At 44.6% G+C, this 72,089-nt stretch overlaps 1 protein-coding gene across 1 annotated transcript; it reads right to left on the minus strand.

Annotated features, from left to right (window-relative positions):
• Nucleotides 1–9,782: 9,782 nt before the first annotated feature.
• GCFC2 (GC-rich sequence DNA-binding factor 2) lies at nt 9,783–41,066 on the minus strand. Its single transcript, XM_075860976.1, has 18 exons — nt 40,778–41,066; nt 37,922–38,029; nt 37,171–37,299; nt 36,133–36,342; nt 32,354–32,451; nt 31,797–31,915; nt 30,366–30,549; nt 29,085–29,208; nt 28,919–28,991; nt 27,556–27,668; nt 25,822–26,021; nt 25,385–25,535; nt 24,538–24,644; nt 23,598–23,674; nt 19,298–19,364; nt 16,831–16,977; nt 14,587–14,711; nt 9,783–10,363 (listed from the first exon to the last, which is right to left on the minus strand). The coding sequence occupies exons 1-18, from the start codon at nt 41,022–41,024 to the stop codon at nt 10,255–10,257; spliced, it is 2,388 nt and encodes a 795-aa protein (XP_075717091.1). The 5' UTR covers nt 41,025–41,066; the 3' UTR covers nt 9,783–10,254.
• Between the last annotated feature and the right edge of the window lie 31,023 nt (nt 41,067–72,089).

The following is a 72,089-nucleotide window of genomic DNA, read 5'->3' on the forward strand; positions in this document are numbered from 1 at the left end:
TTATGTAAATAATAATTAAGGGAAAACCCCTTTATCGCCTATCCATAGGATAGGTGATAAATATCTGATGGGTGGGGGTTTAGACTGCTGGGACTCCCACCGATTACGAGAACGGGCTTATGGGAGCCCCATAGGAATGAAGCGATAGAGCGGTGGCTGAGCGTTCACACTAAAGATTTCTAATGGGCTGCCGAAAGATAGCATTTGGCAGCCCCATAGAAATGGATGGAGTGGTGGCTGAGCGTGCGCATTACCGCTCCATTTCTATGGGACTCCCAGGAACGGCACGGTAAGCCCGTTCTCGTGATCGGTGGGAGTCCCAGCAGTCTGTCAACACCCCACCGATCAGATATTTATCCTGTGTATAGGCGATTATGGGGAAAGCACTTTATCGTAAAATGTACGGTTCTGCAACTTTCTATTATATATTTCAATCCCTCACAATCCACTGCGATCTGAAATTTTGCCTGCACTGATACATTCTAGCAAACTATCAGGACGAGAGAGATTGGCGCTCTTAATGTATTCCGCTCACAGCAGATTGCCTAGACTGAATACAACTGCAGCATGAATGACAGATCTTTAGAGAAACACTCCAGCTAATTTTTTTCTTGCACAAATGCTAAATTACCAGCAATATTCCAGCAGTGTCATTTGTTTCCTCTCATCGCAGTTGCATCTATACATTTTGGGCCCCTTCATTACGGGAAGTTGTCATGTGGTCAGTCTGGCCACAATAGGCTGCGCTCTTGTGTGGGCAGGTCGTCCCTCTCCCCTGTGTAGATTACATCACCAATCAAATCCTCCCCACCCAGCTACCACCTCCTGGTTCCTCTGTATGTGTCGTCGTCCCATATATATATATATATATATATATATATATATATATATATATATATATATATCTCTCTCTGAAGAGCTGATTTCTACCCTATCTAAGGGAGGCGGACTGCAGTGATATAACAGCGGAGTCCATAACATGGTTGGCTGCAAGAAAGAACATAGAGAGATATCCTCCAGCTCACCTGACACACTCCGGTGTGTCGTAGATAGCGCCCGGATCCTCGTGTCGGCACACGGATAACAACAGGAGACAAGGAACAAAGGTAGGATCCAGCGCTGGGTAGCGTTAGCGTCAGAATCCTGACACTTCTGACTCTTTTCTGTGAGATTCCGGCAAGTGAAACCAAATCTCGTTGAGCTCCGTGATCTCACGAGATTTCGTATCCGTTGCTGGAATCTCACAAAAAAGAGTCAGAAGTGTCAGGATTCTGAGTACACATGACGTCCAGGCTGGATGGTCATGTGTATTCATTATCAGGACACTAGTAATGTTAGGGCTTGTGTATGAGGCTGCACATAGTGATATAACTATATCGCTAGTGCAGTGTAAATGAATGGAGAGGAGTGCATGATGCCGATTGGTCAGCGTCATGCACTCCTCTGTACAACGCCCACTTGGTCGAAAGTAAAAGTACGCCCACTTGGGCATTAAGAAAGATCATTAGCATAAACCAAAATCGCTCCTAACGTTGTGAAAATAGATCGTTTTTTTAAATAAAAAGCATTACTGTCACCTACATTACAGCGCCCATCTCCTTATGTAGGAGACAGGGCACTTATAATGTGGTGACAGAGTCTCTTTAAACTTGAATCTTCAACTATTAATAGACTTGCGGTCTATGAAAGACCTTATTTTAGAAAGCCAATAAATTAAAAAGGGATAGAGAAGATTACTCCCTCAATACATCAGGAGATTGGAGAACTGATACTGAACATCAAACAGGTTTTTATTAATGACAAGACAGGATTTAACTCTACTAATGTAAATATTAATGAGCGTGCTCCATTTAATCCTGAGGTCCAGCCTAAGAACTTCTCTACTTACAGTAGATTTTTCAAAAATAGTTCTAAACAGACACCAACACCACATCGACCATCAAGGAGTAAGTAAATCACTTGTAATTAAACCTAATACCTCATCTGTTCCTGTATCAACCCACATTGTACCTGATCATTCCTTTTCCCCAGCATTAGCCCCCATAGGAAACGCTCATTCACCTCCAATGCATGGAATTCATGGTATACCCATGAATGCATTTAAATCCTCCGAATTAGAGGCACATCATTCACGATTACCTTTTTCAGCAGATCTTACTTCCATTCCAAGACCACCTACACCACTCTTTAACGATTCAATAGATTTACAACAGGATATTTCCTATATTACAATTATCCACACACAACAGTCTGGAATCGCTTGAGTCATCTCCTTCTAATCATCCCCCATCCATGGATATTTTAATTAACAGTAGCTGTAATCCCCAACACACATCTGTACAATGCGGGCTACCGTAAATCTCCATTCTGATTTCCCTACATCCTCTTTGGATAATACATATGCCAGTGTCTCTTTTATAGGTCTCCCTTCCCAGTTCACCATGCCCCCAATCACGCCCACAGTCAAAAGCAACGATCTTTTAATACCTTATATTTTGAGCCCAAAAGCTCAAAGTATAACCAGCTGTTTCCCAAAGATCCAGAAACTGTGAACAAAATGAAAACTAGATATAGAGGAAGGAGAGCGAAAGTGCAACAAAAGAGCCAACGCAGCTAAACATGAAGAAACACAGAATCAAACCATAAAATTGTTCAATTTATCAACTTATGTTTTGAATGGCCATGAGGTTAGTCTATTAGGTAAGGGCCTCTCATTTTGCCCTGTAGCTCCACCCAACACATTTGATCTGTTCATGGACCTTAATAGGTTTGTTAGGAAACGGACATGGCAAAATGTCTGACTAATGTCAAAGTCCCACCCGATCGCCTCTTCCACATCTGGACCAATGGGTACCAATACAATTCCAAACACTAGTAACAGTAGATGTGCACTCCAAATCGAATTTTTATCCATTACATCATCAAGGTTCCTTTTTGGATACTTTCTCCACCCTAGCTGGAAATGAATTGAGAACACTGGATAATCCTTTTTATAAACCGGACAATTTAACATACCACGAGAGAAAGGCTATGGAAACATTGCGTAAAAACGACAATATTGTGATCCGCCCTGCGGACAAAAGGGGTGGTATTGTTATTATGGACAAAGTTAATTAGGGGAGACATCTAGGATTTTAGCGGATAGCCACTTTTACCTCAAACTATCTACTAATTCTCTACCAGCCAATACGATTGAATACAACATTTTAATAGATACAGCTTTTAAAGATGGATTACTTACAAGAAAGAAAAAAGTTTTTACATGTTCCCTTTCCCAATATGCCGTTTATTTATCATCTTCCTAAAGTCCACAAATCCCTTACAAACCCCCCCCCCCCCCATTTTGTTGATTTGCACCTTCAACCGATTGTACTCAACTTGCCCTCTTATTTAAAAATTCTACCCATCTGATTAGGGACCTACGTACATTGACCATCGATCCCTCAACATCCCCTATATCTTTTCTGACCGCTGATGTTACTGCACTTTACAGCAATATCCCCCATGATAAGGGCTTGGAAGTGATTGAATCGTTCCTCGCCTCCAGCACCAATATGCCCACTATACAGACCATGTTCCTAATGAATTGCATAGAATTCATTCTCAAACACAACTCATTCAGCTTTGGTAATAGTTATTATAATCAAACGAAAGGATGCGCCATGAGTTCACGTTTTGCGCCAGCATATGTTAATCTCTCGTTGGGAACTTTTGAGGAGGAATACATTTATTGTGATAATCCTTTTAAAGATAATATAGTTTTGTATAGACGTTTCATTGATGACCTCTTCTTTGTCTGGAAGACTAATGTGGATGGATATCGCATTCATTGAATTTCTTAATTGTAACAATTTTGGTCTAATTTTTACCCACACCTTTTCCGTTGAATCTATAGATTTTTTTTTAGATTTGACCATTAGATGTTTGAATGATTTATTACAAAAACACACTTCAAATCAGTTGATGTCAATAGTTATGTTGACTTCAAAAGTGCTCATTACCCTCCATGGATATTAAAAAAAAAAAAAAAAAAAAGTACCCTTTGGACAGTTTAGAAGAGTCACAAAAAATTGCACCATGGATACCAATTTTATTGAGGAATGTAACAGATTAGAAAAAATGTCCTCTTAATTTGATCAAAGGGGCACGCTCTAAAACTACTGACAAGAATTATGCACTGATCAAACACGTACGAAAAATGAGGTTAAGAGGTGTAATACTCATTTCATTACCACTTTTAATAGCGCCAATAAAGCGGTTAGGGATATTTTATGTAAGCACTGGCACATCCTTAGAAGTGATCCATTTTTGAAAGGTGAACTTCCTGAAAGACCGACTATTACATTTAGACGTTCACGTACTTTAGAAAATATCCTTGCACCCAGTAGAGTGAAAAGTTTTAAATCATCTAGCACTACAATGTTTCCCAGTTTACTTGGCTCCTTTAAATGTTGCCAGTCACGCTTCCTCTGTTGTTCTAACATGTCACATAGAAAAGAGATGTACACTTCAACTGTCACCAAGGAATCTTTTCCCATTAAAACATTCTTAAAGAGGCTCTGTCACCAGATGATCAAACCCCTATCTGCTATTGCATGTGATCGGCGCTGCAATGTAGATAACAGTAACGTTTTGTTTTTTTTTTTAAAAACAATCATTTTTGGCCAAGTTATGAGCAATTTTATGTTTATGCAAATGAGCCTTTCTAATGTCCAACTGGGCGTGTATTGTGTTTGTAACATCTGGGCGTGTTTACTTGTTTTACTAGCTGGGCGTTGTGAATAGAAGTGTATGATGCTGACGAATCAGCATCATCCACTTCTCTTCGTTACCACCCAGCTTCTGGCAGTTCAGACACACAGCGTGTCCTCGCTCATCCGACGCGATGAAGTTCCTGTGGGAGGAAGTGAGTGACGTCACAGCGTGATCTCGCGAGGACACGCTGTGTGTCTGAACTGCCAGAAGCTGGGTGGTAACGAAGAGAAGTGGATGATGCCGATTCGTCAGCATCATACACTCCCATTCACAACTCCCAGCTAGTAAAACAAGTAAAAATGCCCAGATGTACACACACAATACACGCCCACTTGGACATAACTTTAAACACGCCCAGTTGTACTTAAGGAAGGCTCATTTGCATAAATATAAAAATGGTCATAACTTGGCCAAAAATGCTAGTTTTTTGAAAAAAAAAAAAGTTACTGTTATCTACATTGCAGCGTCGATCTGCTGCAATAGGAGATAGGGATTTGAAAATCTGGTGACAGAGCCTCTTTAAGACAGGTTTCCTTAAAGGAACAGTGTCACGAAAAAAAAATTTTTTTACATCAGTTTGATTTTAGTGTTTTATTAAAAACGTTTATATGTGTGTGTTTTACTTTTTTTTATTTTTTCACTTTTTCTTCCCTATGGGGGCTGCCATTTTTTTTCCCATTTCTGTATGTGTCGATTAACGACACATACAGACATGGAATACGGCAGCTACAGTCCCATAGTGAATGCGAACGGGGCCCGTTCCATCCACTATACTGTACGCCATCTGTGTGGGAACGGCGCATGCGCCGCTCACACACAGTCCAAGTTGAACTGTGCGCCATCCGGCGCCATTTTCCTGTAGACCGGAAGTCGCGGCCGGACAGTAAGATTACTACTTCCGGTCGCGGCTTCCAGACTTGTGCACTTGGAGCGGCGGTAGCAGACGGAGCGGACGGACCGGCGGCGACTGGAGCAGATAAGTTATTTCTGTGTATGTAAGTGTTTTACTGTGTGTTTACTAGTGTATGTAAACCTACTACACTTTGTTAGCTCAAAAAATGGCGACACACAGTGTAGGAGGTTTGACCATTCAATCCCCTCGTTTCTTCCGGCACTAGCCAGGATAAAAGGAGGGGGGATTCTGAGCGCTCACTAGAGCGAGTGAGTTTTCTCAAATTTTGCAGCATAAAGCAATGTGGTTGCTTTACCACATGCAATGCTGCAATTTTGGGAATTGCTCCATCTAGTGACCAGCACTGGGAAATGTTATTAGAATCTAATTTATAATATTTCCTGACTAGTGAAAAAATTAGAACAATGTTTAATCACCTATACACTAATTGTTTAACTAAAAAAAAAAAAACTACTTTTTTTCTAGCGTCACATTCCCTTTAAGCATAGTGTCTCCCGACATTTTGCTTCTGTACACAATAATCAGTTCAACAGTATCACCATCACCCCTATAGAACATATCCCTCCCGATGTTCCAAATAGATTTTGCAAATTAAAGCAACGGGAGAATTACTGGATATTCAGACTTCAAACCTTACAGCTCAGTGGTTTGAATGATATCTCCGAAACAACCCTTGATCAACGCATATTTTCCCCTCCGTGGAACTACATTTTATATGTATGGTTACAAAGTTTGTTTAGTGGTTTTAAATTATGCATTTACATAGATTTGTAAGTAGACACAGAACCACTTGGAATAGTTTTGCCCTTCTGGTGTCCATTAGGGTCGGTTTAATAATAATAAAAAAGTCATACTTCTGAAAGATATTTTTTAGAGATATATATATTTTAGTTATATGGTGCACTATTTTCCAGGAGGAGAGATGTGTGTGTATATATATATATATATACACACACACACACACACACACACACACACACACACACAGTTAATCCAATAGGGAGTAAAACTACTTACCTTTAGTGCTCTCTAAGGCTGGGTTCACACGAGCACATTAACATCTGTAATGGACGGACGTATTTTGGCTGCAAGTCCCGGACTGAACACACTGCAGGGAGCCGGGCTTCTAGCATCATAGTTATGTACGACGCTAGGAGTCCCTGCCTCTCCGTGGAACTACTGTCCTGTACTGAAAACAGGATTACAGTACGGGACAGTTGTCCTGCAGAGAGGCAGGGACTCCTAGCGTCGTACATAACTATGATGCTAGGAGCCCGGCTCCCTGCACTGTGTTCAGTCCGGGACTTCTGGCCGAAATACGTCTATTCATTACAGATGTTAATGTGCTCGTGTGAACCCAGCCTTATGATTTTGCTCCCTTGTTCTTCTGACTTAGTGCGGATTTTGCAGCCGCGTGTAGTTGCCTGGACTCCAGGGACGCCTACTTGCGTCGCCTGTGTTACCTAGCAACCAGCGGCGCTTCATCGGTCAGGCTCTTACCATAAGATGATCCACTATCCAGGATTTCTTCAAATCAATGTGAACAATTAGTTTTATACTTTGCACAATTACGCTGCAGGTATTTCTGACTAATTCATTTTAACATTGGTTTTGTTCAGTGCATAGTTTTAATATTTTATTCAGAGATATATTGTGTATAATTTGTGGATTATAAAAGGTAAATGTTTTATGCTACTTTTTTGTCAATTTTGTAAATGACGTTACTCCCCTTTCGGTTAATGACGTCATGATCACCCTTTGACCTCCGGTTTTTTTTTGGCGGCGTCTTTCAATTGTACTGAAGTATTTAAGAGGGTGTATAATGTGTGTTTTTATGGCCTGAGGAAGATGCTAATTCAGCATTGAAACGCGTTGCCACTTATTAAATCCTTTTACAATTTTATTCGTTACGTGATCATCATTTTCATGTCCTTTATCCCCTTTGAAGTGTAGCAGCGCCTTCTAAAAAGATCCGTCTTTTTCTCCTTCCTTTAGCATAGGCAAGATGGCAAGCCTGGCACTATGAAGAAATCAGGCTCCTTGGATGGCAAGAGGAGAGAGATCCCACTACAGGTGGTAGAACAGCCTGGGGCAGAATTGTAGGATAACAAGAACTCAATATTTAGCCCAAATGAGGGAGATGTAGCAGGAGCTCAGGTCTCACACGTCTCCTCTCCACAAAGGTTTGGTCCCCTCCAGGATGTGACAATTTAATAGAATTCCTTTGGGTAAATCAATGAACTTGAAAAGTGACAAGATGCGAATATATATAAAATTATTTATTAGTTTACAAAAGTAGAATTACAGAGGTAATGTATACCAGAAGATGTTCTTCAAAGTGATTTGTCAAATCCATTCATGGTCTAATAAACACACATTGTCTGTATAAAAAAAGGTTTTAAATTATTTTTTTAGTAGTTCTATGCTGAGTTATGAAGGCTTGCAGCTTACATGCCCAAAGTCTATGCAGTAAAACTGGTAGGTTCTGATGACAACACTGCCTGGTCTGATTCCTGTCCGTTGCAATGTTAGATAGATAGATAGATAGATAGATAGAAAAAACACACACGTCGAGCCTGATAGGCTGTAGATATTGTTGTAGTTGCTTTATTTAATTTACATTAGTATAGCGGGGGAGACGTGGAGCTCAGGGATATATAGTCTTCTTTTTACATGAAAATACTGAATCTGACTATAGAAGTTTAATTGCTGCCAGAACTCGTAGAGAAAGCCTGCTTCTCCCACCCACACAGAGAAAGCATGCGAGCCCCGCTTCTCCCACCAACACAGAAAGCATGCGAGCCCCGCTTCTCCCACCAACACAGAAAGCATGCGAGCCCCGCTTCTCCCACCAACACAGAAAGCATGCGAGCCCCGCTTCTCCCACCAACACAGAAAGCATGCGAGCCCCGCTTCTCTCACCAACACAGAAAGCACGCGAGCCCCGCTTCTCTCACCAACACAGAAAGCATGCGAGCCCCGCTTCTCCCACCAACACAGAACGCATGCGAGCCCCGCTTCTCCCACCAACACAGAACGCATGCGAGCCCCGCTTCTCTCACCAACACAGAAAGCATGCGAGCCCCGCTTCTCCCACCAACACAGAAAGCATGCGAGCCCCGCTTCTCCCAACACAGAAAGCATGCGAGCCCCGCTTCTCCCAACACAGAAAGCATGCGAGCCCCGCTTCTCCCAACACAGAAAGCACGCGAGCCCCGCTTCTCTCACCAACACAGAAAGCACGCGAGCCCCGCTTCTCTCACCAACACAGAGAAAGCATGTGAGTCCTGCTTCTCCCACCCACACAGGGAAAGCATGTGAGTCCTGCTTCTCTCACCAACAGAGAGAAAGCATGCAAGTCCTGCTTCTCCCACCCACACAGGGAACGCATGCGAGTCCTGCTTCTCCCACCCACACAGGGAACGCATGCGAGTCCTGCTTCTCCCACCCACACAGAGAAAGCATGCGAGTCCTGCTTCTCCCACCCACACAGAGAAAGCATGCGAGTCCTGCTTCTCCCACCCACACAGAGAAAGCATGCGAGTCCTGCTTCTCCCACCCACACAGAGAAAGCATGCGAGTCCTGCTTCTCCCAACCACACAGAGAAAGCATGCGAGTCCTGCTTCTCCCAACCACACAGAGAAAGCATGCGAGTCCTGCTTCTCCCACCCACACAGAGAAAGCATGCGAGTCCTGCTTCTCCCACCCACACAGAGAAAGCATGCGAGTCCTGCTTCTCCCACCCACACAGAGAAAGCATGCGAGTCCTGCTTCTCCCACCCACACAGAGAAAGCATGCGAGTCCTGCTTCTCCCACCCACTCATAGATAGAGCCTGAGTGTCCCATTTCTCCACCCGCCTGAGGGTCCTAATCTCGGAGTGAGATTGTATACATGTAGAGCTGCCAAAGAGCAGTGCGTGGGTAGGGAAAGCAGGACTCACTCTCTATGGGTCCATTCATGCGGGGCAATCAAAATTCTGTTTTTTGCTGCCATTTTGTGAAAAATAGCAGCAAAGAACGCTGTATGAATATACCCGGAGTACTGGCAGCATTTAATCACATTTTTACATTAAGATACTAAATCAAATAGTACAATCATAGACTGTGATAGATTTCCCCCCCCCCCCCCCTACACTATGCTGCCCTCAGATAGAAGACCTGATATCTGCTTTAAAGTGATCATATCTCAGCATAGACGTTCAGTCTGTTCTACTTTCCATACTTACTTTGCCAAAAAGAGAGACATTATCCAGTTGGAAAATTTCCTCTTTTGCAGATTTCAGCAGGGAAGAAACAAACCCCAAAACATGGAAAGGAATTAGGGACTATAAATCTAGCCGTGTGAAGGGGCCCTAAAGACCATGCTGATGGTGAAGGCCGGGTTCACATTTATTGGTAACATAAACTGATCAGCTGACGAGTTCTATTCATTTTTAGGACACAAAAACAGATGCAAAATTGCAATAGTCTGCAGGAGTCTTCAAGAGGTAATGACAGCGCTGAGTGACAGGAGACTGTTCATGTGTGAGCACCACAGAGGTATAGACATTGCTGGGCGGCTGCTTTCTCGGAGGATGATGCTGGTCATACAGTGATGCGATCTCCCTCCATGCTGTACTGCGCAACCATGGAATCTGCAAGATTCTGAGCTTTGATCTTGATTAGCAGAGACACAAGAACCTCCATGCTTTTCCTGGAAGCACAGAAAATGGTTACGTCTAACCATGTACATAGGTAGGGTTTTCTTGGAAAGTTATAGGGGTTGTAGGAGGTTTGAAAAAAGGTCTACTTTTTATCAAGAAAACAGTGCCACCCTTGTCCATGGGCTGTGTCTGGTATTGCAGCTTAGTCTGATTCAAGTGAATACCAGATAAATACAGAAACATTGAGGGCGCCATTTGTTCAAAACACTTTTTTCGAAATTTCATAAACACTCAAATAAAACCAATCACACTAGTATTTTACTTTCTGCACGTTACTATTGATGGGAATGAGGAGTGTGCTGATCTTGTGGGAGGCAGTGACCTGTCCATCTATGTTAACTCCTTGAGGACTGGCTTATCTTGAGCCTGCAGGACACAGCGATTTTTACATTGTTGTACTCCAAGACTACCTTGAAATATAATAAGATTACCTTTAAAGAGGCTCTGTCACCACATTATAAGTGGCCTATCATGTACATGATGTGATCGGCGCTGTAATGTAGATTACAGCAGTTTTTTATTTAGAAAAACTATCATTTTTGGCGGAGTTATGACTCATTTTAGCTTTATGCTAATGACTTTCTTAATAGACAACTGGGCGTGTTTTACTTTTTGACCAAGTGGGCGTTGTGGAGAGGAGTGTATGATGCTGACCAATCAGTGACCAATCAGCTTCATACACTTCTCCCCATTCATTTACACAGCACATAGTGATCTAGCTAGATCACTATGTGCAGTCACTTACTCGCGTATTAACGTTACTGAAGTGTCCTGACAGTGAATAGACATCACCTCCAACCAGGACGTGATGTCTATTCACAATCACGACCTTTCAGTAACGTTTGTGTATGATTTACAGCACAGCAAGCGTAGTCTCGTGAGATTACGCTGTAAACTGTCATTTACAGCGAGATTACGCTTGCTGTGCTATAAGTCACACACAAAAGTTACCAAAGTGTCAGGATTGTGAATAGACATCCCGTCCTGGCTGGTAGTGATGTCTATTCACTCTCAAGACGCTTCAGTAACGTTAATGTTTGTGTGTATGTGACTGCACATAGTGAACAATGCAGAATCACTATGTGCAGAGTAAATGAACGGAGAGACGTGTATGACGCTGATTGGTCACTGATTGGTCAGCGTCATACACTCCTCTTTACAACGCCCACTTGGTCAAAAGTAAAAACACGCCCAGTTTGGAACGAAGAAAGACATTAGCATAAAGCTAAAATCGCTCATAACTTGGTAAAAAATAGATAATTTTCCTAAATAAAAAACACTGCTGTTACCTACATTACAGCGCCGATCTCATTATGTAGGAGACAGGGCACTTATAATGTGGTGACAGAGCCTCTTTAATGTAAAAAATAGGGTTATTTTATTTTTTTAATTTTGGATAATTATTTTTTTTTTTAAACGAATAATTTTTTTATATTAGTCCCACTGTGGATCACTGCAATCATTTGTATAATGCCTTGGGATACATACTATTACAAAGCATTATTGCCTGACCGGTAACCTATTTTTTTTTTTTTTTTTTAAATGTATGAGTATTTGGTGCAACTTTCAAATTCGTTTCTATTAATAATTATTTAACTTTTTGAGATACAGCTGCTTTGTATCCTGTATACAGAGCAGCTGTATCTTGCGCTAAGACCTGAATCAGTCAGGTCAGCGGGACTGACTGGTTCAGTGATAGTGGGAAAACGGCTCCTGATTTTCAGCAACTCGCGTTTTTTCGCTGAGTCTTTTACGGCCGTTTTTCTATAGAGTCAATGAAAATGGCTCAAGAAGTGACATGCACTTCTTTTTTGCGGGCGTTTCATAACGCAGCCATTTCTCAAAACTGCCGCGTAAAAAAACAGCCCATAGGAACAGAACACAGTTTTTCCCATTGAAATCAATCTGCAGATGTTTGGAGGCGTTCTGCTTCCCATCTTTCAGCAGTTTACGGCCCCAAAGACGGACGAAAATAAGCCGTGTGAACATATTGCCACGGGAAAAAAAAGTCTCTCTGGAAGGACTTGGGCACCAAGTACTGCAACATTTTCCCTGCAACAGCCGCTGCAGAGTAAGGTCTTATTCAGATGAACGTGTTAAACGTCCGTTGAAGCAATGGCCGTCACATGGACCTATATAATTCAATATGGCCGTTCACACGGGCATTGTTTCAACGGAACGTGTGACGGGTCCGTGAGAAAATAGGACATGTCCTATTTTCTCACGCTTCACGCATGACGCAATAGACTAGTCTATGGGGGATGCATAAAGCATCCCGCAGGGAAAAGCATGGCTGCACCTCGGACGTGAAAAACATCAGTTTTTCACGTCCGAGATGAGCAACGCCCGTGTGAATCCAGCCTTAGGGCTTATTCAGACGAACGTATACTACATCCGTGATTCTCACGCGCCTCGCACAGACCTGTTAGTCTATGGGGCCGTGCAGACTGTCCGTGATTTTCATGCAGCGTGTGTCCACTGCGTAAAACTCACGACATGTCCTATATTTGCCCGTTTTTCGCGCATCGCGCACCCATTAAAGTCAATGGGTGCGTGAAAACCGCGCACGGCACACAGACACACTTTCGTGTGCCGCGCGTGATGCGCGCTACAGTAGTCAAAACTATGAATGAAAACAGAAAAGCACCACGTGCTTTTGTTTACAAACAGAGTGTCATAATGACGGCGGCTGCGCGAAAATCACGCAGCCACGCATCATACGCTGCTGACACACGGAGCTTTTGTGGAGCGCAAAACGCACACGCTCGTGTGAATCCGGCCTTAGTGTGAGGCTTCCCCTGGCAAATGTTCCTGCTCGATGAGAGAGCAGGTCCACTGACAAGCTTCTGTGTATGATGAACTTGTCCTGTCCTCATCAACAGGTAGAAATAGCAGTAAATCAGACATGCTGATCGGGACTGTGTAATAGTGAGAAGCCATGGCAATAAATCAGGCGGAAGAACGGGGTTTGTTTACTAGCACAACCATTCTTAGGGTAGGAACACACTAGGCGTAAACACTGCAGATCTTCTGCAGCGGATTCATTGTGGAAAATCTGCAGCGTATTACAGTAGCAGCAGTGTGGTGGAGATTTCAACAAATCATCCACACTGCGTAAAAGAGACGCGGGGAAAAAAAAACGCACAGAAATTTACCTCGTTTTCCCCATTGAATTCAATGGGGTGCTTAAACCCGCAACAAAGGGGTTTGCAGGGCGACACACTGATTCCGCCGCAACAATCACAAGTAAGAAAACAAAATAATAAATTTTTTTTTTTTTTAAAGTTATACTTACCCAGAGTTAACCACTTCTTCTCCAGTCCAGCCTCCTGGGGTGACGTTTCATCCCATGTGACCGCTGCAGCGGTCACATGGCCTGCAGCGTCATCCTAGGAGGCCAGACTACGCACAGAAGAGGGGGTAAGCATAAACGTTTTTTGCTTTATTTCCTACGGCGCTGCTTTCCGCAGCGGAAATTCCACCCGAAAAAACGCGCCACAATGTGGTGCGGTTTTTTGGACGGCATTCCCTGCAATGTTTAGGGCTGATACACGGTGCAGTTTGACGCAGCATATCCGCCCTGAACACGCTATGTGTGTTCCCACCCTTATTGTTAATTCATTTTTATTTATTTTTTACTCTTTTCTGCAGTAAAGGCAGGTTATTTACTGTCCACAATTCACTTTAGCTAACAAAATTCTGTGCCGACTCGTTCCGGAATGTATCCGAATAGTGGTTCGAGCTCAGTTTTTCTGATACAAAACTGCAAACCTTCTGCATAGACAGATTTAAAACATTACATCCTGGCTGCCTGCAGCCCCCACTAGGGGGAGTGTTGGGGCTTACTGCATACGGAGTGATTATTGAGTACAATGAACAATCAGTATGCAGTGAGCTCCTGAGAGCCCTCTAGTGGCGGCTGCAGGCCACCAGAATGTTTTAACCCTTTCACTGACAAGAATGTTCGTAATAGATCAGAACTTTAAAAGCATGTTTGGCAGAGCACTTGCGCGGCCAGCTCATTTATTCTCCCCCTAGTGAACCCTCCTCAGCATAGGTGCTGGTCCCAGAGGTGGTACCCACATCTATCAGACATTTATGGCATATCCTCTGGATGTCAGATGTCCGGGTTGGGAAAGGTGGTGAGGGAGGTGTTCCAGCTCAGACCACCACATGAATGAATGTAAAAGCAAAATAAACCCCAGTCACTCACCGGTCATTCAGCTTGTGTAGAGCCTGGATGCAGTTTACCACGTGCTTGCTGAAATTTCCCAGTCGCGTTAACGTTAAACCACTGCCGAGTCCTTTAAACCAGCTCTGAGGTAGATACTCCACTATCTGCAAAGAAACAGAAACTGAGGAACCCGCAAACACCCAGCCATAAGCTGCTCTAGATCCAGTCTGAAGAGAAGGGACCCGGCAAGACCACAGATTTCAGTGGAATTTCATCGGTCTGTAAGCGCGTCCTTTTATCTCGGATATAGCAAAAATATTTTTTTTATTATCTAGGAAAAGTGATCAAAATAATTAATATGTACCTAAATATGTGCACTAAATTCTGGATATGCATTGTGTAAATTCAAGTTTCTAAACTAAAAAAAACAAAACCACCCCCCCAAACCCTTAAAAGGTTCCCCTACTTGACATCTCATAAGTGTTCAGTCGGTGCTTGCCTGGCAGCTGAGCGGATGGATGAGGTGATGGAAAGCAGGGCCTCTGTTATTGAGATCAGTGGTGCTCCAGAAAAATGGTGAATTCCCCATGAAATATACATTTTGAAGCACCTTCTCTTGTTATCCCTCTATTATCCCTCTATTATCCCTCTATTATCCCTCTATTATCCCTCTATTATCCCTCTAGGAAATGTATGAATAAAATGACAGCTGAGAGTTTCTAACACGGCTTCTTCCCTGACGAGTCTCCTCAGCTTTGCTGCTGTGCTACTATAGAGGGTCTGCTCCTTCCCTAATAAGCAGAGTATAAGGGGTATCCTCAGCTATACCATCATGCTACTGCAGAGACTCTGCTCCTGCCCTGACAAGGATTAACCCTTTCATGGCCAAGGGTCATTGATGCCCCTGTGTTCAGGTCAAATTTTCCATTTTTGATATGCACTTATTTAAATGATATCATCTTTGCGACCGCTTTGAATATCACAACTATTTTTACAAAACTTATGAGGCTTTCATTTTCTAGATCAGTTTAATTAATTCCGTGTTATTGATTTCTATTATGAGTAGACAAATCACTAAGAATGTGGGGAAAAAAACCTAACTTTTTTGTAATAGAAATAGAGATGTATATATAGAAAAAAGCAGAGGATTGGAGCAGCACTGTGAACAAATGCCTGACTAGGCTGGTGCAAAGCTTCAAAAATAAAGGAGTGACCTCTCCTTATGTGTTAGATATCCAAAAAAGAGAACGTGAAGCAGCACTCAAAGTGAATTTATTCATCCAACATGGAACCACAGCGTTTCACCTCCTCTATGACTTGAAAATGCCTTCATAGAGAAGGTGAAACGTTGTGGTTCCATGTTGGATGAATAAATTCACTTTATTTGAGTGCTGCTTCACGTTCTCTTTTTTGAGATATATATATATATATATATATATATATATATTCTGTTTTTCATGGACGTTAATTTTGTCCCAACCTCCTGAAGACACCACAGTGCCCATGTAGATAGTGACGCAATACCACTGTAGACAGTGCCACGTTGCACACAGAGTGCCAGTGCCCATAGATAGTGCCCCCTGAAAATAGTGCCACAGTGCCCACATCGTGCCCATGTAGATAGCGCCAGTGTCCCCTGTAGGTAGTGCCAATATAATGCCACAGTGCCCATGGAATAGTGCCACACCCCCTGGATATAGTGCCACCCTCTGCGCATAGCACCACCCACTCTGTAGATAGCAACATCCCCCTGAAGATAGCAAGATCCGTCCTGTAGCAACATCCCCAATGCAGATAGCGCGCCCCCCCCCCCCCCAATGTAAATGCCACTCCCTTCCTGTAAATAGCACCACTGTAGCTCCCTGTAGGAGAGGAATCCCTCTGGCTGGGGATTGTTTTTACAGGGAGCCCCTGATGGCTCTGTCCATATATGGATAGTGACGCCAGGGGCTTCTCCAGTAGCGGAATGTATGCCCCAACAGGCATCATAGAAGGACAGCCATAGGGACCTTTGATAGACCCGGGACTGTCTGCCCACTTTTGTCATTGTATGCTGCAATCATCAGGCTTATGTTTGCTGCATATGTTTACATATATGTTTGTTGAATTCCGAAATGTGGCAGATGTCGGGGGTGGGTAGGGACACCATCCTATATTAGATAGTGGGTTTGTGCGGACAAAATCAGCGGATTCGGATGACTCGTCTAACACGTACAGGAACATTAAATGTACCAGTCATGACCAATGAACGCTATATAAGCAGCACCGGGCATCACGCGTTACCTTGTAGCATTTGTTCACTACATCACAGTCCGGCTCTGCATTGAGAAGAACAAGCAGAAGGTAACGGTTCAGCAGCTTGTCCAGGCCGAGCTCTTGTAAGATTTCTTCTTGAAGGAAACCATCCCATAGAAGAATGTTCCCGAACAACTAAGAATAAAAGCCAAAGAATGTCAAAAACAATAATGCATGACCTAGTTCCCTTCACACTGGCCCTTTAAGGGTGTTCCTGACATGGGCCGTGTAAACAAGCGCCGACCAACGAGACGGCTCGTTGATCGGTGCGCATTTGCAATGTTTGGATATGTATAGGGACGAGAGTTTGTTACTCCGATCGCTCTTCCCTATACATTTTCATCATGTCGGCAGCGCATCTCTCTGATTACAGAAGGAGATGTGCTGCCGACCACGATTATTTTTAATTCTGCAGGAAAGAGCAGATCAGGCGATGAACGAACGTTTGCCCGATTATTGGCCCCTGTAAGGGTCTGCTGTGTGGGGGGAGATAGTGTGCAGCTGTGTACGCAGTGAAGATCTCTGCTGAGGTCTTCCTTCATGCTGGATGTAGTTATATTAGCAGCAAAGGAAAATGAATTCCTGTGTATTAACCCTTTCAGGACGCAGCCATTTTTTTTCGGATTTTCCTTTTAATTTTTTTCTCCCCAACCTTACCAAAGCCAGAACTTTTTTATTTTTCCGTCTATATAGCCGTACGAGGGCTTGTTTTTGCAGGATGAGTTGTAGTTTTTCACGGCGCCATTTATTGTGCCATATAATGTATTGGGAAACTGGAAACAAAATCTTTGTGGGGTGGAAAAGGAAAAAAACTGATTCCTCAATCAGTTGAGGGGGGGGGGGGGGGGTTTCCTTTTTACGGCTTTCACCATACGGTAAAAACGGTGCACTCATTTTATTCTGTGGGTCAATTTGATTGCGGCGATACCAAATTTCTATAGTTTTTTTTATGTTTTACTACTTTTACAAGAAACTAATTGTTACAAATACAATTTGTGTTATGTCGCCACATTCTGAGAGCCATAACTTTATTTTTCTGTGGATTGAGCGGTATGAGGGCTTATATTTTGCGTGGCGAGCTGTAGTTTCTATTGGTATTATTTTGCTACATGAGACTTCTTGATCACTTTTTATTTAATTTTATGTGGGATGTGAAGTGACCAAAAAAACTGATTGTGGCGTATTATATTTTTTTATTTTTACAGTGTTCAGTGAGCAGGTTCAATAGTGATATATTATAATAGTTCAAACTTATGGACACAGTGATACCAATATTGTAGATTTTTTTACACTACTTTAGAGGGGGAAAAAAATAATGGGAAAAGGTTTTTTTTTTGTTGTTTTTTTACACTAGTAAAAACTAACTTTTTTTTACACATTTTATTACTCCCCCTAGTAGACATTAACCAGCAATCGCTGGTACAATACACTGCAAGACTAATGTATTGCAGTATATAGTCATTTCTACAGGCTCCGGTTAAGCCCTGCCAGAGACTTAAAGGGAAGGTGTCATGAAATGTTTCTTTTTATCATCTTGCTTTTAGTATGATAAAAAAATAAAAATGTATTTATTTTTGTGTTCTACTTTTTTCTTCTCTATGGGGGCTGCCATTTTTTTGTTTCATCTCTGTATGTGTCGATTAACGACACATACAGAGATGGAATACGGCACATACAGCCCCATAGAGAATGGGAGCCGTTCCATTCTCTGAAGCGTACGCTGTCTGTGTGGGAACGAGGCATGCGCCGCTCCCACACAGACCAAAACTAAGCTTGTTAGCAGAGTGACATCCGGCGCCATTTTCATGTGGACCGGAAGCTGCTGCCGGACAGTAAGATGACCACTTCCGGCCATATATTCAAGGAAGCCAAGGCGCAAGGAAGCAGGTAAGTTATGTTTGTGTATGTGATGTGTGTATTATGTTTGTGTATGTGATGTGTGTGTATGTTCGTGTGATACTGTCTGCTGTGCACTGTATCTAATCCTCCTACACTGTGCAGTCGCTCAGAAAATGGTGGCACGCAGTGTGGGAGGTTTAAAGATTCAACCCCCTCCTTCTTCTGGCACTAGCCAGAATAAGGGAGGGGGGATTGTATGAGGACACTAGAGCGAGTGTGTCTATCCCAAATTTGCAGCATGAGGTTGCTTTACCACATTGACCATGCTGCAATTTTGGGAAATACTCCCTCTAGTGCCCAGCACATGGAAATGTTATAAATTAGAATCTAATTTATAATATTTCCTGACTTGTGGAAAAATTAAAACAATGTGTAATAACTAAAAAAAAAAAAAAAAAAAAAAAAGAATAATTTCTAGCGACATTCCCTTTAACATGAAAACAGACCTAGCCAAGGAAAGAGGAGACATTTGAATTGTGTCCAGATATCACGTGACATACAATAATGCACATACTTCATGTAGTGGAGACGAGGACATAGCAACATAATAACTTACTTTCACAGCTGACCAGAACCGTCTCTCCTGGAATTCAGACTGTGGAGAATTCTTATCTTCTAATAATCTATAACAGAGGACACCAAAGTCATTTACAGTAACAACCTGTATCCCGGCACAGCTGCTGATCTAGAACTAGATCATCCAGAACCCAGAGTACGGCTATTCAACGCCCCATTCAAAGCATGGATGTCACCCTTTATGTGCCATGTCCTTAAAGGAGTATTCCCAGAATCGACAATTATAACCTACCCACAGGATAGATAATAGTCTGATCGCTGGGACCCCCACCGATTATGAGAACAGGGGTGCCTCTACCTCCTCAGTGCCCGACCACAGTGAGGTGAACGTTGAATGGAGTGGGGGTTGAACATGCGCGCTGCCACTTCATTCAAAAATTCTATGGAACTGATCGAAACAGCCAAGTACAGTGCTCAGCTGTTTGAGTCAGTCCCATAGACATTGAATAGGAAGGGAGTGGAGTGGCGAACACCGCTCCAATCAAGGTCCTCCTCACTGCGGGGATTGCAGGGAGGAGGATCTGAGGATTCGGGACCCCTGTTCTTGCAATCGGAGGCTGAACCAAGCGATGGGGCCCTCAGCCATTAGACAATGATCACCTATCCTTTAGATAGGTGATAATTGTGGACTCTGGGACAATGCCATTATTGTCAGCAATGCATACACTCCCATTATATGACTGCTTACAAGGGAATCGGTCAGGAGTTTTGAGGTCTCAAAGCTGCTGAGAGCGCAATATAGGAGAGGGGGGGCATTGTAAATATACCTCTTTTTGCAGTCATGCAAGTTGCAGGACAGAGAAATTGATGCGACTTCCACGGCAGGGGAATTAAACAAGTGCCACTCTCAGGGAGCGTCCAGTCTTAGGCTGGAGTCACACGAGCGTGTACTGTCCATGATATACAGTCCCTATGTCGGTTGCATTTCCCGGACCGAACACACTGCAGGGAGCCGGGCTCCTAGCATCATAGTCATCTAGGAGTCCCTGCCTCTCCGTGGAACTACTGTCCCGTACTGAAAACATGATTACAGTACGGGACAGTTGTCGGGCAGCGAGGAAGGGACTCCTAGCGTCATAGATAACTATGATGCTATGAGCCCGGCTCCCTGCACTGTGTTCAGTCCGGGAAATGCAACCGACATACGTAGTGTATATCACGGACCGAATACGCTCGTGTGAACCCGGCCTTATGTAAATAAACCTTAATCATTGTGTAGTGAAAAGTTATAGAACTTTTTAATTTACTTTGTGTTTCAGTTCCTCACCATTTTCAGGATCACCACTTTCTGTCAGTGAATGGTATTATTCTGGTTTATGATCGGTGGCTGAAAACCTGTACAGACCAAAAACTTCTCACAGAGGAGTGTTTGTAACAATTGTATCCAGTCTAGATCATGCTTTGTGGGATAAATACAACAGGAGCATCAATTTCTCTCCTGTCCTGATAGTTTGTTACAATGTGTCATCCTGAAGTCCAGACTGTTTATCTCAGAGAATTGTCTAGAATGGTTACAATTGTATCACAAATTCTGCTGTTAAAAGTATAAGGGTATGTGCAACCGATAGCTTCCTTTTACGTCTGAAAAGACAGCCTGTTTTCAGGAGAAAACAGCTGCCTCGTTTCAGACGTAAAAGCTCCTCCTCGCATTATGCTAGGCGTCTTTGACGGCCGATCATTTGAGCTGCTCTTCATTGAATTCAATGAAGAACGGCTCAAATTCCGTTTCAAAGAAGTGTCCCGCATATAATGTATATAAGTGTCCTGCATATAATGTATATAAGTGTCCTGCATATAATGTATATAAGTGTCCCGCATATAATGTATATAAGTGTCCCGCATATAATGTATATAAGTGTCCTGCATATAATGTATATAAGTGCCCTGCACATAATGTATATAAGTGTCCCGCATATAATGTATATAAGTGTCCCGCATATAATGTATATAAGTGTCCCGCATATAATGTATATAAGTGTCCCGCATATAATGTATATAAGTGTCCCGCATATAATGTATATAAGTGTCCCGCATATAATGTATATAAGTGTCCCGCATATAATGTATAGAAGTGTCCCGCATATAATGTATAGAAGTGTCCCGCATATAATGTATATAAGTGTCCCGCATATAATGTATATAAGTGTCCCGCATATAATGTATATAAGTGTCCTGCATATAATGTATATAAGTGTCCTGCATATAATGTATATAAGTGTCCCGCATATAATGTATAGAAGTGTCCCGCATATAATGTATATAAGTGTCCCGCATATAATGTATATAAGTGTCCCGCATATAATGTATATAAGTGTCCCGCATATAATGTATATAAGTGTCCCGCATATAATGTATATAAGTGTCCCGCATATAATGTATATAAGTGTCCCGCATATAATGTATATAAGTGTCCCGCATATAATGTATATAAGTGTCCCGCATATAATGTATATAAGTGTCCTGCATATAATGTATATAAGTGTCCCGCATATAATGTATATAAGTGTCCCGCATATAATGTATATAAGTGTCCCGCGTATAATGTATAGAAGTGTCCCGCATATAATGTATATAAGTGTCCCGCATATAATGTATATAAGTGTCCCGCATATAATGTATATAAGTGTCCCGCATATAATGTATATAAGTGTCCCGCATATAATGTATATAAGTGTCCTGCATATAATGTATATAAGTGTCCCGCATATAATGTATATAAGAAGTGTCCCGCATATAATGTATATACGTGTCCTGCATATAATGTATAGAAGTGTCCCGCATATAATGTATATAAGTGTCCTGCATATAATGTATATAAGTGTCCTGCATATAATGTATATAAGTGTCCCGCATATAATGTATATAAGAAGTGTCCCGCATATAATGTATATAAGTGTCCTGCATATAATGTATATAAGTGTCCCGCATATAATATATATAAGTGTCCCGCATATAATGTATATAAGTGTCCCGCATATAATGTATATAAGTGTCCTGCATATAATGTATATAAGTGTCCCGCATATAATGTATAGAAGTGTCCCGCATATAATGTATATAAGTGTCCCGCATATAATGTATATAAGTGTCCTGCATATAATGTATAGAAGTGTCCCGCATATAATGTATATAAGTGTCCCGCATATAATGTATAGAAGTGTCCTGCATATAATGTATATAAGTGTCCCGCATATAATGTATATAAGTGTCCCGCATATAATGTATATAAGTGTCCCGCATATAATGTATAGAAGTGTCCCGCATATAATGTATAGAAGTGTCCCGCATATAATGTATAGAAGTGTCCCGCATATAATGTATAGAAGTGTCCTGCATATAATGTATAGAAGTGTCCCGCATATAATGTATATAAGTGTCCCGCATATAATGTATAGAAGTGTCCCGCATATAATGTATATAAGTGTCCTGCATATAATGTATATAAGTGTCCCGCATATAATGTATATAAGTGTCCCGCATATAATGTATATAAGTGTCCCGCATATAATGTATATAAGTGTCCTGCATATAATGTATATAAGTGCCCTGCACTTCTTTGACGAGGCAGTCAATTTACGCGTCGTCGTTTGACAGCTGTCAAAACGACGACGCGTAAATTACAGGTCGTCTGCACAATACGTCGGCAAACCCATTCAAATGAATGGGCAGATGTTTGCCGACGTATTGGAGCCCTATTTTCAGGCGTAAAACGAGGCATAATACGCCTCGTTTACGTCTGAAAATAGGTCGTGTGAACCCAGCCTTAGGCTTCATTGACCTCTGCGTCAGGCTTCCGTTCGACCTTTCTGTTGGAGGAACCCATAGTTTTCCGTTTGCATTACCATTGATTTTCAGTGGTAATGCTTCCGTTGCTAATGGTTTTCGTTGGTCTCCGTTCCGTAAGGTTTCGGTTTTGTTGACTGATTGAATAGCGCAGTAGACTACGCTACTGTTTCCACTCAAAAAAACGGAAACCTTACGAAACGGAGACAAATGGAAACTATTAGCAACGGAAGCATTACCACTGAAAATCAATGGTAATGCAAACGGAAAACTATGGGTTCCTCCAACAGAAAGGTCGAACGGAAGCCTGACGCAGAGGTCAATGAAGCCTTAGGTCTACGCGGGTTATTTACTGACAGCAAGCAGACATCTTAAAATTGGCAAACAAGGCATATTAGAACGTTTTATTATACAATGATAAGGCACACCTGATGAGTACGGGTGTCATTCATGCCTTTCCTTGAAAGAAAAAGAAAACAAAAAACAGCTGGTCGTACCTCTTCGGGTAGAGAGGGATAAATACATCATCTTCAATAGCCTTCTTTAATCTTGAAACCAGACAACTGACAAAACCCTAAAACATGAGACAAGTGCTGTAATTATAACTCACAATACAAATATACTGAATATTAAAGGGTTATTCTCATTTTATGCCTTTATGGCATATCAACAGGATCCCGTCCCCCGACCCAGCAGGCGGAGAATCAGTGGAGAGGGGGCCGCGATTACAGAAAACGTGTAGCACAGCAAGCTCGGCTATTTCCGTATTCCTGACCACCTCACAATGGATACTTTGTCTGGTTGCGACTGCCAGCGGCCACATTGCCAGATGGGACAGGGTCAGAGGATGCCCGTTCTGGGGATAGGCGTACGTCCCACACTGGGGATAGGCAATTAACATAAAATCCCCCAAAAATTTTAATTTCTTACCACATTTTATGATATATCTTTACAGCAGTTGGGCTGTGTATCAGAATAACAGAGCGTCCAAGATCCCCTGCATAGAGTTAAATATTAAAATTCTAGCTGCCTACAGCCAACCCCTAGGGGGAGCTTATTCTACGGTTTTATTAATGTAAAAATTGTATGCAGTTAGCTGCCCCTAGTGGTGGCTGCAGGCAGCCACAATTTTATCAGAGTCCGACCGCCATGGTGTTAAAAGATAGACATTCACTTTAACGGTCTATTCACACGGGACGGTTATGGTGTGGTAGAGAACCGCACTATTACTACACTGCGGAAAAACCATAACTACAGGTTTCATTTTGCTGCGGTATTATCGCGATTGTGGTCAATTTTAGAAAACAGCAATTGTGGAAGAACTGCATGTATTTACATGGGTCCTGGCCGAGGTGCAGCTCTGTGTGTGTACCATAAATTATCTTAAATGTTGCCTTCCAATTCTCATGTTTACATTGATATATCACATCATCTCACCTGCACAGGTTTACTTCTCTCATCTCCGAGTATGTGAGTTTTGCAGAAACGCACCAGTCTGCCAGTCTGAACAGACGACATAGGATCCCACACATCCTCAACAACTCCTGAAATTAAATATCAATTATGCACAGCCTGAATACGTAGTTAACGCTGCATTTATACAGTAGCAACAAACTGCAGCAGTTTACAGATAATACACTCCCAGCAGTCACAGTTCCCTTGCGTGTATTATACACCAGAGCTGTATTCACAATTCTGCTGGTAGTCATTCAAAACAAATGTTTTCAGACACCACAGATTGATCGGCGAATTGTCGTTTTAACTAATGGCATTATTGTCCAAAACAACCACCTTCACAGATCGACCATAAACGTCAACTAAAATAGAAACCGGTTGCCTGATATTACAAATGTGTGGTCAGCCTTAGTCTTTCCTGCATCAGATTACCGTCCAGTGCCTGATTGTAGAGGTGACACTTCCCAGAACAGGTCTCCAGGGCAAACATCACGCAGACACTGAATCAACAAGGATTTTTGGGAGATTTCAGCTCCGAAAGCTGCAGAATTACGAATACAGCTCTGGAGTAGAATACAAACTGTAGTTTAGTATCAGTACACGTTATGTCATGTATTAACATGGTCACCCAAGGCCCAGGCAAATTACGTTAGACCTTTATATTATGCAGAAAGCCAAAAAAAACAGCACTGGCTTCAGACGTCATGGTGAAAGTCTGTAGAGAATTTCCCTTTACGTGACAGTAAGAGACACAAAGGAAGGGTTCTGAAAACCTACTCTCAGCTGAAGACAATTCATTTCGAACTACCTATGTACTGTTTTATCTCACCTGAGACTTTGGGAATCAGAGTCTTCTCAATAACAGCCGTCAACACTTTATGATCTGGGTCGTCTTCCATGTTGTTTTCATGGTCATGTTTACCAAAGCAGAACTCATCCAGGTCCCGATACCATGACATCCGCTCCATGTCTGTGGTGTCCTAGGCCCAGGAGAAGAAGAATATCAACCCCAGAATTTCACACTACAAGTGGCCAGTTCACATAACCAGTGATTTAAAGGGACACTCCACTGATACACATGTCTAGTGCAGAGCTTGAGAAGGCGGTGCGTGACACACGGATTCCCTTTGGCTTCACGAACCGCCCGCTCAGGTCCTATTTAAGGCATAACAGTATCAGTTTTAAGTGTTTCTTAAATGAAGATATTACAGCACTCGGACCCACGCCAGCTTCTATTCTTTACGGGGACGACGAACGTTACGCTACCTGTAGTGGATTCCAGGTTATTAACTGCATTCGGATCAGAGGGCTTAGCAGTTTGGGAATACATAAGCTGATGTAAGCATCGTAATACGTGTCAGGAAACCGCTCCCTCCACTGGTGAAACTTGGACAGGATGTTTTTAATCTGGCAGAAATCCTCATGGACGTCTTCAAAGATGGGTTTACACAGCAGGAGAACGTCCTCTGTAGAAGCAAAACATCATTGGAATTGCGAAATAAAGATTGCATTTCAGACAAGAGCAAATTTATAATGTGAACTTTAAAGGGTTAACACAGATGATCCCCTCTTTATAGTCATCTTCTCCCAGAGACCGACTGACTGGCCTTATGGGCTTGGCCCAGGCTACATAATAAGACCCTGTTCACACAGTATTTTTTCGCAGGCAGAAAATCTGCCTCAGAATTCCTTCCCTGCTGCGTCCATTGAAGTTAATACAAGGACTGCAGGCAAAAAAACATTGCGAAAAAGTTCAGAAATGAGCACCGCAGGTTTTTTCTGCCTCTTATTTATTTCAATGGGTTGTCAGAGGTGGGAACCGCGGCAAGAAAGGACATGCCGCTTTTTTTCCCCACGAGTGGCCAAAACCCTCCCGGGTAAAAAACAAACAAAAAAAAACAACCTCTGCCTCCCATTAAAATCATTGCGTTGCGATTTTGGTATTATGCTACATCCGTGTAGTAAGAGAGTTGCAGTGTAATTATATTATGATGTGCAGTAGGAAGGTAATTATGTGGCAATCTTAGAAGACTTGACACTTTTGCACAGTTTTTTTTTTATCGTTCATTTGTTTCCTTATTGAAAAATTAAGTAAACTTCTAAATGTTCTTTATATTAAAAGAAAAAAAAAAAATAGATTATTATGCTGCTGTAGAGTGTGTGCAGCTCCTGTAGATAACCGGATGTGCTTCCGATTCTAACTCAAATCCATCAGTCTACTTCTCCTGGGCCGACAGAATCGGTCCACCTCCACCCTTCTCTCAAGGTTAGAGATAGCAGCAGGGAGGGGGGAGTTTGTACATATCAGATCAGAGAGTGGAGAGGGCGGAAAAGCTTCCAAGTCTTCAGGGAGGGCAGATCACACAAGTCATCAGTATAGAGTGCAGATGGAAAGGAGAGCAGATCATACAGGCTGTCAGTATAGAGTGTAGATAGGGAGGAGAGCAGATCACGCAGGCTGTCAGTGTTGAAAGCGGAGCCGATACATAAGAGCTAGCGAAGGCAGCAGCATCCTAGGCACAGAGACCTCACATCCAGCATGTATTACTGGGAGGAACACGCACACAGGAGAAAAAGTCTGATACTAACTTGCAAACTGAATATCTGGAGGTCTGAAAATGAATGAAGGAAATAAAGATTGCAGCCAGAAACTTTTTATTTTATGTTTTTCTCTCCACGTAACCACTAACATATATGAAAATCATAAGGGTTTCCATAGCCTTTAACAAGCTGCAGATGTGACTACAAAGACCTTATAGGGAGGACATCCCTTACCCAAATAAACAGCAAAAATAAAATTCAGGCACCAGTTTACTGTAACTGTATAAGACGACCTCCTGTCCTAGAGTTGTTTATTACAGTTGGCAGATCTGAGATACAGATGCAGCAGAGTTGGTCAATGCAGCAGAGCGGAGTATGTAAATTAGCACAAGTCAATGTGGTAAAATTAAGTGTAGTCAGTGGTTTTCTAGACACAGAACCTCTTCCACTCTCCATTACCTTGATTTTGCTGGTATTCTATTTCTTGGTCAAGAAGCAGCTCATCGTCACTAGACATTCCTTCATTGTGATCTGTTTGGCCGTAATCCTCACGTTTCTGCCGTCTTCTACTCCTGCACTGGGAAAATTAAGAGTGTGAGCGAGATAATACAAATATTATACCCAAATAGTGTGAAGTAACTGTGCCTTTTTAGGATTCCCAATTGCTTTGGATTATAGCGGTTGTCTCCCTTTTCAGAGACCCAAAGCCATTTAAAGGAGACCTACCAGATAAAAAAATGTCAGATGCAGTGTGGTCATGGAGATCTTGTGTTGATCCTAATCACTAAATATAACAAAATCCACTTCCAACCTGGTGTACATATTGGCGCAAAATCCATACATGATCCGTGTAACAACATTCGGACACGTGGTCATCAGAATTGGAGTAGTGCAGCCTCAGGCTTTGGGCCTGTAAACCTGAAGATATTATATCTCAGCGTAAAATAAAGCTAAAGGGTCTTTTATATACGACTTCCCTTCTTCTGGTTGGTCTCCTTTATTGGAATTCTCCTATTAACAGCAGTAATAATTCCAAAAATAAAGCTCCACAATGCAACAGGGCTGTTTAATTCATAAGGAAAACAGTAAAGCTGCACTGGGCCCCCAGATACATGAGTATATCCAGCCTTCTAACTGCTCTGCAAACTACAAGGGAGATCTTCTCCTCCCCATAGAAGCACAACCACAGCAGTGTGAACTCTGGCTTGCCCCTTGGGACTCACAGCCCTGCCCCCCTCAGCCACAGATCGACACGGTGTCTGACCAATGGACCACGGACCCACCTTGCAGCCATCCAGATGCAGCGTCAGACACTCCAGGGGTCATTTAATGCGGAGTCGCTGCATGGGGGCATCTTAAGCTGGCAAACACTGCTCTAGGCTTAGTTAGTAAAACATGGCTGCTTTCTTCTAAAAACAGTGCCACATTTGTCCACAGTCTGTGTGTGGTATTGCAGTGATCCGGTCACTTCAGTAAAGCGGAGCTGCAATATCAGACAAACCCCACGTACAGGGTTGGCGCTGTTTCTGCAAGAAAGCAGCCACGTTTTTCTAATCCTGTACAACCCCTTGGCGCTAGAAAAAGGGCAATAAGACAAATTTGTGTTTCCTTGGCGGTGCACACAATAACTGGCCTCTATAAAGTTTGCTGTGGCTGCGTTATTACTTTCTTTCTAGTACAGAGGAGAGGATGTTACCTCTTTTCCGGTTGACAAATGTAGCTGGGTATCAATTTTTCGTGGGGCGGGCAGCTACCATTAAATAGTTGCACTGGACCCACCAATGTTTTGAAGCAGCCCTGAATTGCATCGTTCTTACGTCACCTTCGTAGCTCCATGTCCTGCAGGTGGCTCTTTGCTTCCTCATCTGCGGTCACATCATTTAGATTTCCATTACCTGAAAGTCAAAAGGAACGATCCATGAAAACTTTCTAGGACTTGGAGGAAGGGAACATGTCAGACAGCGACCATAGATTATTCTTATACCCACCAGGAAACTTCTGGATTGCGGCAGATTCCAACTGGAGCTTTTCCTGTCTGCGCTTCAGCAGAGTTCTGGTTCGACCTTCCAAGATCTGCGACATCTCCGACTCCAGCTGATAAATCTCTTGGATCTAAGAATTACACATTTTTACAAGAGATTTACGCAGTAACATCAGTGACCACAGCAGTCATAACAGAATCATTTCTTGCACTGAACCTCCATACATAACTATATCTGCAGTCATAGCTTCTTTGGATTATGCTAAAAGTGGTTTCCATATTGAAAAGTTCTGCTGCTTTCTAATAATTTGCAATTCCATTCATGGTCAGCAAGCAGAGATCTTCAAAATGGTGACAAACTTGAACAACGTATATTAGGTAGGTGCAGAGCTTTTCATTATAACACAACTGCATACCTACTGTATATTTATACATAGGTTTGTAAAGGTGCTGTACACACAAAGCAGTCGATTTTTATCAAGACGGTTTGCAGGATTGCTTCACTTTAGATGCAAAGTGTCCTAGGTCACTTGATAAGCCAACGGCACCATAGTCCTCATTGCCAAAGGATTTAAAATGTTGAGTAACTTTGTAAATACTTCAGGTTTTCTTCTCGGTTCAGGTCTGAAGGCATCTGCGTTGGAGGCTCAATTAGGGGCACAGAACCGGACGAAAATACATGAAACAATAGCGCAGCATGCTCCGCTACGGTTTCTGGCAAAATGCCGGTCAACATGACGGAAACCCAACAAAACCCATTAAAGTAAACAAGTTCCGTCTGGCAGTAATGGTGTTGGTCATACAACGAAACTGCCGCCGCCAGGTAATTTTGTTGTTCTGCTCCTCTGACAGAGCAGAATGGAAACACTGACGCAGATATACAGTGGCCACCATGCGGTACTGCAACGGATAGGGTAGGGACCCACTTTGAAAGAGGTCGCCGTGAAGTGGCACGTGGATTTATACTGTTTGATCAAAATGTTAACAAAGAACGTCATGTTCATGTTTATAAATTATGCCTAGCGGCTCAGATCAACGTATATACTGTGGATTGTGCGGTCCATGTCTAGTTTCTCACAATGCTGCAGATATAAACGAGGCGAAAGCTAAATGCAGAATTCTTCCAGTTTCCGGTGGCCAGGGAGCAGTGCATTGTGGGAGATCAGATGATACATTACATTTCTAGAACTAAACTGTTGTCTGTTACCAAGGGCAACCAGCAGAATTTTGAAAGCAGCTCTGGTTGTGAATCAGTGATTATATCTCATCGTACTCGGAGTAGTCTTACCTTTTCATTCAAACAGTCGACAAAGTTCTCCACGTAAACTTTCATCTCCTTAAAAAACTTGTAGCTTTTTTCACTTGACGACGTCTCAAGCTTCTGAAGTGTATTCTTTGCATTTTCAAGGTCCCGGTTGTATTTTTCACTGTCTAAGATGTGTGCTCTGTGCACCTCTTCAATAGAAGATATTCTGAAGACAAGGGAGAACTTCTAGTTCAGACAGAATATGGGGAGCCAGAGAATATGAAAACAATATAAAAGTCTGTATTCATTTTGTCCTGTTCTATGCAGAATATCTGAAGCCGTGTCATGGGGAAAAATAAAGAGCTTGTCCATGTGATATCACTTGGCCTTTGGCTCTGTACCCACACATTGATTACTATGAGAGCCTCAGGGGGTGTGTATGGCTGGAGACTATACATGATGAGGTCATGGGTTTATGGTGTGACATCATTCAAACATTCTTTACTCGTGGCGTATTCTGCAACGTGAAATGGGGGCAGAATTAAAGGAACACTAGGCAAAACGGATACTGTGTCCGTGCACAGCCTGAGGGGGCGGCGCATGACACAGGGATTCTCTCTTTCAATCACGGTCATGCACCGCCTTTTGAGACCTGAACTGGGCATAATACAGTAAGGCAGCGTTCCCCTAAAGGGGTATTCCCATCTCGGATGTTTATCTTATATCCGCAGGAAATGACATAAATGTCTGATAGATGCTGGTCCAACCTATTTTTTAGAATGGGCCCCCTTGACCCTATCCTACCTTCTACCACTGCCTCGCTGTGCTACATTGTTTTCATAAATACCATTCACTTCTATTTGAGTTCCAGAAACAGCGTTGCTCGGCTGTTTCCATACTCACGGCCACCTCAGTCAGTGGCCGGAGATCAGTAAAAGGTGGTAAAATTAGGGTCAGGTGGCCCCGTTCTAGCGATGGGTGCAGGTCCCAGTGACTGAACCCGAAACTACTATGGGACATTTATTGCATAATCTTTGGATATGCAATAAATGCACGAGATGTGAATATCCCTGTAGAATATATATATATATGTATTTTATGTTTTTATTTTTTTTAAAGGGGTGGTCTAGTTCAAATGTTTTTTTGAAGTAGCGCACTTAAATCCACCTAATATGTCCAGTGCTGGTGGTCACACACACTCAGATTCCTGCTAGTATGCAGGTTAGACAATACGAATTAGCGCCCTAGAAGCAGCTTCTTGTCACTGGACCAAACTAATTTGTACGACGCTCTAATAAAAGGAATAAAAAAAAAAACAAAAAACAAAAAACAAGTATGTAGCAGCAATATCTACAAACAGGAGCGTTTTTATTAAATTATTCCAATTTAAAAAAAACACTTATGTTTTGTTTAATTGCATCAGAAGTAAAAGGTGATTTTTTCCAATGAGAAAACCAAATTTAAAACTAATACCTTGCAGTCAGCCTTTTTCTAACATCCTCTGCAGTAACTAGTGGTGTAGAAAACTTGGGTTCTGCATGCTTTTTCACACGAGGGGGGCCATGTCCGTGTAACAAATCACTATCCACAGTCTATTGGAAAAAAAAAAAAAGAATTAAGAAACATGAACAGTAGAGGGCGCTACAGACACAAGGTTCAGTAAAGAGGATTAGGACTGGAAAAAGAGAACATTGTTACGGATTTGACTCCGATATTCATCATACGAGATTACACACATGCAGCAGCATACATTATTTAAAGATATCTGCAACTGTGGGAAGGATGATAAATATTCCCATCACGGCAGATATCTTATATTGTGTATGTCCCTTTAACAACAAGCTCCCTGATAATGAAGACAATTGAAATTTTGATTGACTCAGGTACAAAACAATTTGTCTAGGGCAAGCTAAATGCTGTTAGGGCTCTTGCACATGGCAACCTCTCTAGGATGTCCATATGCCCTAAGAGGGTATATGGAAAGGGTTTATCCTAATAGGACAACCCCTTTGATCATGTAGTATACAGACCTGGGGACACTTGATAGCTTTTCTTATCTGCTGCTCCTCCCACTTGTCCTGAATGTCATCCGCTTCTTCATCGTCACTGTCTGAATCGCTACCGGAGGCTACAGAATAGACAAAAAGTGGTAGCGTTATTTCACTAACCATGCAGCGAGAACGCCACGCAACATGAGGCGAGAATGGGAACATCTGATTGGTTGCTATAACTTACTGTACCAATTTTTTTTTTTTTCATAAATTAAGAGTTGAAGTCTCCCAGCACGCCCTGCTGTTTCAGTGTCTAAAAAGCTTGTGCTGGTGGTTTTAGTTCTGTGAAGTGTCGTCTACACACCAGGACCTGTACAATAACCCGATTTAGAAAAAAAAAAACGACCTCTCTCATTGCTTTATAGGAGCTCAACTTAGACGTTAGGGGTGTGTTGGACAATAGGCTTGCTGACTGTTTCCAATGAACAGAAAAATAGTGAGTGCAGCTCTGGAGTATAATACAGGATGTATAGTAGTATTAAAAAAAAAAATAGCAGTCCAACATCATTAACCTGATAAATCAATGTTTTTGGTAGAAGTAATATTTCGACATAGCCAATAATTTACTTGTAAGCATGGTAGAAAAAAAAAAAAAAAAAAAAAACAGATCCAAAAATTAGGACTGGCATGCCGCTCAGTGAGGAATTGAATCCTTAATTGTAAGGGGAAGCTCAAAATAATAGCAGTGAAGTCCTTCATTCTGTGGAATAACAGGTGTAGCTTTTGTCCCTTATTTAAGGTAGGAGGGGGCAAATGTTGCACATGTTGGTTATGGTGAATTTCCTTCTGAAATACTGGGGGGAAAATGGGTCGTCCCAGACATTGTTCTGATGAAAAATGAACTTTGATTAAAAAGTTGATTGGAAAGGGAAAAACAGAGAGAAGTGCAGCAAATTATAGGCGGCTCAGCTACAATGACCTCAAATGCCTTGAAGTGGCAGCAAAACCTGAAAGACGCAGAAGGAAGCGGGAAACTAATGTTCGAATGGACCGATGAAAAGCCAAAATGTCAAAGGCTCAGCCAGTGATCACCTCCAGAAAGATCAGAGAACATGTGAAGCTCCCAGTGATCTGCTACAACCACAAGACGATGAAGTGAAGCCAAGTTACCAGCGAGAACTCCCCGCAAAGTCCCGTTGTTGAAACAAATACAGGTCCTGAATAGGTTAAAACTTGCCAAGGAGAACATTGACTGACCCAAAGAGAAAAGGCGCAACATTATGTGGACCGATGAAAGCAAACTTGTACTTTTTGGGTCTAGTGGCCGCAGACAGTAGGTAAGACGACCCCCGAGCACTGAATTCAAGCCACAGTACACTGAAGACAGTAAAGCAAGGTGCTGCAAAAATCATGATATGGGGATGTTTCTCATGCCAGGGTGTGAGGCCTATTTATCGCATACAAGGGATCAGGGATCAGTTTCAATATATCAAAATACTTGGAGATCATGTTGTCCTGAGTCGAAGAAGAAATGCCCTTAAAATGGATGTTTCAACGCGACAATGACCCAAAACACACCAGTAAGTGACATCGTGGTTACAGACAAACAGGATTGAGGTAATGGAGAGGCCCCATCCCCCGACCTCAACCCATAGAGAACTTGTGGGGTGACATCAAAAAATGTGGTTTAGGAGGCAGAACCCAAAAATGCAGAAGAAATGTGGAATGTCGTCCAATCTTCCTGTACTGGACACCTGCTCAGAGGGGCCAGAAGTCGGTCGGCTCCGCGCAGCACAGATGTCAGGCCGTTCTCAGAAACAGGTCAGGGAAGTGAAATCTGAAACATTTTTAAAGAAAACTGCCGGCACTGCGATTCTTCTTTACTTTCTGTAAAGGATTAACACAAACTGCAGAAATTGTGTTGTTGTTTTTATTTGGAATTGAATGTGTAATATTTCTAGTGCATTTAGGCAAATAAAAGTTACAATTTTGCACGGTTTTCTTTTTTTAAACTCACTGCTATTTCTTTTTTTAACACTACTGTATATCAGGATCAGTACAGGATAAGTAATGTAATGTATGTACACAGTGACTCCACCAGCAGAATAGTGAGTGCAGCTCTGAAGTATAATACAGGATGTAACTCAGGATCAGTACAGGATTAGTAATGTAATGTATGTACACAGTGACTCCACCAGCAGAATAGTGAGTGCAGCTCTGGAGTATAATACAGGATGTAACTCAGGATCAGTAATGTATGTACACAGTGACTCCACCAGCAGAATAGCGAGTGCAGCTCTGGAGTATAATACAGGATGTAACTCAGGATCAGTACAGGATAAGTAATGTAATGTATGTACACAGTGACTCCACCAGCAGAATAGTGAGTGCAGCTCTGGAGTATAATACAGGATCATTACAGGATAAGTAATGTAATGTATGTACATAGTGACTCCACCAGCAGAATAGTGAGTGCAGCTCTGGAGTATAATACAGGATATAACTCAGGATCAGTACAGGATAAGTAATGTATGTACACAGTGACTCCACCAGCAGAATAATGAGTGCAGCTCCAGAGTATAATACAGGATATAACTCAGGATCAGTACAGGATAAGTAATGTAATGTATGTACACAGTGACTCCACCAGCAGAATGAGTGCAGCTCCAGAGTATAATACAGGATATAACTCAGGATCAGTACAGGATAAGTAATGTAATGTACACAGTGACTCCACCAGCAGAATAGTGAGTGCAGCTCTGGAGTAGAATATAGGATATAACTCAGGATCAGTACAGGATAAATAATGTAATGTATGTACACAGTGACTCCACCAGCAGAATAGTGAGTGCAGCTCTGGAGTATAATACAGGATGTAACTCAGGATCAGTACAGGATAAGTAATGTATGTACACAGTGACTCCACCAGCAGAATAGTGAGTGCAGCTCTGGAGTAGAATATAGGATATAACTCAGGATCAGTACAGGATAAATAATGTAATGTATGTATACTGTGACTCCACCAGTAGAATAGTGAGTGCAGCTCTGGAGTAGAATATAGGATATAACTCAGGATCAGTACAGGATAAGTAATACAATGTATTTACGAAGTTACCCAAACCTTTATGTAGATTATATCTGCATAAACTGTATAAGTGTTCAGAGTTAGATATAACCTTTAAAGGAGTTCTGGGATTAAAAAAAAACAACAAACTTTGTTTCTTGCATAAAGCAGCAGTTTTACACCTGGTATCACAGCTCGTCTCTATAAAAGTGAATGGGGCAGAGCTGCAGTACCACACAAACATGTGGGCAAGTGTAATGCGGTTTTTAGAAGAAAGCAGCCATGTTTTTTTTAATCCTGGACAACCCCTTTTAGTGTTATATTATGGAGGTCTGTGGTAACATTTGTACGAGAGCCGCAAGGTTTAAGTGTAAGAGTAAAATGCTTCATACTGATGACGTGTAGGTCGGGGGTTAGAAAGAGTTTGCGTTTGGAGCCAGCAGAGAGAAAAGAGGGAAGGAAAGAAGCAGATGGAGTGAGGGCAGGAGATGGGGCACTCATGAAATCAAGGCAGAGATGAATGAAGATTAAATTATAGTCCGGGATTACAAAAAGATGGCTTTCTTCTACACAGTGCCACACCTATTTACAGGCTGTGTCTGGTATTGCAGCTCAGCCCCATTCACTTTGATAGAGCTGACCAACAAAATCAGACATACCGTGGACTGTTGCGGAGCGGTTTTAGAAGAAAGCAGCCATGTTTATCTAAAGCTGTAAAACCCCTTTAAGTTTTAGGGGGATAGAGGACTCTTACACATTTCCTCGGCCATCTGCTGTTTAATGGTTTTCACCCCTGGGGCAAATTTAATTCTCTTCTCATGATCGTCCAGCTCACTGTCGCTTTCTGATTGGCTGGAATCTGACCGCTCGTGAGAGGCATCAAGCGATATGTAATCCCCCTGGGCTCGGGCCAATCTCCTCTGTGTGCGTGCTGCTCGGATCTGCTTCGCAGCTGGGATTTTATCTGCGCTACACAAAAGGTTCAGTAAGAATCGATCACAAATTTTAACTACAGGTTATGTAAACAAAGCTTAATCACTTTCGAATACACTTTAGGTTTCAACTCTTTACGGTTTTCACAATCTCTGCTTGCTGTCCGTAAATGAGAACATTCTTCTTTATGTCCAGGGGCTGAGAACCCAGTACAGACCTAATACTTCTCCCAGCGGAGGGTTTGCTGCAATGGTATCCAGTCTAGACAATCCTCTGCGAGCTGAATACATCCGCAGCACAAATCTCTCTCCTGTCCGGATATTTTTGTTACAATGCATCAGTGAAGGTAAAATTAATCAGTTTAGCGTTCAGGTGATTTAGCTCACAGAGAGAATGTCTAGACTAGATGCAACCGTGGCAGACCCTCAGCTGTGAGAAATATTAAGTGTATATAGGTGTTTAGCCTCTGGACGAGAACAAGGATTTTCCTACAGCAAACAGAGAATGAAAGGGTATGATCAATTTTGTTCACGACTGTATATACTGGCAGTTTCTTGTTGGCACCACTAGGGGACGGTCTGTGTACAGTTGTATAAGACTCCTATTGAGCTGTATACAGATCGCCCACTGGTGTCAACAGGTACCTTACAGCATATTTTTGGGGGAAACAGTGCTCTGTACTAATGAAACTAAGCACAAAGCAATATCAAGTAGACATGGAAAACTATGAAAATTATTAATGCTTCTCTGGTGTATAAGAAAAAAAAACAACCAAATCATGAATATACTTTACATTGTTTTGTAACTGGGGAAGGTTCAGGAAGATGATATGTATATAATGACAACCGTCCCAGCTGACCTGCTGCTGAGGTGCGATGATGGGGAGAGGAATCTGGACTGTTGCTTGCAGGGCTGGTAGGGTCTTCTTTCCTGGAAATATCCACGTTTTCGTGCTCGCTCTGTTCCGACTCCGAACCGCTGACCAGTCCTACATTATAATACACAGTTAGATTTACTAATCTCAGCATTCCTATGCGAAACCTACAAAGTCCTGATAATCCGGCTTTTGATTAAAAAACAAAACAATGTTGGATTAATGGGAGAATGATCTTATAGTCCAGCACTATCTGTATCTGTATACTTCTGTGGGACTCAAGGCCAGACCTGATATACTATATACACATCAGTGTTGTACTCCTCTCGGCCTAAGGCGTTGGAGTCTGTGTATGGCAGAAATAGCGTAGACCACGGCATGAAGCGCACACAGATAACTTGCATTCTGTATTTTGCATTCAGCCCCTTGCGGACCACAGAAGTATCCGGACGTACATGGTTATTAGGCCTTACTGCCCCAGAGAGACTGGTGAATGTCTATGTGTGGTTATGGCTTAACACTAATAATCCAGAATTTCTAATTTTCCGCAACTTTTTGAAAGGGTGTCGGATTAATGGAATTTTATTTGCAGTTTATTACATCCAGAGCTGTACGGTTACGCTTCAATATAAATAACGAGTCGTCAAATCATTACAGATGCTATTCCGCCATTTTTTCCTCATATTGGTTTGTGGAATCCATGATTCTCAGTGGTTTATATTCAGAGTTCACCGACCTTTTTCCAGACGCTTCCTTCTTTGCTCTGCATCGTCTGCCTTTTTCTGTACTTGAAATATGACAGTATTTACTGAGGGCTTCTTAATCTTAAAGGAACCATCTTGACCTGTAACAACAAAGGAAACGAGAGCTGAGGAAGGTTTGTACAAATTTATGTGAGATTTAAACGGTGAGACCAGGGCCTGACAAACCTCAGGAACCAATGAGCCTGGACTTCTGCTGCTGGCAGATAACTTTTTTGGTGGTTTTCTATTAAAGTCTATAGACATTTCCATCGCTGCTCCACAACCAAAAGAAATGGCACCTGGAGGGGTCCGAGCAGCTTATCAAGTCTACAATAATTAAAGAGGTATTCCAGACAATATTCACTGTATAAGTGAAAAATGTTTGATCTGTGGAGGTCCAATGGCCGTGATCGCCAGTTACCCCCAGCCACACAACTGGGGCTAGGGGCGGGGAGTTGGAATAAGGTGGCGTTCGAGCATGCCCACTGCCACTCCATAATAAAAGTCTATAGGACTGATGGAAACGGCCAAGCTCGGTATGACTGGGGTACCCCATTCTAGTAGTCGCGGGGATCCCAGCGGTAAGATCTCCACAGATCTAACATTTATCACCTATCTAGTAAATAGGTGATAAACACTTTTGGTTGGAATACCCCTTTAACCCTTTCCTGAGCTAGACAACTTGGTGGTTCTCGGCATATGGTTAAACGACATCACCAGCAGAGATAGGAGTTACTTGATATGAGAAATTCTGAAAAGGCCGGGCGAGTCCACTGCCCTTTTCCATACCTACCATAGAGAAGAATGGACAGTACTCTGGCCTGTGCAGCCTTATTATCCTGGTTTTCCCTCCATCTGGTGGTGGAGTGGCAGGACATGGGACCCATGCTCTCGTGTTGAGTCAGACCCTGGTGGATCAAAGATCGATCACACCTCCTATGGATATGTAATAAAGGTTCCACATGGGAAATCTGTCGAACACCATGACAACATGTGACGTAATTGAACGACTCAGCCATCAAGGTGAAGTATGGAGCGGAGTCACAGTCTGAGCCCGCTCCATACTCGGCGGGTTTCATCTGTATGTTACGGCCTGCAACGGCCGGGATCGAACACAACTTAGATCCCAGCCGTTTAAAGAGGCTCTGTCACCAGATTATCAAATCCCCATCTCCTATTGCATGCGATCGGCGCTGCAATGTAGAGAACAGTCAAGTTGTTGGTTTTTTTTGAAAAACGATCATTTTTGCCCAAGTTATGAGCGATTTTTTATTTATGCAAATGAGCTTTTCAATGGACAACCGGGCGTGTTTTCTCTTATTTCCAACTGGGCGTGTATTGTGTTTTTACCAACTGGGCGTTGTGAATAGACGTGTATGATGCTGACAAATCAGCATCATACACTTCTCATCGTTTCCACTCAGCTTCTTTCACTGCAGACACAGCATGACGTCACCCACAGGTCCTTCAACCTTGTCGTCGGACAAAGAAGATACATGGGCTCCAGGCGTCCAAAAGGTTAATATGCTCGTCTCTAGGGAGTTTGCTATGCTTACCTGCACTGTACCCTCTGACGCCTGGTGCTGATGTGTCTTCTCTCTTCCGACGCCAAGGTTGAAGAACCTGTGGGTGACGTCATCATTCCCAGCCAGCTTCTTTCACTGCAGACACACAGCGTGACGTCACCCACAGGTCCTTCAACATTGGCGTCGGAAGAGAGAAGACACATCAGCTCCAGGCGTCAGAGGGTACAGTGCAGGTAAGCATAGCAAACTCGCTAGAGACGAGCATATTAACCTTTTGGACGCCTGGAGCCGATGTATCTTCTTTGTCCGACAACAACGTTGAAGGACCTGTGGGTGACGTCACGCTGTGTCTGCTGTGAAAGAAGCTGGGTGGGAACGATGAGAAGTGTATGATGATGATTTGTCAGCGTCATACACTTCTATTCACAACGCCCAGTTGGTAAAAACACAATACACGCCCAGTTGTCCATTGAAAAGTACATTTGCATAAATATAAAATTGCTCATTACTTGGGCAAAAATGATCGTTTTTTCAAAAACAACAACTTTACTGTCATCTACATTGCAGCGCCGATCATCTTCAATAGGAAATAGAGATTTGATAATCTGGTGACAGAGCCTCTTTAACCACTTTAGCACATTCATGAAATGACAATGGTTGTCATGGCATCTTGTGGGCCAGAGGCAGAGCTTAAAGGGGTTATGTGGGGAGCAAAAAGTATTAGCAGTGTCACTGCAGTATGTGAGAACACTCACTAATATTCATTCCGGTGCCCCGTCACGCTGAATCTGAGATTTTACTAGATTTCTATAGCGCGGTCGGTGGTCCGGAAGTCTAGTGGCACAGTCTTCCTTGATGGCGACATGACTCTTCGTCATGTGACCGGCCCCGCTGTTCTATATGTAATCTCTGTACCACCGCTCCTGCTTGTACATAGAGTACAGCGGGGCAAGTTACATAACGATGTCATCATGAAGGAGGACTGTCACTAGACTTCCGATCCCCTGCCAGCGCTATAAAAACCTCATCATAGTCAGAGGGACGGGGGACCAGGATGTATATCGGCGAGGGCACTCACACACTGCAGGAAGTACACGGTTAATACGTTTTGGTCCCCACATAACCCCTTTAAAGGCGGTTTTCCAGTCCTAAGAAATGAATGGCCTATCGTCAGGATAGGCCATCAGTATCTGATTGTGGCTCTTGACTTACTTTGGAAATCTGGGAGTTTCCAAATTCTAAATGGTCTGTCAGTGTCATATCCCTTTAAGGTTGCCATAGATACGGCAGGAAATGACCTTGTTGGGTCGTTCTCTCCCTCACCTTCCGTTTCTACACTGAAGCTGAGCGCGCTGTGAGGACCTGCAGTCCGGGCAGACGTATCCGCATCACCTCCCGTCTGCTGCTCATCACTGTCTGTGTCCTCTGCCTCCTTCCTCTTCTTGGTTTCACACGTCAGTCCCCGCTTGCACGTTCTCTTCGGAATTTCCACTTTCCCATGGTCCTCCCCCTCTTCCTCGCTAGACGCCGCTCTCCGGACCCGCAGATTACGATTCGGTTTCCTAAACATCTTGCAGCGTTGACAGTCTCCTTATTTCTACGTCACTGCAATGCGCCGTTAAGATTAACCAATCACAAACGTCAAACTTTTTTTTTTTTTTAAACATGCAAAACTTTATCAGTACGAGTTTTTTTATACTAATTCCTGTATACCCTGTTTTTTTTTGTTTTTTTTTTAAATAAATCTTTATCACCTAGAAGCTGGTTGATAGTCCTGATCTCTTTGCATGCTTCAAGTATGAGTCCCCCTAGTGACATAGCTATAGGGGGTAGAGATGTAACAGTCACACACGGGCCCTGGAGCCTGGGAGCCTGAGGGAAATCAAAAGCCCCTCTGCCATATAAGTAGACACTAGTATTGTACATGGCACATGGTATTGGGGCCCTGGTACACATTTTGCACAGGGGCCATAGTAGAGCTGCCTCTATTTTCTTCATGCTTGTGTGGTTTGCATTGTTACCATTTTGGGGTACATGGGTTTTATTGATTAACATTTTTTTTATTGGGGAGGGATGTAAAAAAAACAATTCTGCCATTTTTTTTGTACTGCGTTGACCATGCGGTTCAAATTACGTGTTAGGCCCCCTGCACGCCGTATGCACCGTCCATAATTACAGGCACGGTCGGCCTCGGACAGTCACCCACATTTGTGGGCCATGCCCCCATTATAAAGTATAGTAGCACGGTCCACAAAATAAAAAAAATAGGACATGTCCTATTTTTTGCGAATCCTTCCTACGACCCTGACGCCTTCCCATAAATATACGGGAGGGTGTCCGTGGGCCATAGAAATGAATGGATCTGTATTTTAATCCACATTTACGGATCATAATTAAGGTCGTGTGCATGGGGCATTAAGTTTATTGTTCTAGTCGTTGCGATCGCGGCGATACCATATACGTCATATGGGACTTCAAAATGCGATCTTCTGATTGCTGATATAATGATTTGGTATACTTAGTATATCAGAGCATTACTGCTTGTCAGTGCAAAATTGACAGGAAATCTATTAGGACATGCCCCTGGCACGGCCTCATACTATCATGACAGGACTGGAAGCCTTTTTTAGGCATCCGACTGCTATGGTAACGCATCGGCGATTGTCTTTGCGGGAAGCAGACAGGCGACAGAGGGAGCCCCTTCCCTCTGTCAAACCACTTAAATGCCGCGGTCAATAGCTATTGACTTTAGAATTTAAAGAGGCTCTGTCACCAGATTTTGCAATCCCTATCTCCTATTGCAGCAGATCGGCATTGCAATGTAGATAAGAGTAACGTTTCGTTTTTTTTAAAACGAGCATTTTTGGCCAAGTTATGACCATTTTTATATTTATGCAAATGAGCCTTTCTTAAGTACAACTGGGCGTGTTTAAAGTTATGTCCAAGTGGGCGTGTATTATGTGCGTACATCTGGGCGTTTTTACTTCTTTTACTAGCTGGGCGTTGTGAATAGAAGTGTATGATGCTGACGAATCAGCATCATCCACTTCTCTTCGTTAACACCCAGCTTCTGGCAGTGCACAGACACACAGCGTGTTCTCGAGAGATCACGCTGTGACGTCACTTCCTGCCCCAGGTCCTGCATCGTGTCGGACGAGCGAGGACACATCGGCACCAGGCGACAGAGGCTACAGTTGATTCTGCAGCAGCATCGGCGTTTGCAGGTAAGTCGATGTAGCCTCTGGTGCCGATGTGCCCTCGCTCGTCCGACACGATGCAGGACCTGGGGCAGGAAGTGACGTCACAGCGTGATCTCTCGAGAACACGCTGTGTGTCTGCACTGCCAGAAGCTGGGTGTTAACGAAGAGAAGTGGATGATACTTCTATTCACAACGCCCAGCTAGTAAAACAAGTAAAAACGCCCCTATGTACGCACATAATACACGCCCAGATGGACTTTTAATTTAAACACGCCCAGTTGTACTTAAGAAAGGCTCATTTGCATAAATATAAAAATGGTCATAACTTGGCCAAAAATGCTCGTTTTTGAAAAAAATAAAATGTTACTGTAATCTACATTGCAGCGCCGATCTGCTGCAATACAAGATAGGGGTTGCAAAATCTGGTGACAGAGCCTCTTTAAGGTGTTAAATGGCTGGGATTGAAGGTTTCTCTGATCCCAGCTGTTGCAGCGGGAGCCTGGCTGTCAGTCACAGCCAGACTCCTTCTGTGCCCGCGTGATTACCATCACGTACATGCATGTCAGTTATACAGTGGGAAGGCATTTAATACATTTAAAATACATTGACAAATAGTCCCATCGCTAAATAGTCACCATTGATTAGTATGTATTAAAGAAAACCTTCATCTTCAGTAATAGAGCGGTCTTGCATTAGCATGGCAGTGTCCCCATTACACTAACTGCCAGAGTTCCCCTATAACAGCGACAGCTACATTGCCCCCATGAGGGTATGTGCACACACACTAATTACGTCCGTAATTGACGGACGTATTTCTGCCGCAAGTCCCGGACCGAACACAGTGCAGGGAGCCGGGCTCCTAGCATCATACTTATGTACGGTGCTAGGAGTCCCTGCCTCTCCGTGGAACTACTGTCCCGTACTGAAAACATGATTACAGTACGTGACAGTTGTCCTGCAGAGAGGCAGGGACTCCTAGCGTCGTACATAACTATGATGCTAGGAGCCCGGCTCCCTGCAGTGTGTTCGGTCCGGGACTTGCGGCAGAAATACGTCCGTCAATTACGGACGTAATTAGTGTGTGTGCACATACCCTAACAGTGACAATCACATTGCTCCAAAACAATGATAGCCATGCAGTCCCATATCACTGACTGACACATTTCCCCCATAACAGGGACAGCCAGTCTCCTGTTAATATTGAAAGCTAAATAGCGCCAATAGCAGTGACAGATACATTCGCCCCATAATATTGACTTCCACAGAACTCCATTACAGTGGCAGCCACATAGCCCTAATAGGAATGACAGCAACAGTGTCCGGTGTGCCACGCGACTCAAGAACCCCATGGCAAAACTGCACAAGATTTCACAATAAATTGCCATAACTGCATGCCAAAACCTCAGTTGCCAACAATTTTTTTTTCCAGGGACACTTAGGGTGTGGCGTCTTTGATGGGTGTGTCTTATTGGGGTGTGTCTTATCGGATGGGCCATGGGTTTCCGGAATTTCTGCATACAAATAAACGAACAAAAATGTCTGCACTAGTTTGGCTGACAACTATTTTAGTAGCCAGTATCTCTCTCTCTGGTTTTCCGGTTGTATACAAGCAGGTGATGTCTCACTTTATCACTAGGGCTAGGCGATATGTGCTGATCACTACTGGTAGCGTAAAAACCAGCGTAGATAGTGCCACACTCAGTGCCCCTTGTAGATGGTGCTCCACACTGGCCCCCAGTAGATAGTGCCACGCACTGCTCCCTGTAGATAATGCCACATGGCCCCCCTGTAGATATTGCCACACGCTGCTCCTTGTAGTTATTGCCACACACTACTTCCTGTAGATAATTCCACAGTTCCCCCTGTAGATAGTGCCACGTGGCCGTCCTGTAGATAGTGCCACAGTGCCATCTGTAGATAGTGGCACACATCTCTTTTTTAGATAGTGCTACATTGCCCTTTGTAGATAATAGCACAGTGCCCTCTGCAGATGGTGCCACACAGCCCCTGTAGATAGTGCCACACAGCCCCCTATAGATAGTACCACACAGTCCCCTGTAAATAGTGCCACACAGCCACCTTGTAGATAGTGCCACACAGCCCCCTTGTAGATAGTGCCACACAGCCCCCTTGTAGATAGTGCCACACAGCCCCCTTATAGATAAGTCCCACACAGCCCACTTGAAGATAGTGCCACACAGCCCCCTGTAGATAGTGCCACACAGCCCCCTGTAGATAGAGCCACACAGCCTCCTGTAGAAAGAGCCGCTTCTAGCACTCTGCTTGGGACTCCTGCTCTGCTCTTTGCAGATAATAGCACAGTGCCCTCTGCAGCTGGTGCCACACAGCCCCTGTAGATCGTGCCACACAGCCCCCTATAGATAGTGCCACACAGTCCCCTGTAAATAGTGCCACACAGCCACCTTGTAGATAGTGCCACACAGCCCCCTTGTAGATAGTGCCACACAGCCCCCTGTAGAGAGAGCCACACAGCCCCCTGTAGATAGAGCCACACAGCCCCCTGTAGAAAGAGCCGCTTCTAGCACTCTGCCTGGGACTCCTGCTCTGCTTCTGACATGCTGTCCGTATATGGACAGTGATGTCAGGGGCTTCCCCAGAGCAGGAGTCTCAGAGCAGAGCGCTAGTATAGTCTCTGCTCTGGGACTACTTCTCTGGGGAAGCTCCTGACATCACTGTCCATATATGAACACTGAAGTCAGGGGCTCTGTCTATGAGCGGAATCCGAGGAAGAGCATCTGCAATGTTCTGCCTGGGGATTCCGCTGTAGGAATTGTCCTGCCCTGACGTCACTGCCATTATATGGACAGTGAAGTCAGGGGCTCCGTCTATGAGCAGAATCCAAAGCCAGAGCGTCGACAATGATTTGGTCGGGGATTCCGCTGCAGGAGGTGCCCTGACTTCACTGCCCTTATATGGACAGTGAAGTCAGGGGCTCCGTCTATGAGCGGAATCCGAGGCAGAGCATCGGCAAAGCTTTGGCCGGGGATTACGCTGCAGGAGGTGCCTTGCCCTGACGTCACTGCCCTTAAATGGACAGTGAAGTCAGGGGCTCCGTCTATGAGCGGAATCCCCGGCCTGGGCATCCGCAATGCTTTGGCCTAGTATTCCGACGCTCCAGGAGGAGTGTAATGGCAGAGCAGGAAGTGGATAGTTTCCTGCACTGCTATAGTATTCAATTGTATCTGTGTCCTGAGGACGCAGATACAATTGAGTGTAGCAGGTTCCCGGACAAGTCCCGGGACAATAATTTTACGGGAATGTCTCTGTAAATTCAGGACAGTCCCGGCAAATTCGGGACTGTTGGCAAGTATGCTCATGTGACCGCTGCAGTCTATGATTGGCATTTTTAAGCCTTTTTTTCATGAGTTTTGATTTTTTCCCGACATTTCCTTCCCCCTATCCATGTTTGTTTTCTCTACCAATCAATGACGTGTCATTTCTTTTCCCCCTTTTTTTTAATGTAACTCGAGCATAAAAACATTTGTACATTTTACAAGCAATATAGTTCTATACCCAACACCAGAACCCAGCTCATTACATATATACATCACCAGAACAAAGCTCATTACATATATACAGCACCAGAACAAAGCTCAGTATGTAAAAACAGCTCCAGTACCAAGCTATGTACATATATACAGCACCAGAACAAAGCTCATGGCCACGTTGGGTTCGTGGACCCACTTGACGGTATGGTAGCTGGCCAACAGGACGCAGGTAACAGTCTATAGTTCGTATAGTGTACCTGTGGCAACTCGGACAGTAGCAAGGCAGGCTCGGCTGGGACTAGGCAGCAGGCAGACGTCAGGCGTGGTCTAGCAGAACAGGCGTGCTATGCAGCACAGCACGACTACAGCTCAGTATGGTACTTGACCAGGATAGAACGGGATACAGGATATAGGTACGGGAAATACTGGGAACTGGAAAACACTAGGAGACCATTTGCATAGACAAACTTTGGGTACGACAACAACGCTGGGCATGGGAGGAAGGGGCTGGGCCATTCTTAAAGTCCAGGGTACTCATGGGCTAATTATACATTAAAGTCCGGTGTGCACGCTGCCCGTTTAAGAGCGGGCACGAGCGTGTGCGCGCACCCTACAGGACCCGGCCGAGGTGAGCGGAAGTGAGCGCTGGCATCTCCTGAGGGGGGACTGGGGCCAGTGCTCGCAGACCCATGGCTGCGGCCGTCAGGAGGTGAGTGAGCCTGACGGCCCGCGGCCATGGACATGACAGTATCCCCCTCTTACGCCCCCTCTTCTTGGGACCAGAGCGAGAGAGAAACCTCTCCAGAAGGATAGGAGCATTGAGGTTCTCCTCTGGCTCCCAGGACCTCTATTCAGGACCAAACCCCCTCCAATCCACCAAATAAAAAGTCTTTCCTCTTACTTTCTTGATGTCCAAGATCTCCTTAACCTCAAAGGTGTCTGAAGGGCCGCTGGAGGCAACCGCAGGGCTAGGAGTCTTGGTAAAGCGGTTCAGAAGCACCAGTTTCAGGAGGGCGACATGGAAGGAGTTGGGGATCGTGAGGGTAGGAGGCAGCCGAGGCTTGTAGGCAACAGGGTTGATATGCTGCAGGATCTCGAAGTGTCCAAGGAACCTGGGAGCAAATTTGTATGATGGCACCCTCAGTCGATAATATTCCTGGAGGACAGCTAGACCTTCGTGCCAGGGAGAAACTGAGGGGGTTCTCTTCTCCTTGTGTCCGCCTTCCGTTTCATGCGGTCAACCGCCATAGTGCCCCACACAGTAAAAAGCCCATATAGTGCCCCACATACAGTATAATGCCTCCATAGTGCCTCCCTATATAGTTTAATGCCCATATGGTGCCCCCGCACAAAGTAAAATGCACTAGAGTGCCCTTCCCACAGTCTATAGTGCCGCCTCATGCCATATAATTCCCCCATAGTGCCCCACACACAGTATTATGCTTCATAGAGCCCCACACACAATATAATGCCCCCATAGTGCCCCACAGTATAATGCCCCCACATGGTATAATAGCCCCATAGTGCCCTCAAATACAGTATAATTTCCCCCATGGGGTCCCCCACAGTATAATGCTGATATAGTGCCCCCACACTGTATAATGCCTCTATTGTGCCCCCACACAATATAATGCCCCCATAGTGCCCCTCACAGTATAATTCTCCCTAATGCTTTCTAAAAATAATAAAAACTCACCCAGCCCCGTTCCCATGATGGAGGTGATTCCTCTGCAGTTCTGCTCTGATCTGTGCTGTGTATGGTTCAGCGCAGGCACAAGTCAGGACGTCACTGCATCGCACAGTTGAAGTTATATTGGAGGGGTATGAGATTTGTATGAGAGGAGGCCACAGAGGAGGATGTTGCAGTAGTCTACACATTATATGATAAGGGCATGTTTCACGTTGGGTTCGTAGACCCACTGGGCCGAACCGCCTTGGCAGTATGGCAGCTGGCCAACAGGGCGCAGGTAACAGTCTGTAGTTCGTATAGGATACCTGTGGCAGCTCGGACAGTAGCAAGGCAGGCTCGGCTGGGACTAGGCAGTGGGCAGACATCAGGTGTGGTGTAGCAGGACAGGCGAGATATGCAGCACAGCACCACTACAGCTCAGCACGGCACTTGACCAGGATAGCACGGGATACAGGATACAGTATACAGGTACAGTAAACACTGGGAACTAGAAGACACTAGGAGACCATTTGCATAGACAAACTTTGGGTATTACAACAAAGCTCAGGCATCGGAGGAAGGGTCTGGGCCCTTCTTATAGTCCAGGGAACTCATGGGCTAATTATACATAAAAGTCCAGTGCGCGTGCTGCCCTTTAAGAGCGGGCACGAGCGTGTGGGCGCGCGCCCACCCTACGGGACCCGGTCGAGGTGAGCAGAAGTGGGGCCAGCGCTCGCAGATCCATGGCTGTGGCCATCGGGAGGTGAGTGAGCCTTTATGCCCGCGGCCAAGGGCATGACAGTATCCCCCCTCTTACGGCCCTTCTTCTTGGGACCAGAGCGAGAAAGAAACTTCTTCAGAAGGATAGGAGCATTGAGGTTCTCCTCTGGCTCCCAGGACATCTCTTCAGGACCAAACCCCCTTAAATCCACCAAATAAAAATTCTTTCCTCTTACTCTCTTGGTGTCCAAGATCTCCTTAACTTCGAAGGTGTCTGAAGGACCGCTGGAGGCAACCTCAGGGCTAGCAGTCTTGATAAAGCGGTTCAGAACCACCGGTTTCAGGAGAGAGACATGGAAGGTGTTGGAAATCTTGAGGGTATAAGGTAGCCGAAGCTTGTAGGCGACAGGGTTGATCTGCTGTAGGATCTCGAAGGGTCCGAGGAACCTGGGAGGAAATTTGTGTGATGGCATCCTCAGTCGAATATTCCTGGAGGACAGCCAGACCTTTTGTGCCAGAAAGAAACTGAGGCGGTTCTCTACTCCTTGTGTCCGCCTTCCGTTTCATGCGGTCGACCGCCAGCAGGATCTAGGATCGAGTCTGCTGCCAGATCTGCATAAAGTCCCTAAAAGCAGTGTCAGCAGCTGGTACCTCGCACGTATCAGGCACCGGGAGAGGAAATTTGTGGGTGTTGGCCATAGACAAGAATGGTGAATTCCTTGTGGACTCGCTGGTGTGATTATTGTATGAGAATTCAGCCCACGGGAACAACTGCACTCAGTCATCATGCTGCTTGGAGATGAAGTGGCGTAGGTAGTTCTCCAAGATTTGATTGATCCCCTCGACCTGACCATTGGACTGAGGATGGTAGGCAGAGGAAAAGTCCAACTTTACACCTAGGAGTCCGCAGAGGGCTCTCCAGAACTTCAAGGTGAACTGAACCCCCCGATCAGACACAATATGCTGCGGCAAGCCATGCAGGTGGAAGATGTGTTGGATGAAAACTTGGCCAGTTGAGGAGCAGAAGGAAGACCGGTCAGAGGAACGAAGTGGGCCATCTTCGAAAATCGATGCACCACCACCCAGACAGTACTGCATCCAGCAGAGAGAAGCAGGTCAGTGATAAAGTCCATAGCTGTATGCTGCCAGGGTGCATTGGGCATAATGTCTTTGGGCAGCGTGAGCCACCAGAAATGACGGGCAATCAGATCTCGGGTCTTACAGGTATCTGCGTGACCTGCCTGTCTAGAGGAGTGTCCCCAGCGGAGGATTCTCCCTTTGTTAGCCAGGCGCACAATAGTCCTCCCTGGAGGAATGTCCCCAACTTGCAGGGGGTTGACAGAGACAATGCAAGATGGATCAATAATGTTCTGTGGAATCTCCATGGTGTCTTCTGTCTCGAAAGACCTGGACAAGGCATCGGCCCTCACATTTTTGTCAGCCAAGCGATAATGGAGCTCAAACTGGAACCTGGTAAATAACAGCGACCACCTGGCCTGACGAGGATTCAGCCGTTGGGCCTTCTGGAAATAGGTGAGATTCTTGTGGCCCGTAAAAATTAGGATGGGATAAGCTGTGCCCTCTAGTAGATGTCTCCACTCCTCCAGAGCCAATTTGATGGCCAGTAACTCCCGATCCAAAATCGAGTAGTTGCGTTCTGCGGAAGAGAAGAGCTTAGAGAAATATCCACATACCATTGACTTGCCCTTGGAACCTCTCTGGAACAGGAGTGGACCAGCACCAACAGAGGAGGCGTCCATCTCCAACGAGAACTGTAGAGAAACATCTGGATGATGGAGGATAGAGGCTGACGTGAAGGCACTCTTCAGGCTATTAAATGCGGACTCCACCTCAGGAGTCCACACCTTGGCGTTCATGCCATTCTTGGTGAGGTTAGAGATAGGAGAAGTCAGTGAGGTGAAGTTTGGTATGAGCTGTAAAAATTGACGTATCCCAGAAAGCGCTGTATGGCCCTCAAGCCTTGAGGGCTTGGCCAATCCAGGACGGACTTTACCTTTTCAGGATCCATCTCGAGACCTTGATTCGAGACGATGTAGCCCAGGAAGGGTAGAGCATCTCTCTCAAACACACACTTCTCCAACTTAGTATACAGACGAGGAGGCCACAGAGGAGGATGTTGCAGTAGTCTACACATTATATGATAAGGGCATGTTTCACGTTGGGTTCGTAGACCCACTGTCCCATACCGCCTTGGCGGTATGGCAGATAGCCAACAGGGCGCAGGTAACAATCTATAGTTCGTATAGGATACCTGTGGCAGCTCGGACAGTAGCAAGGCAGACGTCAGGCGTGGTGTAGCTGGACAGGCGTAGTATGCAGCACAGCATGACTACAGCTCAGCACGGCACTTGGCCAGGATAGCACAGGATACAGGATACAGGTACGGGAAACACTGGGAACTGGAAGACACTAGGAGACCATTTGCATAGACAAACTTTGGGTACGACAACAACGCTCAGGCATCGGGAGAAGGGGCTGGGCCCTTCTTATAGTCCAGGGTGCTCATGGGCTAATTATACATAAAAGTCCAGTGCGCGCTCTGCCCTTTTAAGACTGGGGCCAGCACTCCCAGATCCATGGCTGCGGCCATCAGGAGGTGAGTGAGCCTGACGGCCCACGGCCATGGGCATGACAGCATGAACTAGCATTTTTGTCATGTGACAAAATTTTTTATTATTTCTGTGGTAATGTTTTCACTATCGTGCTTGTTATTGTTTTACACAAATTTTTACTATTTGTGTGAGAGTATTTAACCCTTTATTTATTACTTTGTTTGTCCTACACTGGTGCCCACAACTGGACATAATATTCCATGTGCTGTCTAACTAGTGATTTATAAAGTGTTACGACTATGTTCTTATCATGTCATCTATAGCCCTTCCATGCATTCATGATCTTAGGCTTTGTTCACATCTGCATCAGGGCTCCGTTCCGATGTTCCGACTGAGCTTTCCGACGGAACGGAGCCCTGACTGACACAAACGGAAACCAATGTTTCCATCACCATTGATTTCAATGTTGACGAACCCGGTGCCAATGGTTTTCATTTGTCTCCGTTGTGCGAGGGTTCCGTCATTTTGACAGAATCAATAGCGTAGTCAACTACGGAACGTCGGAACGGGACCCTGGCGCAGATGTGAACAAAGCCTTATTTGCCTTTTCAGCTGCTGCCTGACACTGGCTGCTACAGTTAAAGAGGCTCTGTCACCACATTATAAGTGGCCTATCTTGTACATGATGTGATCGGCGCTGTAATGCAGATTACAGCAGTGTTTTTTATTTAGAAAAACTATCATTTTTGACGGAGTTATGACCTATATTAGCTTTATGCTAATGAGATTCTTAATGGACAACTGGGCGTGTTTTACTTTTTGACCAAGTGGGCGTTGTGGAGAGAAGTGTATGACGCTGACCAATCAGTGACCAATCAGCATCATACACTTCTCCCCATTCATTTACCCAGCACATAGCGATATAGCTATATCGCTATGTGCAGCCACATAAACACACTATAACGTTACTGCAGTGTCCTGACAATGAATATACATTACCTCCAGCCGAGACGTGATGTTTATTCAGACTCCTGACACTTCACTAACACAATCCCGACACTACAGCACAGCAAGCGTAATCTTGTTTGAAATTACAGTTTACAGCGTAATCTCGCGGGATTACGCTTGCTGTGCTGTAGTGTCGGGATTGTGTTAGCAAAGTGTCAGGATTCTAAATAAACATCAGGTCCTGGCTGGATAGTAAAAAACGCCCAGTTGGGCATTAAGAAACTCATTAGCATAAAGCTAATATAGGTCATAACTCCGTCAAAAATTATCGTTTTTCTAAATAAAATACACTGCTGTAATCTACATTACAGCGCCGATCACATCATCTGCAATATAGGCCACTTATAATGTGGTGACAGAGCCTCTTTAAATTTACTGTTGACTGAATACTGAATAAGTCCTATTTCATGTCAGTTTTACCCAGTGTTTTCCCATTTAGTATGTAACAGTGACTTGTATTTTCCCTTCCCGAGTGCTTAACCTTATATTTATCAGTGTTAAGCTTCATTTGCCACTTCCACAGCCTCCAACCTATCCAGATCCATTTGTAACATACTGTCTCATTGTGCGTTAATTACTGTCATCTGCAAAAATTTATGTTTTACTCCATAAACCCTCTATTAGCTCATTACTAAATTTATTAGAAAGCATAGGGCCCAGAACTGCCCTCTGTGGTACCTCACTAGTAACAGTGACATAATCTGACCCAATGTTTCAAAATGTTTAAGAAAGAATGGGGATAGGGGACAAATCCGGATGTAAAGAGGCACTCGCCTCAATTAGACTGTTAAATACAAATTTATTCATTTTGACAAAAATGTATAATCTTGCATAAATGACAAACAAACAAACAAACAGACATCACAAGCCCGGCCGGGTAAATGTAAAAGTGATTCACCAAGTATGACAAACAAATTTGCTCACAATGCAGAAAAGGTTGTTGTAATGTCCGTGGCTGCGGGCTGTCAGCCTCGGTCCCCTCCTGACAGCTGCAGCCACGAGTCGGCAAGCGCTGGCCCCAGCCTCCTTCTCAGGAGACGCCAGCACTCGCGTCCACTCACCTCAGCCGGATCCCGTAGGGTGCGCTCGCACGATTGTGCCCGCTCTGGACCTTTTGACGAACTTTGACCCGTGAGTAACCTGGACTATAAGAGGGGTCCAGCACCCTGCTTCGATGCCTGAGCGTTGCTGTTGTTCCCTAGTTTGTCTATGTGATGACCTCCTAGTGTTTTACCTGTTCCAGTTCCAGTACCTGTTCCAGTTCCTGTTCCTGTCCCTAGCATTCCATACCATCCTGGTCAAGCACTGTGCTGTGCCAAAATCGTGTCGTGCTGTATCCACGTCTAACCTGCTTCACCTCGCCTGACGTCTACCTGCTGCCTAGACCTAGCCAAGCCTGCCTTGCTGCTGTCTGAGCTGCCACAGGTACCTATACGAACAATAGACATTCACCTGCGCCCTGTTGGCCAGACCCCTCGTGACAGTTGTTCGCCTCATGCGGCTACATATATATATATCGTAATGAGCTCTATAGTGCAATACAAATAGGATAAGAATCATAGCATAATAGCATAAATGAAGGCTAGTACCACGGACTGACTACAATGTCATGGACTGGAAATGGAGTACTGGTTTAAATAATAAAATAGTCTTAGACAGCTCCTGCACATAGACATAATAAATCGTGTAAATACATATAAGCTGCACAGATAAAGATTGCAAATTATGACAATCAAGGAAAGAACAACCCATCAGGTAAGCATGTAGTATGATATATGTAAAGGATCTGCCAGGCACAACTTCGGAGTTAACACCCATAGATAATCAGTCTGCACCTGCTTCTATGTCTGTGAGACTGACTCCATCTTCCACCACTCAGGGTGGCAGGCTTAGGAGTGGGAGAACCTATCACAGTCTGGCCAGACGGAGCTAGCTCCCGCCCTCTGTCTATTTATACCTGCCTTTCCTGTTCCTCCTTGCTTGTGATTTCTTCTTGTTTGGTTTCCTGGCCCTGCTACAGCTTCTTGTACTATTGTCCTTGCTTCATATTGACCCCGGTTTGCTGACTACTCTCCTGCTCTGCGTTTGGTACCTCGTGCACTCCTGGTTTGACTCGGCTTGTTCACTACTCTACTGCTCTGCATTTGGCACCTTGTACTCTCCTGGTTTGACTCGGCTTGTTCACTTCTCTTGTTGCTCACGGTGCTGCCGTGGGCAACTGCCCCTTTCTCCCCCTAGCTCTGTGTACCCTTGTCTGTTTGTCTGTCGTGCACTTATTGAGTGTAGGGACCGTCACCCAGTTGTACCCCATCGCCTAGGGCGGGTCGTTGCAAGTAGGCAGGGACTGAGTGGCGGGTAGATTAGGGCTCACTTGTCTGTCTCCCCACCCCCGTCATTACATAATCACAAGCCCATACCTAGTCTACCCTGGTCCCTGACACCACTATGGACCCCCTTGAGACCCTGGCTCAGCAAATGCAGGGTCTCTCCCTACAGGTCCAGGCCCTGGCTCAGAGGGTCAACCAGCCTGATGCTACCATGGTAATCCCCCTCACCTTACCTCTTGAACCCCACCTCAAGTTGCCCGACCGGTTCTCAGGGGACCGGAAGACTTTTCTCTCCTTTCGGGAGAGTTGTAGGCTCTATTTTCGTTTAAAGCCCCTGTAAAGGATCTGCCAGGCACAGCTTCGGGGTTAACTCCCATAATTAATCAGTCAGCACCTGAATCTACATCCCTGAGACTGACTCCAGCTTCCACCACTCAGGCTGGCAGGCTTAGGAGTGGGAGAGCCTATCGCAACCTGGCCAGACTCAGCTAGCTCCCGCCCTCGGTCTATTTAAGCCTGCCCTTCCTGTCCCTCGGTGCTTGTGATTCTTTTCGTGTGGTTTCCTGGCCCAGCTACAGCTCCTTCTATTTTGATCCTGCTCCATACAGACCCTGGCTTACTGAATACTCTTCTGCTCTTCGTTTGGTACCTCGCACACTCCTGGCATGACTCGGCTCGTTCACCACTCTGGTTGCTCACGGTGTTGCCGTGGGCAACTGCCCCTTTCCCTTGCTTGTATTCCCTTGTATGTTTGTCGTGTTTGTCATGCACTTACTGAGCGCATGGACCGCCGCCCAGTTGTACCCCGTTGCCTAGGGCGGGTCGTTGCAAGTAGGCAGGGACAGAGTGGCGGGTAGACTAGGGCTCACTTGTCCGTTTCCCGAACCCCCGTCATTACATAATCACAAGCCCATACCTAGTCTACCCTGGTCCCTGACACCACTATGGACCCCCGTGAGACCCTGGCTCAGCAAATGCAGGGTCTCTCCCTACAGGTCCAGGCCCTGGCTCAGAGGGTCAACCAGCCTGATGCTACCTAGGTAGTTCCCCTCACCTCACCTCTTGAACCCCACCTCAAGTTGCCCGACCGGTTCTCAGGGGACCGGAGGGCTTTTCTCTCCTTTCGGGAGAGTTGTAGGCTTTACTTTCGTTTAAAGCCCCATTCCTCAGGTTCTGAGAGCCAGCGGGTGGGTATAATTATGTCCCGGCTCCAGGAAGGGCCCCAAGAGTGGGCCTTCTCCTTGGCTCCTGACGCCCCTGAACTTTCCTCCGTAGATTGTTTCTTTTCTGCTCTCGGACTTATTTATGACGAGACTGACAGGACTGCCTTTGCCGAGAGTCAGCTGGTGACCTTACGTCAGGGTAAGAGACCTGTTGAGGAGTATTGCTCTGACTTTAGGAAGTGGTGCGTAGCTTCTCGGTGGAATGACCCTGCCTTAAGGTGCCAGTTTAGGTTGAGTCTGTCGAATGCCCTGAAAGACCTGCTAGTTAGCTATCCCTCTTCTGACTCCCTAGACCAGGTTATGGCTAGACCAGGTACGACTTGACCGACGTCTCAGGGAACGACAACGTGAACGTTTATGTGTTTTCTCCTCCGACTCCCCCATGATGCCTCCCTAAGTTCCGTTGCTTCGTTCCTCCCCAAAAGACTCAGAGATACTTATGCAACTCGGGGCCTCCGTGTCCCCCCAACAACGTAGAGAATTCTGCAGGAAGAATGGTCTCTGCTTCTACTGTGGGGATGACAAGCATCGAGTGAACAACTGTCCTAAGCGTAAGAATGCAGCCAGAGAACTTCCGCGCCTAAGTGATCATCGGGGAGGTCACTTGGGCGCACAGGTATTTCCCGTAAATAGGAAACGTACTAAGATCTTGCTTCCCTTTCAGGTCTCTTTTGGTGGTAGGTCTGCTACCGGCAGTGCCTTGGTGGATTCAGAGTCCTCTACTAATATCATGTCTGTGGAATTTGCTATGTCTCTTGCTATGCCTCTGATTGATTTGCCTAAACCTGTCCCGGTAGTGGGTATCGACTCCACTCCTCTTGCTAATGGTTATTTTACACAGCATACCCCTGTTTTTGAACTCCTTGTTGGCTCCATGCATTTGGAGCAGTGCTCTGTACTGTTGATGCAGGGATTATCGTACGATTTGGTTCTAGGCCTTCCCTGGTTGCAGTTGCATAATCCCACGTTTGACTGGAATACTGGGGAGCTAACCAAATGGGGTAATGAAAGTTTTACGTCACATGTTTTTCTGTTAATTCTATTTCTCCCCCTGAGGAGGCGAACACGCTACCCGAGTTTGTTCAGGACTTCGCTGATGTTTTCTCTAAGGAGGCCTCCGAAGTGTTACCTCCTCATAGAGAATACGATTGCTCTATCGAATTGGTACCAGGAGCTAAGCTTCCTAAGGGTAGGATATTTAATCTTTCTTGTCCCGAACGTGAAGCCATGAGAGAGTATATCCAGGAATGCCTGGCCAAGGGTTACATTCGTCCCTCTACTTCTCCGGTAGGTGCTGGCTTCTTCTTCGTAGGGAAGAAGGATGGTGGTCTTAGGCCATGCATTGACTACCGTAGCCTGAATAAGGTCACGGTAAGGAACCAGTATCCCCTTACTTTGATTCCTGATCTCTTCAATCAGGTTCAGGGGGCCCAATGGTTCTCTAAGTTGGATCTACGGGGGGCATATAACCTTATCCGCATCAAAGAGGGGGATGAGTGGAAGACTGCGTTTAACATGCCCGAAGGCCATTTCGAATACCTCGTCATGCCCTTTGGGTTGTGTAATGCCCCTGCGGTCTTCCAGAATTTCATAAATAAGATTTTGAGAAATTACCTGGGGATATTTCTTGTAGTGTACCTTGATGACATACTGGTGTTTTCCAAGGACTGGTCCTCCCACATTGAGCATGTCAGGAAGGTGCTCCAGGTCCTTCGGGAAAACAAACTGTTTGCCAAAACCGAAAAATGTGTGTTTGGGGTACAGGAAATACCATTTTTGGGTCAAATCCTCACTCCTCATGAATTCCGCATGGACCCCGCCAAGATTCAGGCTGTGGCGGAATGGGTCCAACCTGCCTCCCTGAAGGCGTTACAGTGTTTTTTGGGGTTCGCTAATTATTACAGGAGATTTATTGCTAACTTCTCGGTCATCGCTAAGCCTCTTACGGACCTCACTCGCAAAGGAGCTGATCTCCTCCACTGGCCTCCTGAGGCTGTCCAGGCTTTTGAGGTCCTTAAGAGGTGCTTTATCTCGGCCCCGGTGCTGGTTCAGCCCAACCAAATGGAGCCATTTATCGTGGAAGTTGACGCATCTGAGGTGGGAGTGGGGGCTGTCTTGTCCCAGGGTACCAGGTCCCTCACCCATCTCCGCCCCTGTGCCTACTTCTCCAGGAAGTTTTCGCCAACTGAGAGTAACTATGATATTGGCAACCGCGAACTCTTAGCCATTAAATGGGCATTTGAAGAGTGGCGCCACTTCCTGGAGGGGGCTAGGCACCAGGTAACGGTCCTTACCGACCACAAGAATCTGGTTTTCCTAGAATCTGCCCGGAGGCTAAACCCGAGACAAGCTCGATGGGTGTTATTTTTTACCAGATTCAATTTTTTGGTTACCTATAGGGCTGGGTCTAAAAATATTAAGGCTGATGCACTGTCACGTAGCTTCATGGCCAGCCCTCCTTCGGAGGAAGATCCTGCTTGTATTTTGCCTCCAGGTATAATCATTTCCTCGATCGATTCTGATTTAGTCTCTGAAATTGCTGCTGATCAAGGTTCAGCTCCCGGGAACCTTCCTGAGAACAAGCTGTTTGTTCCACTGCAATACCGGCTAAGGGTACTTAGGGAAAATCATGACTCCGCACTATCTGGTCATCCAGGCATCCTGGGTACCAAACACCTCATTACTAGAAACTATTGGTGGCCTGGGTTGCCTAAAGACGTTAAGGCCTACGTCGCCGCTTGTGAGGTTTGTGCTAGGTCCAAGACTCCCAGGTCCCGACCAGCGGGCTTACTGCGTTCGTTGCCCATTCCCCAGAGACCTTGGACACATATCTCCATGGATTTTATCACCGATTTGCCTCCATCCCAAGGCAAGTCGGTGGTGTGGGTGGTAGTAGACCGCTTCAGTAAGATGTGCCACTTTGTGCCCCTCAAGAAACTACCCAACGCCAAGACGTTGGCTACCTTGTTTGTCAAACACATCCTGCATCTCCATGGGGTCCCTGTCAATATTGTTTCGGACAGAGGGGTACAATTTGTTTCATTGTTTTGGAGAGCCTTCTGTATGAAGTTGGAGATTGATCTGTCCTTCTCCTCTGCCTTCCATCCTGAAACCAATGGCCAAACTGAGAGGACTAATCAATCTCTAGAACAATATTTAAGGTGTTTTGTCTCTGACTGTCAATATGATTGGGTCTCATTCATTCCCCTCGCCGAATTTTCCCTTAATAACCGGGTCAGTAACTCGTCAGGGGTCTCCCCCTTTTTCTGTAATTTTGGGTTTAATCCACGGTTCTCCTCCGTTTCACCCGGTAGTTCCAACAATCCCGAGGTAGAGGTCGTTCATCGGGAACTGTGCACAGTCTGGGCCCAGGTTCAGAAGAACCTAGAGGCGTCCCAGAGCGTACAAAAAACTCAGGCTGATAGAAAACGTTCTGCTAACCCCCTGTTTATGGTCGGGGATCTGGTGTGGTTGTCGTCTAGGAACTTGCGTCTCAAGGTTCCGTCCAAGAAGTTTGCTCCCCGGTTTATTGGGCCGTATAAGGTCATTGAGGTCCTCAATCCTGTCTCCTTCCGGCTGGAGTTACCCCCGTCTTTTCGTATACACAACGTGTTTCATGCCTCACTCCTTAAACGCTGCTCCCCGTCCTTGGCTCCCTCGAGGAGACCTCCTGTTCCCGTCCTCACCCCTGAGGGGGTGGAATTCGAGGTGGCCAAGATTGTGGACAGCAAGATGGTCCAAGGCTCCCTCCAGTACCTGGTCCATTGGAGAGGATACGGGCCCGAGGAGAGGACTTGGGTACCCGCCCGGGATGTTCACGCTGGGGTATTGGTCAGGAGGTTCCACCTGCGTTTCCCCAGTATGCCAGGTCCACTTAGAAAGGGTCCGGTGGCCCCTCATAAAAGGGGGGGTACTGTAAAGGATCTGCCAGGCACAGCTTCGGGGTTAACTCCCATAATTAATCAGTCAGCACCTGAATCTACATCCCTGAGACTGACTCCAGCTTCCACCACTCAGGCTGGCAGGCTTAGGAGTGGGAGAGCCTATCGCAACCTGGCCAGACTCAGCTAGCTCCCGCCCTCGGTCTATTTAAGCCTGCCCTTCCTGTCCCTCGGTGCTTGTGATTCTTTTCGTGTGGTTTCCTGGCCCAGCTACAGCTCCTTCTATTTTGATCCTGCTCCATACAGACCCTGGCTTACTGACTACTCTTCTGCTCTTCGTTTGGTACCTCGCACACTCCTGGCTTGACTCGGCTCGTTCACCACTCTGGTTGCTCACGGTGTTGCCGTGGGCAACTGCCCCTTTCCCTTGCTTGTATTCCCTTGTATGTTTGTCGTGTTTGTTGTGCACTTACTGAGCGCAGGGACCGCCGCCCAGTTGTACCCCGTTGCCTAGGGCGGGTCGTTGTAAGTAGGCAGGGACAGAGTGGCGGGTAGACTAGGGCTCACTTGTCCGTTTCCCGAACCCCCGTCATTACAGCCCCACTTCTTAGGTTCTGAGAGCCAGCGGGTGGGTATAATTATGTCCCGGCTCCAGGAAGGGCCCCAAGAATGGGCCTTCCCCTTGGCTCCTGACGCCCCTGAACTTTCCTCCGTTGATCTTTTCTTTTCTGCTCTCGGACTCATCTATGACGAGACTGACTAGACTGCTTTTGCGGAGAGTCAGCTGGTGACCTTACGTCAGGGTAAGAGACCTGTTGAGGAGTATTGCTCTGACTTTAGGAAGTGGTGCGTAGCTTCTCGGTGGAATGACCCTGCCTTAAGGTGCCAGTTTAGGTTGGGTCTTTCGAATGCCCTGAAAGACCTGCTAGTTAGTTATCCCTCTTCTGACTCCCTAGACCAGGTTATGGCTTTAGCGGTACGACTTGACCGACGTCTCAGGGAACGACGACTTAAACGTCTTGATGTCTTCTCCTCTGACTCCCCCATGATGCCTCCCGAGGTTCCGTTGCTTCGTTGCTCCCCGGAAGACTCGGAGGTACCTATGCAACTCGGGGCCTCCGTGTCCCCCCAACAACGTAGAGATTTTCGCAGGAATAATGGTCTCTGCTTCTACTTTGGGGATGACAAGCATCAAGTGAACAACTGTCCTAAGCGTAAGAATGCAGCCGGAGAACTTCCGCGCCTAAGTGATCATCGGGGAGGTCACTTGGGCGCACAGGTATTTCCCATAAATATGAAACGTAATAAAATCTTGCTTCCCTTTCAGTTTTCTTTTGGTGGTAGGTCTGCTACCGGCAGTGCCTTCGTGGATTCAGGGTCTTCTGCTAATATTATGTCTGTGGAATTTGCTATGTCTCTAGCTATGCCATTGATTGATTTGCCTAAACCTGTCCCGGTAGTGGGTATCGACTCCACTCCTCTTGCTAATGGTTATTTTACACAGCATACCCCTGTTTTTGAACTCCTTGTTGGCTCCATGCATTTGGAGCAGTGCTCTGTACTGGTGAGGCAGGGATTATCGTCCGATTTGGTTTTATGCCTTCCCTGGTTGCAGTTGCATAATCCCACGTTTGACTGGAATACTGGGGATCTTACCAAATGGGGTAATGAATGCATGACGTCATGTTTTTCTGTTAATTCTATTTCTCCCCCTGAGGAGGTGAACACGCTACCTGAGATTGTTCAGGACTTCGCCGATGTTTTCTCTAAGGAGGCCTCCGAAGTGTTACCTCCTCATAGAGAATATGATTGCGCAATCAATTTGGTACCAGGAGCTAAGCTCCCTAAGGGTAGAATATTTAATCTCTCTTGTCCCGAACGTGAAGCCATGAGAGAGTATATCCAGCAATGCCTGGCCAAGGGTTACATTCGCCCCTCTACTTCTCCGGTAGGTGCTGGCTTCTTCTTCGTAGGGAAGAAGGATGGTGGTCTTAGGCCATGCATTGACTACTGAAGCTTGAATAAGGTCACTGTAAGGAACCAGTATCCCCTTCCTCTGATTCCTGATCTCTTTAATCAGGTTCAGGGGGCCCAATGGTTCTCTAAGTTTGATCTACGGGGGGCTTATAACCTTATCCGCATCAAAGAGGGGGATGAGTGGAAGACTACGTTTAACATGCCCGAAGGTCATTTCGAATACCTGGTCATGCCCTTTGGGTTGTGTAATGCTCCCGCGGTCTTCCAGAATTTCATAAATGAGATTTTAAGAGACTACCTGGGGGTATTTCTTGTAGTGTACCTTGATGACATACTTGTGTTTTCCAAGGACTGGTCCTCCCACATTGAGCATGTCAGGAAGGTGCTCCAGGTCCTTCGAGAAAACAAACTGTTTGCGAAGACCGAAAAATGTGTGTTTGGGGTGCAGGAGATACCATTTTTGGGCCAAATCCTCACTCTTTATGAATTCCGCATGGACCCTGCCAAGGTCCAGGCTGTGGCGGAATGGGTCCAACCTGCCTCCCTGAAGGCGTTACAGTGCTTCCTGGGGTTCGCTAATTATTATAGGAGGTTTATTGCTAACTTCTCGGTCATCGCTAAGCCTCTTACGGTTCTCACTCGCAAAGGTGCTGATCTCCTCCACTGGCCTCCTGAGGCTGTCCAGGCTTTTGAGGTCCTTAAGAGGTGCTTTATCTCGGCCCCGGTGCTTGTTCAGCCCAACCAAATGGAGCCATTTATCATGGAGGTTGACGCGTCCGAGGTGGGAGTGGGGGCTGTCTTGTCCCAGGGTACCAGGTCCCTCACCCATCTCCGTCCCTGTGCCTACTTCTCCAGGAAGTTTTCGCCCACTGAGAGTAACTATTGGCAACCGCGAACTCTTAGCCATTAAATGGGCATTTGAAGAGTGGCGCCACTTCGTGGAGGGGGCTAGGCACCAGGTAACGGTCCTTACCGACCACAAGAATCTGGTTTTCCTAGAATCTGCCCGGAGGCTAAACCCGAGACAAGCTCGTTGGGCGTTATTTTTTACCAGATTCAACTTTGTGGTTACCGGTTACTTGTTAAGGCTGATGCACTGTCACGTAGCTTCATGACCAGCCCTCCTTCGGAGGAAGCTCCTGCTTGTATTTTGCCTCCAGATATAATCATTTCCGCTATTGATTCTGATTTAGTCTCTGAAATTGCGGCTGATCAAGGTTCAGCTCCCAGGAGCCTTCCTGAGAACAAGCTGTTTGTTCCCCTGCAATTCCGGCTAAGGGTACTTAGGGAAAATCATGACTCTGCGCTATCTGGCCATCCAGGCATCCTGGGTACCAAGCACCTGATTGCCAGAAACTATTGGTGGCCTGGGTTGCCTAAAGACGTTAAGGCCTACGTCGCCGCTTGTGAGGTTTGTGCTAGGTCCAAGACTCCCAGGTCCCGACCAGCGGGCTTACTATGTTCTTTGCCCATTCCCCAGAGACCTTGGACCCATATCTCCATGGATTTTATCACCAATTTGCCTCCATCTCAAGGCAAGTCGGGGGTGTGGGTTGTAGTAGACCGCTTCAGTAAGATGTGCCATTTTGTGCCCCTCAAGAAACTACCCAATGCTAAGACAATAGCTACCTTGTTTGTCAAACACATCCTGCGTCTCCATGGGGTCCCTGTCAATATTGTTTCTGATAGAGGGGTACAATTTGTTTCATTGTTTTGGAGAGCCTTCTGTAAAAAGTTTGAGATTGATCTGTCCTTCACCTCTGCCTTCCATCCTGAAACTAATGGCCAAACTGAGAGGACTAATCAGTCTCTAGAACAATATTTAAGGTGTTTTATCTCTGACTGTCAATATGATTGGGTCTCATTCATTCCCCTCGCCGAATTTTCCCTTAATAACCGGGTCAGTAACTCGTCAGGGGTCTTCCCCTTTTTCTGTAATTTTGGGTTTAATCCACGGTTCTCTTCCGTTTCACCTGGTAGTTCCAACAATCCCGAGGTAGAGGTCGTTCATCGGGAACTGTGCACAGTCTGGGCTCAGGTTCAGAAGAACCTAGAGGCGTTCCAGAGCTATACAAAAAACTCAGGCAGATAGAAAACGTTCTGCTAACCCCTTGTTTATGGTCGGGGATCTGGTGTGGCTATCGTCTAAAAATTTGCGCCTTAAGGTTCCGTCCAAGAAGTTTGCTCCCCGGTTTATAGGACCGTACAAGGTCATTGAAGTCCTCAATCCAGTCTCCTTCCGACTGGAGTTGCTCCCATCTTTTCGAGTACACGACGTGTTCCATGCCTCCCTCCTTAAACGCTGCTCCCCGTCCTTGGCTCCCTCGAGGAAACCTCCGGTCCCTGTTCTCACCCCTGAGGGGGCAGAATTCGAGGTGGCCAAGATTGTGGACAGCAGGATGGTCCAAGGCTCCCTCCAGTACCTTGTCCATTGGAGAGGATACGGGCCTGAGGAGAGGACTTGGGTACCCGCTCGGGATGTTCACGCTGGGATATTGGTCAGGAGGTTTCACCTTCGTTTCCCCAGTAAACCAGGTCCACTTAGAAAGGGTCCGGTGGCCCCTCATAAAAGGGGGGGGGGGGTACTGTAAAGGATCTGCCATGCACAGCTTCGGGGTTAACGCCCATAGATAATCAGTCTGCACCTGCTTCTATGTCTTTGAGACTGACTTCATCTTCCACCACTCAGGGTGGCAGGCTTAGGAGTGGGAGAACCTATCACAGCCTGGCCAGACGGAGCTAGCTCCTTCCCTGTGTCTATTTATACCTGCCTTTCCTGTTCCTCCTTGCTTGTGATTTCTTCTCGTTTGGTTTCCTGGCCCTGCTGCAGCTTCTTGTATTATTGTCCTTGTTTCATATTGACCCCGGCTTGCTGACTACTCTCCTGCTCTGCGTTTGGTACCTCGTACACTCCTGGTTTGACTCGGCTTGTTCACTACTCTCCTGCTCTGCGTTTGGCACCTCGTACTCTCCTGGTTTGACTCGGCTTGTTCACTTCTCTTGTTGCTCACGGTGTTGCCATGGGCAACTGCCCCTTTCTCCCCCTAGCTCTGTGTACCCTTGTCTGATTGTCTGTCGTGCACTTATTGAGCGTAAGGACCGTCGCCCAGTTGTACCCCGTCGCCTAGGGCGGGTCGTTGCAAGTAGGCAGGGACTGAGTAGCGGGTAGATTAGGGCTCACTTGTCTGTCTCCCCACCCCCATCATTACAATATACTTATCCAGAGGGTTAGATGTGAAGCAGCCAGGTAAGGAATCCTAGGTAGTGGAAACAAATATATCGTTCCTCTTATAGTTGGAAATCACAGTTCAGGAAAGTTCCATCCTAGTACCAGGGTTGAATGACAACAGAGCAGCCACACTTCCACTATGTTCGTCGGTTAGGGGATTCCCGGACGGCAAAAAGGTCCCGCAATAATGCGGTAGTGGAGTTTCCGGAGCTGGTCATGTGCACTTAGCATAAGTGCTTGATACTGGCGGCTACCGGGATATGTCGTTCCTATACCTTGGCTTCTGGTATCATCCGCACAGGTCTCTGGCAGGTATGTGCAGCTGTGATCAGTAAATCCAGTTCTCCAGCTAAGTCCAAACTACATGCCGAGCATGTGTTTCAATCTCCGTACCAAAACAACAGGTTCCGGTGTGTGACGTCACACGCGTTTATAACGCGTTTTGTCACTTACGTGACTTCCTCAGAGCGTATGAAGAGGCATCGACGTGGGTCCTCTATTTCAGGGGAATACAAGCCTACAGCAAGGGTTGGTCTGTCAAGCCGTTCATTTATCCCAGTGCTTCCAAATCGGACTGAGGTAGATAATTACTACATTATACGATATGGTTTACAGTACAAATAAAAATTTAATTTCGAATTCTTGAAACGTTTATTGGAATTTTTCTCCGCTGGCTATCCCTATATCTAAGATAGTAAAGGGAAAGGAGAACGAGAATAGAAAGGGGAGGGAAGGAAAGGGAAAAATAAAGAGAGGGGGAGGGTTTTGGGAAGGGAGGGGTGCGAGCCGGGTCCCAAGAGCCAAACCACGCACTGGACACAGTCACGTGGGTAGGTTCTCGGGCCCAGCTCGCACAGAAGGACATATGTAATTGGACTCATCCATAGAAACTCAGAAAGGGCCAGTAGAACAGTATTAACCCCATCACTCCTAAAAGCATCTGAAGGCAGGGATGCAGACCAGGTGCCAGGAGTCGGACCGTGCACTGGATACAGTCGCGCGGGTCGAGTCCCGGGACCCGGGCCGTATCAGAGGAACATATAGAGCTTAAGTTTATTGTTTAGCCCTAGGGGGCCAGAGATTTTAGATTGTAAATCCCCATGCTCTCCTTTTGAAGTAGGGAGTGATCCTGGTTGCCTCCCCTATTAATTTTTGGAAGTTGGCATAGTGCCATAAATTTAAGGCCGTCAGGGGACTGTTTGTGATATTCTTTAAAGTGCATTGCTAGGGGCTCCTTTCATCCCCATTTTTTATGTCTCTTATGTGTTCAGAGATTCTAAGTTGGACTTCCCTTATAGTTTTCCCCACATAAAATTAGTTGCAGGGACAAAAAAATCAAGTAGACCACCATCGATGAACGGCAGTTGAGGAAACTTCTAATATTGAACTTAGTAAAGAAAATAAAATAAAAAAAGAGGGATACTGTAGGCGCTGCTTGGTTGATAAAAGTTGGTTTATTGCATAAAGCAAGGTAAACAGATTGCTACGCGTTTTAACGCCGGACTGGCGTCTTCCTCAGGCAGATAACACATACAGTACAAGATCATGCATATATATACACATACAAGTGAACAGTGATAGGGCCAATTCAGTAAAATAAAAAGCCAAAAACTGGGAAAGGTCAAAGGTCACAGAAACAACTCTTGTTTATAAAGTTGGAAAAAAAAAAAAAAGTTGGAAAAAAAAAAAAAGGCCAATGTGGCATATGGATGGTCCGTGTGTAGCAGTGTAACCTAGCCGACATAGATCATGTGCTAGGTAGGAAGCCCATAAGTAACAGTCAGTTCATGTTAAAAAGCTAAAATAATTCATATTTAATATTTAATAAATTTCACCGAAAAAATGAGGTAAATAGCGTATGTGATTAGATGAATATGATATAAATATGGAACATATAATATCAAAGACTCCTTACTGTTTATCGGATAGAGGGAGGTCACGCCTCCGGGAGCCATCACAAACAAGGACCTTGGAACGTACCATGAAACGCACAAACAAATGAGGGCCAGATGTCCATGAAACGCACGGTGGACCGCAAACCGCACCACACGGAGCAAAGTACAGAAGGGAGATAAATGGTAGGTGCAAACCTGTCTTTTTATATTAATAAACATTTGTGCTTCATAATCATCGCAATTAATAGAATATTAGCTACTAGGCTATTAAAATATCAAATTATTAAACTATTAAAATATCGAAATGCTCCGTTGAGAGAGAGATAAGTGTATGCATAAAATATAGTATTACGATAGTAATTTGTTTGGAAAACAGAATAATAAAACAATGATAATACAAGGGTAATAATAATATCGCAATAGTATAGTAATAATAATATAGTTGCTGAAATACAATTTAATCAAGATGTATTATTAGATTGACAATGGGATGATAAGTACAATGAAAATATAATAAAAAATATTCCAAGAGGAGATTGTTTTAAAAATAAGACAGTTGTTAAGATACAGTTGCTGGGGCCGGGGATATTATTAGATTGACAATGGGAAGGGAGATAGAATTGCGGAATTAATCTAATAAAGATTCCGTGATGTCATTAAGCCCATTAGGATGTAAGGTCCCCAATTTATAGATCCAGAAATTCTCCCTCTGTTTAAGTCTGGTAAATCTGTTAGAAAGTTCACACGGTATGCTTTCAATGGCAGTGACTGTCAGGACATCAAAATTGCATTTATGTTCCAGAGCGCAATGTCGAGATACGCTATGTTTCAGATAGCCATTTTTAACATTAAACCTATGTTTATTCATCCTATCCCTAAGGGTTTGGGTTGTGCGCCCTACATATTGGAGGTTGCATGTGCATTGTAGTAAGTAGACCACATAGCTGCTGCCGCAATCCAAAAAGCTTTTTATTGCGAAATTTTCATTAGTTACCAAAGATGTAAAATGGGATGTCTTGGTATTGATATTGAAACAACATAGGCATCTTGTTTTCCCACAACGGAAAAAGCGGTAGGTAGTCAGAGGTGTTTTAGGGGGGTGCTGTTGGACAGTGCGTAATTTGCTGGGTGCAATGAGGTTCCTCAAAGTTTTTGCCCTCCTATAGGTGATCTTGGGTCTTGTTGGAATAAGATCTTTCATGTATTGGTCATTAGTGAGAATGTGCCAATGTTTTTGCAATGTGGAGCTGATCAGTTTACTCCCTTTATTGAAAGTAGTGACGAAATTGCATCTGAAGTCACCAGACTTATTTGTGGTAATGGTTCGAGGGTTTAGGCAATCCAGTTGTGTAAGTGATTTTGCTCTGGTTTCAGAGCCTATGATCAGGCTGGAGGGGAAGTTCTTTTCTTTGAACATTTTCCTCAGTAAATTACATACTTTTTTGGAAATATTGGTTATTGGAACAATTCTTTCTAATCCTCTTAAACTGGCCAAAGGGTACATTCTTCAGCCAGGGTGGGTAGTGGGCACTCCTGAAGTTCAGGTAGCTGTTTACATCAACCCCTTTAAAGTGAGTTTTTGGGGTTAACACGCGACCCTTTTTCTCAATTGTGAGATCCAAGAAGTCAATTTTGCTGACAGAGCACTCATGTGAAAAAGAGATTCCAAAGGTGTTGTCATTTAAGTCTTTCATGAAATTGGTAATCACAGTTGGATCACCTTTTATGATGAAAATGAGGTCGTTAATATAACGCTTATAGAAGATGATATTGTCTTTATACATATGATCACCAAAAATGTATATGTTTTCAAAAGCTCCCATGTACAAATTAGCATACGATGGGGCAAAACGTGATCCCATCGCACAACCTTTGGTCTGTTTAAAAAAAATTCCTTCGAAAGTGAAGATGTTATGAGTGAGTATAAAATCAATGCTATTTATAAAAAAATTGATTTGTTTGTTCGGGAGACGTGCATCCGTTATCAGAAACGACAAAATTGCCTCTGTACCTAAATCATGTGGTATATTAGTGTGCAAGGATGATACGTCTGCAGTTAGGAACCAGTGGTCAGTTAGATCATAAGTAGTTTATAGCGCAAATAATTCCCTAATTAGATGTGTGGAGTCTTTGAGGTAGGATGGTAATTTAATGACGAAAGGTTGGAGATGCATGTCAATGTAGTTGGACAGGTTGCTGGTAAGTGACCCGATCCCTGAAATAATTGGTCGGCCAGGGGGGTTGGATAGGGATTTATGGATTTTAGGCAAATGATATAGGAACGGGATGGTGGGAAATGGAACTGTTAAAGGGAATGTGTTGCCAGAAAAACATGTTTTTTTTTTTAAAATTAAACATTTAGTGTGTGGGTGATTAAACATTGTTCACATTTTTTTTATTTTTTTCACGAGACAGGAAATATTATAAATTAATTCTAATTTATAATACTACCCATTTTTGGTCACTAGATGGAGCTGTCCCCAAAATTGCAGCTTTGCAAAATTGGGTAAAAAGCCCTCGCTCTAGTGAGCTCTCAGCACCCCCCCCCTCCTTTATCCTGGCTAGTGCCGGGATAAACGAGGGGTTTGAACGGTGTAACCTCCTACACTGTCTGTCGCCATTTTTTGAGCTAACACACAGTGTAGTAGGTTTACATACAGTAGTAAACACACACAAACACGAACATACATTGAAATCTCTTACCTGCTCCTGCCGCCGCGGCTCCCTCCGGCCCGTCCGCTCCGTTTGCTGCCGCTCGTCCAAGTGCACAAATCCGGAAGCCGCGACCGGAAGTAGTAATATTACTGTCCGGCCGCGACTTCCGGTCCACAGGAAAATGGCGCCGGACGGCGCCAATTTCGAATTGGACTGTGTGGGAGCGGCGCATGCGCAGTTCCCACACAGACGCCGTACACTGAAGTCAATGGGACGGGAGCCGTTCGCAGTCCCTATGGGACTGTGGCTGCCGTATTCCATGTCTGTATGTGTCGTTAATCGACACACACAGAAATGGAACAAAAAATGGCAGCCCCCATAGGGAAGAAAAAGTGTAAAAATAAGAATAAGTAAAACACAAACACACAAATGAATATAAACGTTTTTAATAAAGCACTAACATCTTTAACATATAAAAAAATAATTTGTGATGACACTGTTCCTTTAAGAATGCTTTCTCTTTCTTACTCATGAAATGTTAAATACTTTTGTGTCAAAAAAGACAAAAGTATAATAGGTATGATACCTTTATTGGCTAACCATAAAAGTTCTATATGCAAGCTTTCAGAGCACAGAGGCCCCTTCTTCAGGCAGTTTACAAATGAATGACTTAGAAAAAAGCACAACATTTAGATGTTACACAAAGACAATTAGTACATAAAGTGATATATCATTAAGATAAGCCGGGGCAATAAAACTGAGGTTATAGGGGTGATGACTTAGGAGTTAAGGCATCTGGAGTCAGTCTGATGGGGGATGTGACGTGTGTCCATGTAGTGGCTCATAAATCCTGGTGTTAGATTGAGGCCTTGTGTCAATGACTGGAATTTTATCATCATCTTGAATTCCCAAATTTTTCTTTCTCTAAGATGCCTTAACTCCTAAGTCATCACCCCTATAACCTCAGTTTTATTGCCCCGGCTTATCTTAATGATATATCACTTCATGTACTAATTGTCTTTGTGTAACATCTAAATGTTGTGCTTTTTTCTAAGTCATTCATTTGTAAACTGCCTGAAGAAGGGGCCTCTGTGCTCTGAAAGCTTGCATATAGAACTTTTATGGTTAGCCAATAAAGGTATCATACCTATTATACTTTTGTCTTTTTTGACACAAAAGTATTTAACATTTCATATTGTCTCTGGCTAACACGGTACTACACTATTTTTTACTGTACTTCTTTCTTACTCAGAATGTTGTCCTGGAATGCTTCCTCAATGTGTGTTTTGTATTTGTTTAGAAATGAAGGGATGGGATTAGACTGCAGTCTCTCATAGTAGTTGGTGTCTGACAACAGTCTGTAAGCTTCATTGACGTAATCAATGCGGTCCTGTATGATAATACCACCCACCTTGTCGGTTGAACGTATAATAATTTGTTGGTTTTTCTGTATATTTTTGAGGGAAATGCGTTCCGACTTGGTGAGATTGTCTGTCGTGATGATTGGTTTTTCAATTGTTTTAAAGTCATTACTGACCAGATTAAAAAAAGTTTCGAGGGCAGGACCACAATGGTGTAGTTGATAGAAAGAAGATTTTGGGCATACATCAACTCTAACCGGCATAGGTGAACTCGGACATGTGTCAGGAACAGGTGGAATAACGGGAGGGGAGATTGCGAAAAGTTGCAGAAAGGTTAATTTACGTATGAACCTATTCAGGTCCATAAAAATTTCAAAGCCATTAGGCGATGTAGTTGGACAAAAGGAAAGGCCCTTGGACAATAAGTTGATTTCGTCATTACTGAGTTTGTATGTGGATAAGTTGAATAATTTTACTATATTGAACTTATGACTATTAGATAAATCATAGAACACATCGCTCTTCCTAACAAATTTGCACTGTGAACACATTCCACATTTAAACATCCCTTTCAGATTATGTGTAGGCCAATTACTACTTGTGACTCTTTTAAATTCGGACCTTACAAGAAGGTCTCGAAGATTTGGGGCTCTTCTAGATGTCATACTCGGATAATCACTGACCATTTCCTTAATTTCTTCATATAGTGTGAGGTTTGGCCAGTTCTTTATGATTATTTCTCTTATGCCTTCCCAATGTTGTCCAAATCTGGAAATAAACCTCACTTTGTTCTCCCGTTTCGCGGATGATGTCATTTACCGCCCACAAGGAGCGGTAAATGATTTTGAAGAAAATCTCACTCTTGAGGAGGAAACCGCACTTGAAGAATTATATATTGAATCATTAAACCCTAATACTACTGAACCCATTATCCAAGAATTTACGGATTTAAAACCCACTTGTCTCACTATGCCACCAGTTTCCTCGTATCACTATGTGGAGGAAATTGATCGGGACCTTAGCTCTATTAAGTGGTCTGATCCTGTAAAACACAACCTTCCATATGAAGAACGCCTAGCCCTAAACGAACTTCGCGATATGAAGGAAATAATAATAAAACCAAGTGACAAAGGTGGAAACGTGGTTCTCTTAAAAGAGAAATATTATACTGGTGAAATATTGAGACAACTGGGTTCCCCTAGCTATAGATGGATGACTGACAACCCTCTACCTGAGATTACTAAAAGATGAAATCGAAAATTACAATTTGCCTTCGAAGAAGGCCTAATAACTAAAAATGAATTCCACTATCTTAAGGTTAAGGAACCTAAAATAGAGACAATATACATACTACCCAAGGTTCACAAGGATAGACACTCACCACCCGGAAGGGCCAATCATTTCTGGG

The sequence above is a fragment of the Rhinoderma darwinii genome, chromosome 4 (assembly GCF_050947455.1).
Source record: "Rhinoderma darwinii isolate aRhiDar2 chromosome 4, aRhiDar2.hap1, whole genome shotgun sequence".
Lineage (NCBI taxonomy): Eukaryota > Metazoa > Chordata > Amphibia > Anura > Rhinodermatidae > Rhinoderma > Rhinoderma darwinii.

Coding starts and splice junctions, on each gene's coding strand:
- GCFC2 (XM_075860976.1), bottom strand. CDS start 41,024: ATGTTTAGGAAACCGAATCGTAATCTGCGGGTCCGGAGAGCGGCGTCT. Junction 38,030..40,777: donor CTTCAGTGTAGAAACGGAAG/GTGAGGGAGAGA, acceptor TTGTTGTTACAG/GTCAAGATGGTTCCTTTAAG. Junction 30,550..31,796: donor AGAAAAAGGCTGACTGCAAG/GTATTAGTTTTA, acceptor CCTTGTCTTCAG/AATATCTTCTATTGAAGAGG.